The 71079-nt window shown below is 41.7% G+C and overlaps 4 protein-coding genes and 1 non-coding gene across 6 annotated transcripts; 3 read left to right on the top strand and 2 right to left on the bottom strand.

The window, feature by feature from the left end:
* Window positions 1-7099: 7099 nt before the first annotated feature.
* Window positions 7100-12995, top strand: pcyox1l (prenylcysteine oxidase 1 like). Its single transcript, XM_018751600.2, has 6 exons — window positions 7100-7333; window positions 7677-7883; window positions 9172-9346; window positions 10250-10458; window positions 11414-11554; window positions 11768-12995. The coding sequence occupies exons 1-6, from the start codon at window positions 7225-7227 to the stop codon at window positions 12427-12429; spliced, it is 1503 nt and encodes a 500-aa protein (XP_018607116.1). The 5' UTR covers window positions 7100-7224; the 3' UTR covers window positions 12430-12995.
* Window positions 12996-15743: 2748 nt separating this feature from the next.
* LOC108934216 (V-type proton ATPase subunit e 1-like) lies at window positions 15744-19997 on the top strand. 2 transcript variants are annotated; one of them, XM_018751776.2, is made up of 3 exons: window positions 15744-16185; window positions 18183-18230; window positions 19709-19997. In XM_018751776.2, the coding sequence occupies exons 1-3, from the start codon at window positions 16085-16087 to the stop codon at window positions 19800-19802; spliced, it is 243 nt and encodes an 80-aa protein (XP_018607292.2). In that variant the 5' UTR covers window positions 15744-16084; the 3' UTR covers window positions 19803-19997. The 2 variants fall into 2 exon arrangements, 1 of the variants encoding a protein (XP_018607292.2); XR_001966107.2 differs by lacking the exon at window positions 19709-19997 and adding an exon at window positions 16489-16718 and having other exon boundaries at window positions 16121-16185; window positions 18183-18302.
* Window positions 19998-35114: 15117 nt separating this feature from the next.
* On the top strand, window positions 35115-42907 carry crebrf (creb3 regulatory factor). Its single transcript, XM_018751634.2, has 9 exons — window positions 35115-35179; window positions 36345-36470; window positions 37026-38199; window positions 38941-39135; window positions 39620-39809; window positions 40055-40128; window positions 40508-40630; window positions 41062-41183; window positions 42294-42907. Exons 1-8 carry the CDS (start codon window positions 35171-35173, stop codon window positions 41178-41180), a joined length of 2010 nt encoding a protein of 669 aa, XP_018607150.1. The 5' UTR covers window positions 35115-35170; the 3' UTR covers window positions 41181-41183; window positions 42294-42907.
* An 11121-nt stretch (window positions 42908-54028) lies between these two features.
* trnas-uga (transfer RNA serine (anticodon UGA)) lies at window positions 54029-54110 on the bottom strand. Its single transcript has one exon. It is a non-coding gene; the product is annotated as a tRNA-Ser (tRNA).
* A 2191-nt stretch (window positions 54111-56301) lies between these two features.
* stc2b (stanniocalcin 2b) lies at window positions 56302-61483 on the bottom strand. Its single transcript, XM_018752019.2, has 4 exons — window positions 61134-61483; window positions 58902-59044; window positions 57890-58101; window positions 56302-57243 (listed from the first exon to the last, which is right to left on the bottom strand). Exons 1-4 carry the CDS (start codon window positions 61273-61275, stop codon window positions 56889-56891), a joined length of 852 nt encoding a protein of 283 aa, XP_018607535.1. The 5' UTR covers window positions 61276-61483; the 3' UTR covers window positions 56302-56888.
* Between the last annotated feature and the right edge of the window lie 9596 nt (window positions 61484-71079).

Raw genomic sequence — 71079 nt, 5'->3', positions numbered from 1 at the left:
AAAGGACGGTACGAGAAAGGATTTCAGACTCCGAATCTTTTGACTGTACTGCTGTGCTTTTTTTTATGGATAGATGTTCTGCCAAGGATTAGGATTAACTCTATTACACTGACCACAACATTTATTTTCATTATTGTTTGTAAGATCATGGGTGATGTTTGTATTATGCTCATGTTTGATGCCTTCTTTCTAGAAAATGGGCAAATTTTCATATTACTGGTGTTGCTGTCTGTGTCGTAAACACAAAAACTAAATATTTCTTGTGCTTCACTGCAGGTACGCTTTTTAGATTTAAAATGCTTTTGGACATTAAATTTCCTTCATAAATACCAAAATATAATTTAGACTTTTTTATGTAAATAAGAACTGCTGTATGGAAACATCCAATGTTGATTTAGGAATATCCCTCTTAAAAAAAACAACAATATTTAAAATACACATATTAAGACCATTTAAGTTACCGAAAAGACAGTGCTGAGAACCACCCCGGAACAAACACATTTTAAAATGGTGTACTGTCATGTAAAGGCAGCATGTTTTAAAAAGCTGGAATTTGGTTTTGTTTTCATACTAAATCTACATAGAGTACAGTTGTACTGAATTATAATGTATAATTGAAATATATGACAAATAATGAATTATACTGTATTTGGCTAAATACTCATTATTGGCAGTAATATTTAAACATGAAATGAATCCAAGAGAAAGATTTACATTAAACTCCTGTCTTTAATGTAACATCAATATTTACATTAAATGTTACATTAAACTTCTTTCTTTTTGATATATTCTATGAGGCATTTTAACAACTCCAAAATCCTTTGTTACATTTAGCGCGCATATTAACAAGTAAAAACTTCTTTTAAGTGAATAATTCTATTATTGAAACGCTTGTCTGACTTAGTCCGCGCGTTTTGTTCTGGAACTATTCATGCCAACCAATCAATGTCAAGTCAAAGGAAAATGTTTTCTCTCTCTATCGCTATAGCTCTCTCTCTATATATAATATAATATATATATATATATATATATATATATATATATATATATGATATGTGTGTATATATATAGAGAGAGAGAGATTTTTTTTACTATTTTTTCCCCAAAAAATAGTAGCGAGCTTGGTTATTTGACATTGATTGAATCGGTTACCTACGAATGAAAGTACCACAATAAATAAACGATACCAACAAACATTACCAACTAATAATAATAATAATAATAATAATAATAATAATAATAAGTGGTGCCGTGTCAGACCTGCCACCCGCAAGCGCTCTTTCTTTCACCGTCACCCTGCGCCGGGGGGGGGCGAAGCGGCTCCGGTCCCAAACACTCGGTCTCATCGCAGCGGGGCTTCATGATCATTCTCAGTCGCGTCGCGCGTAAAGTCGAGCGCCTCTTAGCGCGTGGTGGCGGCGGGCGGCGGGCGTCTTATTATAAAAACGCACTCGCTACTTCGGTAGTTCAGCTCGCGCTCGTCGCACGCAACTCAAGCGCTTCTACACACTACGCACTAGGCGTATATTACTAACATCTTACTAGTAACTAATCGGCAGCGGGGGAAACCCAAGTGTACGTTTAGATTCCTATCTATATTAACTAATGAAAAGTCATAGCGCACTTCTTCCGTCACACACAATGTAACAGCGTACAACTTACCCGCCGCGGCTCTATTCGGGAGGATGATTGGCAGTGATGATGTGCAAATGAAACTCAGACGCCAGGTGTGTATTATAATGTGTACAGAGTAACTCCTTTGCGCGTTAATAAAGCTGGGATTACTTACTCCGTCGTTTTTCCGCTGGTTTTTTTTTTTTTTGAGGGGGGGTTATTCTTTCACTTTTGCTCCGCAGCCTGCAAGAGGAGCGCACGCCTCAGCGCGCGTCTCTCTCTCTCTCTCTCTCTCTCTCTCTCTCTCTCTCTCTCCGAGTCTGTCCGTGCGATTCATTCCAGCGCCCGCGCTGCTGATTCATCCCGACGAAGCACATTCTTCTAATAAGACGCTGCTGAATAAGAGCGGCGCTCCGGCGGCCGCCTCCGAGCGTCCAGCCGCAATCGCTTTACGCCGCCGCTATATAAAGGAAGCGACGAGCGCTGCTTTGCATGGGCGTATATTCCATTTTACACACAGTGTACACATTTAACAATGGAAAGTCCCTGTTTTCTATCCCTCCCGTGTTGAAAAGGGGCCTGGAGGAGCCGGCCTCGCTTGCGCAAAGAAGGCCGCGCGCGTGCGTCATACGGCGCACCGAGCAACGAGCGCGCGCCATCGCCGCCCTAATGACCTATAAAACGGGCGAAGTGAGGAAATAACAGTTTAATTGCTTTATTTTTGTATGAAGGCAAATAGCGCGCGCTGCGGCCGCGGACCGATCTCTATTGTGAAAACCCCAGCCGTGCGGGCAGGAGGAAATGTTGGTCAACTATTCGACACATGGCTTCCGCTCTGTAAACTCCGTCGGCTGTTTCGGGGAAATCCTGACCCCCCCCTCCCTCCTAGGCCGCCCGATAAGATCGACTGCTTCGGAGATAATCTGCACAACTCAGTTTTTATCCTAGCTGGCGTTTTTGATTTTTACGACTATTGCTCTAAGTTATGATATGCTGCTTCGAAGCAGACGCGCTTTGGCCTTTCCTAGGCCTCGAACCCCTTCGGGAACGATGAAAGCCGAGGACCCCTCCTACGAAAGTACCCGCAAAACATTCAGAGAAAGTATTGCACAGCTGATTACCTTCACACTGAATTGTGTCGCAGAGCTCAGTGCCAGAGTAATCACACACACATTGACTGAAACTGCTTGTCCCAAGCAGGGTCGCAGCGAACCGGAGCCCAACCTGGCAACACAGGGCGTAAGGCTGGAGGGGGAGGGGACACACCAGTCCACTGCAGGGCACCCCAAGCGGGACTCGAACCCCAGACCCGCCAAATTTTTTTTTACACACGCTGACTGAAACCGCTTGTCCCAAGTGGGTTCACAGCGAGCCGGAACCTAACCTGGCAACACAGGGCACAAGGCTGGAGGGGGAGGAGACACACCCAGGACGGGACACCAGTCCATCACAGGGCACCCCAAGCAGGACTCGAACCCCAGACCGACTAGAGAGCAGGCACAGGCCAAACCCACTGCACCCCCCACTGCAGCAATGTTTTACTTTATTTTAAACTTGGATTTAGTTAGACGGGGATGGACCCGATGAAGCCCATCCATTGACCCACAAGTCGTCTGTAGTCCTCGGGTTAAAAACACCTTGCCTATAAGGTGTCTTTAAGATTTTAAGCTGCTTTGGAGAAAAGCGTCGACTAAATGAGTAAATGTAAATGTATAAGACAGTATAGTACAGTACAGCAGGATTGTGGCATTTGCCTCCCCCCCACACTCAGCAGTCCTTTATTCAATCAGCAGACGTTTTTTTATCTTGGAGAACAATACAGAAAGTTCATTACATCGACAAAAGGAGAGACTTAAAGAGCAGCCAAGTAAAACTATGGTAGGCTTCGATCCAAATCATAATTTACTTCGAGGCGTGCAGCGAGAAGGGGAGGATTACAACTTTGTTGTGTCTGAGTCCTCCCACACAACTCCTAGAATATTGAAGATGTTCACATTTGTGCCATACTTTCGTCCACTTCCTGTCCTACTGCAGCGGTTTCGCCAAATTATTGTGCGCGAGCGTTAGAGAGGACGTAAAGGAAGCGAGCGCTTGAATTTAGTGGTTGCTTTCGTGATTTAAAAAACAATTAAAAAAAAAAAAAAACGGTAATGACAGCTGCGTGTGCAGCACCTAGCAGCGTTCCTGGCTGAAGCCATTCCGGACGAACTCTATTGACCCCCTGCGCTGGCTCCACGCATCCTGTGTGTCGTGCATGTCAAAGAGAGGGAGAGGCAGGGCGCTGAGAGAACGGAGGCACAATCTCACTGGCTACCGGGACATCAGCTGTCTGAGGTCACCTCCCCACGCTGAGCCTCGTGCTCTGTTTTACACCACTGAAGCATGTAACCTTTCTGTGTCACCAGACCTCATATGACTAACAGATTTGAGTCAGTTCCCTTTTAGTATCTGCTTACTTAATGTCAGAGAGCAGGTGACAAGTGAAAATTTATGCAACTGGAGATTTTGAGCCCAGTCACAATACTGATAAACTGCAAACAATTAAAAAAAAAAAAAAAAAAAACATTGTTCAGAATGGGTGGCTGTTTTACTGGTATGACAAAAATAAAACTGAACTTTCTACATACATGTATGACAGAAACATACAGCACAGTACTGCGCAGAAGTGTTAGGCGCTTAGATGTTTCACATAAATATTTATGTTAGACGGTTATTTGATGTCTTCTGCATTAGTGTCAATGGGAAAGAGCATATTTTAGATTTCCAAGCATTCCTTTTGCAAAAAGTTACAGTATTACAGTAAGGGTTTTGTATGTTAACAACCTAAAATAGTAATAAACCACTTTCCAAATTTGGAAGAGAACTTGAGGTCTTTGTATGGCTCACGGATCAACTGAAACAGAAAGAGCTGTACAGAGGCAATAAAAGTGGGCGAAGGACAACCGTACTGAAAATGTGAGGTTTTGTCAGATATGGCAGTTTAACTCTCAGATCCTACACCAGAACAAGAGTGCTTACAGCAACAAGACACAAGGTGGTCGTCCTCGGGACAAGCGGTCGTTGACGACGGATGGTTACTGAGCTTTGTAGGAAGTTTATTAATTAAGAGCATTATTTTTTTCCCCAAGTGCCTAAAACTTTTGCACAGTACTATATATGGGGGGGAGGGTGATGTAGCAGGTTTGGCAGAGTCCTGCTCTCTGACACATCTGGGGTTCGAGTCCTGCTTCGGGTGCCTTGCAACGGACTGGCGTCCCCTCTTGGATGTATCCCCTCCCCCTCCAGTCTTGCGCCCTGTGTTGCCGGGTTAGGCTCCGGTTTGCCGTGACCCCGCTTGGGACAAGTGATTTCAGACAGTATGTGTGTGTGTGTATATGAGAGAGAAAGAGAAAGAAATACATAAAGAGATTATTGAATGCCCCATGTTCTCAGGGCTTCAATGGAAAAAAGCAGATGTTTGGCTTTGAACTCTACTATTATGGTCAAAAATGAAAGAAGGTTCTACATTATAATTGTTATTGTGTACAGGTGGATGCAGAGGGTTGCATGATGCTGCACCCACTTGCCTAGACTGCATGACTGGATGTAGTTTCAGTCCCCACTCAGTCTGCGTGGAGTTTGCATATTCTCCCCTGGTTCATGGGGGTTTCATCTGAAAAAAAAATGTTTTGTGTGGATTTTGTGTGTGTGTGTGTGTGTGTGTGTGTGTGTTGGTGTGGATACTTTGCAATGTACTGGTGTCCCATGTGGGGCATGTTCTGACTTGGAAGAATAAGCTCTAGATCATTCCAACCCTGCCTTTGGATAAGCAGTTACGGCTAGTAAGTGGAAACACCGAAGTGTACTTAAGAAACGTGTTACAGAATTAGCCAAAGGGAAATGTAAAGCTTCTAAATAAATATTGCTTTAGCAATCCTTGCTTGGCATCTCACGTTATGAGATAAGGGGGTTTATTCTGCTCTTTGGTACCAGTTTTAGTTCCTTTAAAAAGCGAAACAAACAAACCAAAAAAAAAATCACATTCGAAATATTTTTGTTCGAGGGGATTTTGCTTACAATTTGATTGGCGCAAACAAAGGCGTAAACAACATTTCACTTTAAGTTATAAACGCATAATATAGTCGTAAACAAGGCCTAACCTGGTATTATAAAAAAATCCCCGAATGAATTAGTTGCACAACATTTGAGAACGAATTTTACAAAATTTAAAGAAAAATGCCATTTCACAATTAACTTTAACTTAGCTGGTGCCTTCATGGCTCGGGTTGTACAGCAACAAGCTATTCTTTTTTGTAAGGTAAATACCTTGCTTAGTCATACTATAGTAGGACAGGGGATTTGAACCAGGGACCTTCAACTTCCTGCTGCCCCTAAGCACACAGCTAACTATTATATTTGTAATATCCATAAGTACACTATGAAGTTTCTGTAAGAAAATTAGTAAAATGCCGTTTATATATCGCTTAATGAAAATTGTCAAGAAAACCACAACCATATAACATAGGAAATAATGTAATTTAATTCCATATAAACATGTTGCTGTGACGAGATGTGATTTCATGCCTGAACTGACCGGGTTTAAATGATTTAACGACGTGGCTATTTGGCAGCGCCGGTGTCTCGCAGCACCCGGGCTGTGGGTTTGGACGTTGGTTCCATTCCCACTCTCGTTCTGTGTGAAGCTGCATTCTCTCCCCGCGTTCACGTGGGTGCGCTTGCAGGCGCTCCGCTTCCGTCCCACACGTCCAAAGACATGTCTTTCAAGTAATATTAAATGACTTTTACTCTGTGTGTGTTTGTACGTGTCACGTTGCTCCAGTGTATAAGCGGGTCGATGATTATATGGAGTTTATTGTGGTTTATATAGCATTCTAAGCCGTCTCGGATAAAGGTGTGAGCTACGGTAATCGTTTTATGTAATTTTGGATACAAGCATGTGTTAAAATTGAGTAAAAATGAGGTAGGCCTACTATAGTACCGCACAATGTGCTGCGCTTGTCATTCAGATTTTACTAGCTATACGGCGCCTTTATGCGGCGCCTGCATCCAGACAAGCCAAGGTTACAAATGTTTCCCTGACTATAGTCTAAATAACAATATCGACATTTTTGCAGAAGTTGGATTTAGATTTTGCACTGCAGCTATCGTTAATACAGAGGTGACGTCACGTATACGTTTGACCTTTTTTCCCATAACTCATTGTCAATCGTAAACTATTCGGCCTGTTTTATAAAGCCTTGCTGCGTTTCAATTGCTGTAGAAAAAGACAAAACTTGCGAAGCTTTTCTTATTCGCAATAATGGTATATGCAGTTAGGGTCGCAGTACAGATATTTTTGCACTTCGTATTCCTCGTCCAGCCTCGTAAGCAACTACGTCTCGTGACGTCATGGTAATCCCTCCCCTTTGCTTTCCGGAACAGGAAGTTTATTTTCAATTCTATTGGTGGAGACAACTGTCTTGCCAAGCCTGCGTGCGGTTCTCATTGGTGGAGACGGGTGCAAGCGAGGGACCACGCGCTCGTGCCGTCGCGAAACACCGACGGAGTCCAACGAGAAGTCCCGGTGCACTGAATAGATAAATATGCGGTGACTCGCACGTCCCCATCATTATGGTGTCGCCTTTATTCTTGCGATGTGCTGTCACGTTGGCTTCCGCCTTTTCTGTCCTCGGAGATTCCGATTCAGCGCAACTGGATGGAGTTCCGCCTTCTAAAATCGGTATGACGACGCCGGGCGATGCGATGGTGAATGTCGTCGCGCGCCCGCTGTCGGTGCAGCCCCCCCCCCCCAGGAGCCGCGTGCGCGGATTTTCTCGTAAAATATGATGTTTTATATCTATAATTTGCACACAGCTGCTTTAATTTCCCTCAGTGTTATTATGCAACAGACAAAGGGCGGACAGGTCCAGGAGGAGGAGGCCGTTTCACTCCGCCTTCTTTTACGTGTTTGATTTGAACCCGACGCTGAGTGTCGCAGCTCTTGGGACACGTGGTGCCGTGGTGGTGGATAATCAAATCATTTATGGCGTTTCTCTTTCCTTCCTTCCTTCCTTCCTTGTCAGCTGTCATCGGAGCCGGGATCGGCGGCACCGCCACGGCCCATTTCCTGCGGCAGCACTTCGGACCCGAGGTGCGCATCGACGTGTTCGAGAACGGCACGGTGGGGGGCCGGATCGCCACGGTCACGGTGAACCAGCAGGACTACGAGTCCGGGGGCTCCATCATCCACTCGCTCAACCTGCACATGCAGGACTTCGCGAAGCAGCTCGGTGAGGCTCCGGGTGCACGAGCCTGGCCCTCGCGAGGCCTTGGGTTCCGGGTTCGAGCTCAGCTCCAGCGGTAGTACCTGCTTGTCAAGTACCTACGCTGTCTGTGACCGTAAATGCTCGGATGGCACGGCGGCGCAGCAGGTGGCGCGGCTCCTTCGTAGCACCTGGGTTGTTGGGGTGCGGGTTCGAGTCCACTCCAGCTCAGAGCTTGCGAACTCTGCACGTTCTCCCCATGCCTGCGTGGGGTTCAGGGTGATTGATGACTCTGAATTGCCTGTAGTGGGTCACTAATGAGGGGGGGTGCAGTGGTGCAGCAGGCTTGGCCAGGTCCCACTGTGTGGCGGGTCTGGGGTTCGAGTCCCGCTTGGGGTGCCTTGCGACGAACTGGCGTCCCGTCCTGGGTGTGTCCCCCTCCCCCTCCAGCCCTGCACCCTATGTAGCGGAGTTCGGCTCCAGTTCGCTGCGACCCCGCTTGGGACAAGCCGTTTCTGACAGTGTGTGAGTGGCTAAGTGTGTGCATCTGTGGATCCTGCTACTGTAGTGCTTAATAATGCTTGTGTGTGTTTGGCCTGGGGGATGCGGTGGCGCAGTGGGTTGGCCCACAGTCCTGCTCTCCGGTGGGTCTGGGGTTCGAGTCCCGCTTGGGGTGCCTTGTGATGGACTGGCGTCCCGTCCTGGGTGTGTCCCCTCCCCCCTCTGGCCTTACGCCCTGTGTTACCGGGTTGGCTCCGGTTCCCCGCGACCCCGTATGGGACGAGCGGTTCTGAAAATGTGTGTGTGTGTGTGTGTGTGTGTGTGTGTGTTTGGCCTTGTACTGCAGGGTAGAAAATGGGCACAACCTGAAATTTCTCCTTTATTAAGCCCAACCACTTCTACCTGTTCAAAGAGCAGGACACTCTTTCCTGAGTAATTTGGACGGTAGCAGTAGAGCCCCTCCTTGGACTTGAATTGACCCCTTGAATTGAACCGCTTGTCCCATACGGGGTCGCGGCAAGGCGGAGGCCAACCCGGCAACACAGGGCGCAAGGCTTAAGGGGGAGGGGACACACCCAGGACGGGATGCCCGTTTGTCGCAAGGCACCCCAAGCAGGACTCAAACCCCAGACCTGCCAAAGAACAAGCCCCAGCCAAATCCGCTGCACCCCCCTTGAATGGACTAATCAAAGGTTTAACCTGTCCATCCTCAGCCACCATGCTGCCAGCTGGCCCAATTTCATTTATGGCTTTTGTAACTATTGGAATGAAGACCCTAAATGATGGATTTCACATGTCCCCCCCCCCCCCGTAGGTCTGAAGCACCGGAGGAATGTGGCAGGGAAGACTGCAGTGTTTAACGGGGAAGAGTTCATACTGGAGGAGACTGACTGGTACCTGCTGGATCTTTTCCGCTTGTGGTGGCGCTATGGCATCAGCTTCATCCGCCTCCAGATGTGGGTGGAAGAGATCATGGAGAAGTTCATAAGGTAGGCTGATGCTGGAGAGTTGTCTGAAGAAAAGAGCTTATAAATCCACCAACCACATAATAAACAAAGCACTGTTGCCTTGGAACAAAATATATATTTATACCCCTAAACTGACTTCCCCCCCCACCCCCAAAAGTTTTTCCAGCACTTTATGTGACACAGTTTTGTGTAAATTGGGTTAGTGACACAAAATATAATGAATAAATTTAAATAGTTAGGTCTTTTGTTTCTTGTGGGTCTTGGAACTGGAAATAAATACATAAATATACATTGTGAGATAAAGTGCTGTTGATGATTTCCGTCTGCCAAACTGAGAAACAACCTGAGTCCTTGTAGGAAATTCCTCCATTGTAATTTTATTTAGATGGTATTACTGGGTAATTCAGTACAGAAGGAAGGATTTTCGAATGGAAAATGTCTCTATGAAAACAGAATTATTACACACATCGTCTGAACCGCTTGTCCCATACGGGGTCGTGAGGAGCCGGAGCCTAACCTGGCAACACGGGGCGTAAGGCTGGAGGGGGAGGGGACGCACCCAGGACGGGACGCCAGTCCGCCGCAAGGCACCCCAAGTGCGACTTAAACCCCAGACCCACCAGAGAGCAGGACCCGGCTCAACCCGCTGTGCCACCGCACCCCCCTGAATTATTAAAAATAATTAAAAACCGGCCCCTAATTTGGCATTGACTTCATGATGAAAATCTGATACTTCATCATGACCGTCCTTCTTAAATTTAAGTGGCTGTAAGTGAGATGAATGTAAACATCAAGAAAAGTTTGAATTTTGTTTCGGCCCTTTATATGGTGACTATCTTGGATTTGGTGGTGTACCCTGTAAGAGAAGGTAATTCCACACAGGTTGGTGATTGATTTACATTTACGTTGATGCTTTGTGTTTAGGATTTACAAGTACCAAGCCCATGGCTATGCCTTCAGCTCTGTGGAGGAGCTCCTGCACTCCCTGGGGGGCACGGGATTCCTCAACATGACCCGTCGCTCGCTGTCGGAGTCCTTGCTCGAGCTGGGTGTGTCACAGCGCTTTATTGAGGAGGTCATTGCCCCCATCATGAGGGTGAATGGGCAGAACATCAGCATCCCTGCCTTTGTGGGTAAGCTGGGCCGCTAAATCTTTCGACAAGACTTCTAACCATGGTGACAATCAGTGCTTGTTCACTTACATATTTCCCTCTTTGTGTTGTCATGTACTCATTTAGCTGATGGTCTACTCCCAAGCGACTAACAGTGTTACTCTACCTACGATTATTTACCCGTTTATACAGCTGAGCAGTATTTACTGGAGGAATTTAGGGTACCTGCCTTGTTTAAGGGTACTACAGCTTGAGATGAGATTCGAACCTGTAACCTTTGGTTCTAAAGGCAGCAGCTCAAGCCGCTACTCTACCAGCTGCACCTGTCGTGTTTAATTATACATTAATAAACTGTCTGTGCGCAGTTTTCATGTTCTCCTTTCATTTGTGTGGGTCCACAGTCCAAACCCATGTTTCTATGAGTGTTTGAGTGAATGAGTGTACGTGTGCAGTTGCCCTGCAGTGGGCTGTTGTCCCGTCCAGGGTGTACCCTGACTCACACACAATGCTCCCAGGATAGACCCTAGACCAATATGACCCTAACTGGAAAATGAGGTTATAGATAATGTCGGGGGGGATTGAATTTCTACTGTATAAGGAAAATTCAGTTGGGACACTCAATATATATTGAAGTTACTGCTGAAAAGCTTCCGTTATGGCTTGTAATTGATTTAAAAGGTAATAAACTTCAATTGAATAAGGAGCCATTCCTGCTTCTCTTTATGAGTCTTTCATTAGCTGGTAGCATAGTGGTTAGTGCTGCTGCCTTTGGGTGCAAAGGTCATGGGTTTGACTCCCACCTCGAGCTGCGGTACCCTACAGCAAGGTACTTGGTCCAGTAAAATTACCCAGAGGTACAGATGGGTAAATAACCGTAAGTAGCTTAACATTGTAAGTCACTTTGGAGAAAAGGGTCAGATAAATGTGGTGTTATGTTTTTACTCTTAATGTTTAGGGTTTGCTTTGTCTCTGACAGGTGCCATGTCACTGGCTGGGGCGCAGGGTAACCTCTGGGCTGTGGAAGGGGGTAACAAGCTGGTTTGTTCTGGTCTGGTGAAACTGGCGAAGGCCAACCTCATAAAGGCTCACGTCACGACAATATCGCCACGCGCAGCAGGTAGGTCCGATGGCCGCTGTGTTACGATTAAAACATTAAGCCTGGCATGTTCAAAGGGGAACACAGATCTAAAATGTAGTAAGTGTTTCAATTTGGGACAATACTTTGTTTTGTGTTCATAATCATTTGGTGATTAGTTTAGTTTAAAAAAAATAATAAATAAATAAATAAAGAAATCTTAACACTTAGTGTTACTGGCATTGACCTTTTTAGGGGAGTCAAGTCTATACCAGCTTGACTTCACGTCACCAGAAGAAAAGGGTTCGGAGCTTTACGACATTGTGGTGGTGGCCACGCCTCTGCAAGCGGGGGTCAGACCGAGCATCTCCTTCGATGGCTTTGAGCCGCCACTGCCCGAGATCACCGGTACTTACCAGCAGACCGTGGCCTCCATCGTTCACGGCTACCTTAACTGCTCCTACTTTGGCTTCCCGGACCCAAAGCTCTTCCCCTTTGCCAGTGTGCTAACCACCGACAACCCAGGGCTGTTCTTCAACAGCGCCGCTAGCCTCTGCCCCGTGAACATCAGCGCCGGGTTCCGCCGAAAGCAGCCGCAAGAGGCCGGCATCTACAAGGTCTTCTCCCAGAGGCCACTGGGCAAGGCGGAGCTGAAAACGCTATTCAAGTCCTACTACTCGGTGCAGGTAACAAGCTGGCAGGCGTATCCCCACTATGGCAGCACCCAAGGACTTCCCCTGATTATCCTACATGATAATCTGTACTACCTCAATGGCATAGAGTGGGCTGCCAGCGCAATGGAGATGAGCGCGGTGGCAGCCAAGAACATTGCTCTATTGGCGTATCACCGCTGGAACCGTCAGCTGGAGATGACTGACCAGAAGGACTTGATGCACAAGATTAAGACCGAGCTCTGACCCCAAGGCTGAGCTCTTGTCCTAGGGAGCAAGGGAAGGAGCCGGTGCAGAATCATTCCCACGATTGCTCATGAAAAAGGTTCCTGCTAAGGCCTCTTTAAAGCTCTTTGTGGCTTATTTTTGTTGGGTTTTTTTTTTTTTTTTTTTTTTTTTTTTGGGGGGGGAAGTCTTCATGCTGTGTGATACATTGCCATGAATTCTGACTGTGGAACTGCATCTCTCTCTTTGAACCGAACAGGAAATTTTGTTTATTTGAAGTGGCTTTGAATTCAAGCTACAAAGTGCAACTATACTGTAAAACTACAACTAAAAAAACAAATCAGGGTGATTCACTGCAAATACTTCATTAAAGTGTTTTTGTGGGTCAGATTCAATGTTAAGTCAAACAAAAGTGTGAATTGCAGTGTCACTACCGTTACTGTCAAGGCTATAAAAATCAGACCTTTATCATTTCTGTTTTTACCTACACTGCTAATGACATGAGCTTCTAACAGAAGCCATGTTGTTAATTGCATTTGTTTTCTGTTTAATATACATGGATTAAGACAGTAAAAAAAAAAAAAAAATTAAAACTGATTTCTGGCCTAATCAAAATCCTTATCCACTTAAGAAGATAATGGAACACTTGCTTTGCTATGGGATGAAATTTAACACGTTTACAAACAAGGTGTCAATAATATTCTAGTTCTTCCAAAGGACTCTATTTTTAATTTTGTGTTATGTTGGTTTTTTTTTTTTTAAAGAAACACATTTAGATTGTTGAGTAAATATGAAGGCGAAAACAGAAATTCAATTCTGAATGTCTGCAGTTAAAAATTATAGTACTATAAATAGAGGTTTTTGGAAGTAACTATTTGTACAATAGAATTTTATCGTAATCTGGTTAGGTTATTTGAAGTAGTTCTCCTGCTTATATAGTACGTGCAAAACCAGAGGTGGCTGGTAGTCTAGTGGTTAGCGGTGTTACTTTTGGCCCTTAAGGGCACCGCTTCAAATCTCCCCTCTCACTGTAGTACCCTTGAACAAGGTACTTGCTCTAAGTTGCTTCAGTAAAATTACACTGTTGTATAAATGGGCAAATAATTGTAAGTTGCTTTGGAGAAAAGTGGCAGCTAAATAAATTAATATTCTGCAAAGTGTCTGGAATCTTTCTGCCTGTAGGCCTCTTAACATTTATCTGACACTTTTCTCCAAAGCAACTTGCACGTTGTTGGTTACTAATTTTGAAAAGTTTGGGTCACGTTCAGTGACTCGTTTCAAGAGCTCCAAACGGTACGAGCACGTTTTTCCTCATTCGCACATTTGTAACAACTGTGCTTAGTCGTCCCGGTTCTAATGGCCAGTGAAATCTCGCAGCCGCTACTCTCGCGAGAACTTGAGGCCATCTGATGTCGCCGGAAGTGAGCGAGAAGCGTGTTATAATTAGAAGTACACAGTAAGACATGTGAATTGTAATAGTCTTCATAATCTCAATAAATTCCTGTTGCGTCTGCATTTGCACAGTGTACTGTAATGCTTTATGTGACGAGAGTATAAGTTTAGCTGTACTTATTCAAAAAGTTTATCTTTGTGCCGTAACGTAACTCACCATATTACTAGTAGTTTGAACTTCGATGGTACATGAACTAATCTGAAACCAAACATAACATAACTTCTTCATGTCACATTTTTGGGTCTATTACTAGTCCCCTAGTCCACTCACCATTATTTATGTTAATAATTATGTTAAACTAAACCCAATTACTGCGTCTAGATTCACCCAACCATCACTAGAGGCCGCTGTTTCACAGGTTTAACTTAAACCTGTTCTGTGCATAGTTTAGCTGAGGTTTAAGGACAGACAGCCACAATTTAGATGTATCTCAAGCTCAAGTATTTAAATATTTAAAACTTTAAAATCTTTCACCATCTATGACGCTATTTGGTAACTCCGAAATAGGTCTGAACAACAGACACAGCAGTGTTGTGTAATTAAATACATTTAAAATTTTAAGGCACGTGTCTTCATTTCTAAAGCCGGTGTTATATTGATCAAGGGTTTTCAAAACTCTAAACACACTGGTCTGAGAAGTTAAATACACATGTTGAGCAGCCATGCGATAGTGAAAGCAGAAGTCTTGCAAAGATGACAAGTGTTTTCACTGCAGTTTAACACCTGGTTCATTCAATTTACTTGAGGGAACTGTTTCATTTCAGTCTAATATGTTCTGTAGAACAACTTATTGTGAAATTATCATTTACCCAGTTATATAGCAGGGTAACCTTGTTGGGACATTTGAGTAAGAGCCTTGGTCAAGAGTACTGCAGCAGGAGGGGAACTTCAACCTCTAAGGATCTTCAGACTCTTAACCATAACAACCTTCTAAAACACAAGAATTTTTGAGGATTCATCTGTAGTTTAGATTCTAAGTAGAATTAAAATGTATTTAGAATTAATGCTTAATAATGTGCTGAAATATATAGTACAGTATACATTTATATTTTTTTATTTAGCAGATGCTTTTGTCCAAAGTGACTTCCAATGAACTCTATGTAGTGCTATGAGCCCACACACCTTATTCATCGCAGTGACTTATACTGCTAGATACACTACTTACACTGGGTCACTCATCCATACGTCAGTGGAACACAATCTCTGTGTCACTCACACACTATGGGGGAACCTGAACAGCATGTCTTTGGACTGTGGGAGGAAGCCAGAGCACCTGGAGGAAACCCACACAGACACGGAGAGAACATGCAAAGTCCACACAGTCTGAGCGGGGATCGAACCCACGTCCTCTCGCACCACCCAGGTGCTGTGGGACAACAGCGCTACTATATAAATTAAATATATACTAATTATATATACCAGATATAATTCATAGTTAAAGGAGTTAAAATGCAACTATTTTATAAACTATTAATTGAACAAATCACTCCAGAGAAACAGGTGGTAGCGAAACCAGTCCACATTACACACACACACGGTCTGAACCACTTGTCCTATCGGGATCGCAGGGAGCCTGAGCCTAACCCGGCAACAGAGAGCGTAAGGCTGGAGGGAACACACCCAGGACAGGACGCCACTTTGTCGCAAGGCACCCCAAGCGGGACTCGAACCCCAAACCCACCGGAGAGTAAGACCCGGTCTAACCCACTGCGCCTCCTCTCAGTCCACATTATCAATTAGGAATTTAGGGTGCGAGGGCACGTGGCCACCGGAGGGCTCAAAGTGAGCGGCAATTCCAGGAGGACATGAGTGAACTTGGATGAACCGGAGCACCCTCACCTCTCACTAGATATCATTATCATATGGCCATATTCTTATTTTATGGACTCTCACCCTTAATTATGTAAGTTATGTTCTTTATTTAATCGGACCGTAAGGCGTATGGCAGCGAGCGTACAGCAGTTCGGATGTTGCGCTGAGTGCCAAAGACGGGTGCGGACCGTCCTCCAGGCTCCGGGCACAACGGCTCACGCGAGCTGCGTGATACACGGGAGCGCGCGCCGCCGCGACGCGCCTTGTCACTGCTTTCCTGCCCCGCAGCTTTCGACGCGCTCTGGCACCTTTTCCCACTGTCAAACCACCGGTAAATACAGGAAAAGCAGAATTGAGACACACGTTTCACCACTCCGAAAGCAACTCTAGAGCCAGAGGGGGCGGAGAAGTATGGAGAACAGCACGCTCGTCGTCAGCGTGGTGGTAACGGTGTTTTGGTGCTTCGTTGGAGGCGTTTTACCATGGTTCATCCCCAGAGGACCGAACAGAGGGTGAGTATTAGTGCGGAGTTGTAGTGCAACTTACACTCAGCGAGTGCTCTCTTTTAACGGAGAACCTCGACGTTTTCATCAGAACGTGGTTTCTAGTATGTACAGCTCGAGCCGCCCGTTGCGTTGTTGCGTTGGTGCCTCAGAGACGCAGCGAACTGTTGTGTAATAAAAAGTTAGCGACGTGTTCCTGTGTTGCGCAGAAAATCGAGCCTCGCGCATGCTGAACGATTCTTGCTTCGTCTGTAAATCGCAGTTTCACACTTAAAACACTTTTCTCGTGCCTTTTTTTTCCCCACTTATCAGACGCGGGAGCCCTGAACAACGATGAGGCGACGGGACGACGTCCGGCCTGTCCCGCAAACGGACCGAGGGGCGCGTGCACGCTCGCCGTGCGTCACTTTACGTGGTCTCGACGTAGCGCGAGCGAGCTTCGCATTATGTCCCAGGATAAAAGAGCGAGAATGCGTCTCCGCGTGTAATAAACGCGTCGGCGGACGAGCGAGTGGTCATGCATGGGCCGGGTGGTCTGACAGGTGGGTCCAGACCAGTGGCTCGTCTCTAGTCAGTGGTCCGGCACCCCCTGGACGGCATGTATCCAGGTTAATAAATACTGTTTGTACACATAATAGAACTTGAGTAAAGTGAATATTTTACATGCATGTAGTACATCATAAGAGGGGAAAATCGAATTCATCAATAACTTGTTTTTATGTAATTGTCATAACCCGTATTTAAATATTGTATATTACACACAAATGTATATAAACAAATGAACATTCACATTTCAGAAATGAATTTTATACACAAATGTATACTTCAGCCATTGAAAGGCCTGAAAACTAAAATTATTTTGTTAGAGGAACCAGTAGAAACATACAATTTACTATGTGGACACAATGTGTTTCATATAAAATGTTAGTATGAGAAATACAATTATTCTTAAATGTTCTATGAATAAATGAAACTTTTATTTAGCCAGGAAGAAATCCACTTCAGTTGTACCCAATACATACATAGACACATGCCTAAACAAACATGTAAAATACAAAATAAATATAAACAAGTCGAATAGGTACAAAAGTCATAAGGGAATGAATACACTTGTATGAGAATGGAAGCAAGGGAGGGTTGGATTAACGTGATGATGAGGGAAGTGAGGTGGTTCAGGGTGTGGTGGGACACAAAGCTCAGAGCCCCCCCACAAAAAAGTGCAAGCTGACTGTAGACTAATATATTACATATACACAAAAAATAAATGGCAGGTATGCATTGATTCTCAGATACAACTTTAAAAAGCAAGGGTTTTAATATTTTCTTCAAGATTTTTTTTTTTTTTGGGTAAATTTTGACACCCTAGCCCAGTGCCAAGGTTATCTTGATCATAAAACTTGCCCTGAATGGGCCATGGCACCCTCAGCATCTCAGTGCCAGAAGGCGTATAGCACTATTAGCATTATCTTGTGTTTACCTGACACTTAGTGTATTAGATACATTGCACTGAAATACTTAGTTATCACCTACTCTCTAGCACAGTTTAACATATTTGTTCACTCAAGTACTGTATACAGATGCCAAGGGCAATTCACACGAAACACAAGTCTTTAGACTGTAGGAGGAAAGATGCACTGACACGGGGAGATCATTCAGACTAATCTGAAACTATGTCCGAGACTTCTCATTTCGATTGTGTCCATAAGATGAGATATATACACTTGCATTACATTTACAGTTATTTAGAAGAGCCTTTTCTCCAAAGCGATATACAGTACAATTCAGAGTAAACAAAAGTGCATTTCACCAACAGATGGTGAGACAGAGATGCAGAGATGCTATTCACAAATAAATTAGTCCAGCACCACATTACAGTTGTAAGCAATAAAATTCTTGCTAATCTATTGATAAAACATCCTTTAATGTGAGCTGTCTAAAGACTGACTGAAGCACAGTGGTGGAAATTATCATTTACCATGATGAATAGACTTCCCTTTTCTTTGCAGAGTCATCGTTACCATGCTTGTATTAACAGCAGTGTGCTGCTATCTTTTGTAAGTATGACTCATGACCTTTCACTCTGGGGAGGGGTGGCAAGAAGCCCCCCGCACAAGGCATTTTTTCAGATTTATTCTCCTCTTTCACTTATATTTAGCTGATGCTTTTTTCCAAAACAGCTTATAAATATTTACCCATTTATAAAGCTGAGTAATTTCACAGTAAGTACATTGCTCAAGGGTACTACAGGCAGAGGTGGGATTTGAACCTGCAACTTTAAGGAGAGGTAGCAGCTCTAACTACAGCACTAACAGCTGTCCCTGCTACTTCTCTTCTGACTTCTGACTATAACATTATTTCCTTGTGTGTCGAAACATATTGTTACATATTTAAATTAAGTTAAATACACTTTTAATGGTGCTAGATCTTATATTGTTCCTCCTTGGGTCAATTGTGCTAGGAAAGGATACAGTATAAAAATGAATTAAACTGAGTTTAATTCAATTAAAACAGATGGGTTCAGCCCCATGCCAGGCAGCCTCAAGGATGCATACTGTTTAAGTCACAGCCTTAACTTTAGCTATAAGATAGAGGGGGTTAAATTTGTGCAGCATGATGATAGTGATTTGGTATTAGTAAATAAATTTTAAAACATTTTCATTAAAATAGACATGTTTTTTCCATTTTAAAAATTTGGAAAAGTGGCTTTTGCAGAGTGCTTTATGGAATGCTGTCTTTTTTCAGCATATCTGGCATGTAGGCTGAGGACATGAATGTGCAACTTCAAGTGTTCTGCAATTGTATGGACTGCTAAAGGAAAAAAAATCTTAGAAGACACAGAAGTAGATATCTGCCTCCATCACATTTGTGTAGACATGGTTGCATAACTTAGAGGTACATTTTCCTACCTTGAAAACAATTTCTCATGAACCGTTTGAATTGGAACAGGTGAGAAATCATGGAGGTGTTTGACTATATGTTTTATGGGTTATTTACACTAGAGGGCAGTAAATGCCAGGTAAGATTCTGCATTATCATTGTCTGTCTAATTTTTCAATTTTTAAGAAACTGGGGGGGTATCCATTTTTGATTAAATGGATTAAATCGATGTATTTAATTAATTAAATCATAATAATAAAGCACCATGTATGATTAAGGATTTGGTTTTCTATCAATTTGTTTAGATTTCTGTGCTTTGGTAAATTAAAGATTTTGTTTGTATTGGTTACATTTGAAAATAATGAATAGTTATCCAAAAGTGTGGTGCTATAATGTGCATTTGTAAGTTACCTAGTAGAGTTGGAGAGCTCAAAATGCCATGTCTGTTGATGGCAGTACAAAAAAGTGAAGTGTTCTTCATTGGGCTTTAGAAGTGGTGATTTTTGCTCGTTCTTTGTGCTCATGTTGATTATTGTACATTATGTGTCTTCTCATTCTTACCTCCTTATGTTAAGGAACAAAACATTATTCTTACATACATGGCTTAGGCTTGATACTGTGTTGTAAACTGGTTTTTTTTTGTTTTGTTCCAAAGCTGGTTGATTGCAGTGCTGGCACAGCTGAACCCATTGTTTGGTCCTGCGCTGAGCAACGATACCATCTGGTACCTTATTTACCACTGGCAATAAATTCATGGACTCCTCAGACCACAGGTGAAAGTGATGTGATTTTTCCAACTAAAAGAGGATAATACAAAACTTACTGCTATAAATTTAGTATTTTGTTACAACATTTTTTGGTTGAGCCGAAAATATTTGTCTATTGTCACAGGAGGCAGTCTTTAGTTTTGAATGCCCTTGTACACACTAAAAAAGACCCCCCCCCCCCCCCCCCCCCCCCACCTTCCCAGTTGTAGCTGCCTGGTTTATCAAGAGCAATTATTTTGCTGATTGATTTGACTTATCTCTTCATATGTGCTTTGCACTGCAAAAATAATGCTCGCAATTAACCTTTTTACAAAGATGGATGGTAAAGGTCAGAAAAACCTATGAAGATTCCCCCCCCCCCCCCCCCCCCCCCAAGGCTCTTTGAAAAACCAGACATCTGAAAACTGCAGGGCTTGTGTGAAACAAGTGAGAGGGTTCTTCTTGCTGAAAGGAGAAAACAAAAACAACACTGTAAAGTGTAAGCAGTTTAGATACACAAAGCTTCATTCAGATAGATTGTTTGGCAGTTTTATTCAATTCTGCTGAGTAATAGCTGTCCTAATTGGGTGAAAGGGTTGGTGCATAGCCCAGGGCCTCAGACACATTTTAGCAGACAGCGCAGTGCTGAGTCCTCCAGACTTTCCCAGAATGCACAAGAGCCTTAGAGCACAGGCCCTCCATTCACTGATGGAATCTCGGTGCATGCCATTATCCTCCTGCTGAAAACGTGTTTCGACACATGTGCCGAATTTCTGATGGATCATTGGATATGTTCGTTTTGCCCTCCTTGTACTTCGCTGAAACCTGCAGCTTAACTAGCACCACCTCTACTTTAGAATTGTTCACAGATGTGTGAATGGAAGCAGTTGATAAATTCCACTTGAAATATGCATTTCATTTTCAAAACTGTATAGAGCCAAACCTTCTGTTCACTGCAAGGTATTGTTCAGTGTAACCTGTATGCAGAGGAAGTATTCTTTTTCCCTTCTCTAAAAAACCCTGTCAATACACGTGTGCTCTTACGTAGTGCCAAAAGTATGAGACTAAATAGCGACAGTTCCACAGCTCTGTTCAGTTCCAGGTCCCTAAAATGGTATTAACATAAGCTTATTCAGATATAGAAATTGTATTTTTTTCTGTACTGTTTGCATTCATGGTTTCTGTACTTAATGTTTGGCTAATGTTTTGTAAACTTGCTTTGTACAATGGCTGCATGAATTGTATGAGAGGTTAATGCTTCAGAGAACATTTTTTAATTTTTTGATTTCCTCATTTCATTGTGACTTACTGCAAGGTATTTCTTAATAAAGTTGCAGCACCTGCTCAAAAAAAAAAACACCGGGACTTTAATTTCAGAAATGTTCTTTGGTGGAAAGGGTAAAATTGAACTAAAGATTTTTTTTTTTTTTTTTAACTAATACTTGTTGGTGTGTACTGTTAGCAAATAAATGTGACTCATTATAGTAATTTTTGGAGTTCATTATGTAGCCCTAATGATTTTGCAGTTTTAACTAGAGCTGTCATAACAAATGGAGAGGTAACAGTCCAGAGGGTGATGGCACTGATACTACGAGGCTGGTAAGTGGGTTTGCGCTCAAAGTTTCTCAAACAAAAAACAAGCCTTTGAACCAGTGTCTCCATATTCAGGCCCAGTGCATGATTAGTACTGTGCAACATGATAGCATTTTACAAGAAGTGAGCTTAAGAGCTGTGTCATCTGCTTCTACTAGATTCAGGCACACATGAATTCCCCTGTTCTGTTTCAATAATATCTGTATAATAAAAGACAGTGTTATTCATTTTAGATGAAAATATATGAGTGTGGCTGGCAGCCAACTACAGAGAGTTGTCTATGAGTTTGCAAAGTGCTCTGGAGCATGAAAAGCAATTATAGATGGAGTAGTGAGGGAGGTCTGGTGTAGCGATATGGAATTTAAACTTAAATTCATTAGTATATGACATTACTTGGTATCAGTGACAACATGTAGCATTTTACTCATTTAAAAAAATCAATGTATATGGTCAAGGTTAAGTTTTGGTTGGCAAACACTGGGAATGTGTGCATGATGATACTTTGCAGTCAGGGAAAAGTAGAAATGTATTCAATGTATTTCAATGAAATGCCCTCATAAAAGTCTAAGTAACGAGTTGCTTGAGTTTAAAAAATGCATTACATACTAAGAATGAAGCAGCAGGCTTTACAAAATATATTGCATAACCAAGGATGCCATTACATCATTCCCTATAAAATAGAGTGGTATTTACTTTAGCTTCCATAAGTGTATTGTTGTTGCTCACATTTTCGGTAAAATAAAACTTAATCTCGCAGCTCTTGTATTATTACAGGCTTATCCGAATTTTAAATAATATTTTTAAGTATTCAGTTGCAGGTTTTAAAGAGAATAACGAAACGCCGTTTGGGTCTCACTGTTTGGGAGGCGCAATCCGGCAGCGTTCGGGTTAATCGTCGAGCCGCGCTATGATTGGCCACGGTAGGGGCACGTGGGCAGGTGGGAGGGGGGAGTCACGCGCTTTCCAGGAACCCGTCAGGAAGAAGATAAACAAAACAAACCCGAGAGGCAGACAGCATGGACTCCATAGAAATGGCCAAAAACACAGCGATAAACGTGCACATACGCGGCTGAACACTGCGTGGATATTGGAGCGTGGCGTTCCTGGGTGAGCGACGCGCTCGTGTGACGTGCTTTTTGGAAGTGGTGGAAGAAAAGCGGCTCAGAGTCAGTCAGTGTTTGTTATTATTGCTGCTAATGTAGCAGCAGCTAGCAGCAGCCTGGCTGCAGCTGCTGAGCGAGCGAGGCGAGAGGGGAGGGACGGAGGCCATAGTTACTGAGAGCGGAATTGAGTTCCCCGAGTTGTGTTTTTGGAGGAGCTGCAGAACTAAATCACTCTGATTGCACGAATGACAGGTGATGATGTGCAGCACTTCATATTTTACACACACACACACACACACAGTCAAGGTATTAACGCGTTTGACTAGTGTCTCTCGCGGCGCCTGTTAGCCAAGGCAAGCCTGCCCACAACGACACGGACAGGTGACTTTCTCACTTGCTAACTTACCAGATTATAAATATTTAACTTATTACCTGGTTGGTGTAGTGTTTTTTCTTCATAACTTTGTCTGATATTCTCAATATGTTGCCGTGATCTGTTTCGTATTTTGGCTGCAGCCGCCTGCATTTCTTTCATTTTTGCTTTGTTGTTTGTTTGTTTGTTTGTTTGTTTGTTCGTTCTCCGGTGCGTTTGTTTATTTCGCGCCGTATTCAGCGATGGTTTTGCGCGGTTGTGTCGATTCATTCCTTGGTTTTCTGTCACAGTGCATCACACGGGTGTTTCTTAGTGTTGTTCTCCAGAACAGTTTGCATCCACGGAACACGCCCCCCTCCATATGTGCATCGTACTTTTTTTTTTTTTTTTTTTTTTTTTTTTTTTTTTTTTGATGGACCTGCTGCCGTTAAGAAACCACCCAGAATTGTTCTTACCTTCGTTTGGTTGTACAATCACAATGTAGCCATACCTCGTATTATTTGCTATACAAGACAAACTTCTGTGTTATTAAATAACTGTCATCTTATTTTGGCATGATGAGTCTCAGCGATAATAAGTAGTTGAATTTCCCTTCTGCGTTAAGTGTGTGCCGTTATTTAGTTGACTGTTTATTGTTTTAACTATTTATATAACGTGAAGGCCGTGGAAGATTGTTTGTTGATGTACAGCTAGCCACCTCAGCCAAGCATGACATCGTTGATGTTAGTAGGCAGAGAACTCCGCTTCTGATTGACGGCGAATTCATCCAATGAGGTAGTAGCTGGGCGGGAACTAGATGCCCATTTACCCAGTAAGAGTTTACCAATGTGTGGGCGTCGATAAAGTACGTCGGGATTGGTCGTGCGACGTCTCTGTCTGTCTGTGTGCGAAGGTCCATTTCGAGTTCAGAACTGCTGGTCAGTGTTAGTAGGTCAGGGCCGAGTGTGGCGGCGCTCCTCAAGTAAACTCGCTGCAATTAGTGCATCGTTCACTGCGCCCCTAATCCAGTTTAACATTTTCTGGAGTGCAAATCCCAGTTTGCTGTGGCCCTGAGCGCTGATCCGAAGGGTTACTGCGTATAGAGTTATAACGCGCGGTTTGTAGGTCATTGCCATGGAGACACAAAAGGCTTGTTTAGGTTGTGGGGCCTTCAGAAACGTGCCGCTTGTTTGCATCACTTCAAGGCCGAATAAGTGCCAGTCATCGTGAGAGCGACAGAATGAGCCCGTGAAAGTTTTTTTTTTTATTTTATTATTAAAAATGTAAATTCGAGATATTAAAAGTATCAGCGATTACTTATTATGTATCGCGATCGTAATGTTTACATATACAGCTTACATTCGTCACATGTAGCGCCAGCGTGGTCACGTGCTTTCTCCCAGTTCTGCTATTGGCTGGCTTTTGTTTGACTTCAACCCGTGTGAATTTAAGGCTAACTTTTATGCATTTTTTGAACCCACAAACCCTTATCATCTGTCCTTCCAAGCGTCTGAGATCATGAGTTTTTTTTTTTTGCACCGCAGTAGTTTTTCATACTGGGTTAGTGGGCAGCACACTGGCCTCATAGCTCCATATTTGTGTGTTGAGCCTCTTGGGCTTGGAACTGATAATGTGCGACCCTAAGCCTGATGTGATCAGTGAAGGATGCTGGAAATAGGTGGATGACCATGGTTCACATTGCTGCTGAAGTAAAGCAGTACCATGTTATACCATACCTCTCCAGTCTGGCCACACATGATCAACAAGATTGACAGCTGCACCTGGAAGCAGTTTGTTGTGGGGAAATAACAATGACCAGCTATTGCTGATCATCTAGTAAAGAACTATATAAAAAGCCTTGAGCTCACTCTTCTGGGCATAGTGGGATGATTGCTGGAGAGGTAGTGCAAAGTAAGAGTTTAAATTTGGTAGTTTTTCCATGGGTAGTGTAATGGTAGAACTGTTGCCTTTGGATCCAAAGATTGAAGGTTCAAATCTCCTCAACAGCAGTAGTACTCTTGAGCAAGGCACTTAACCTAAAATTGCTCTACTAAGAATTACTCGGCTGTATAAATGAGTAAATAATTGTAGGAGGATTAACCTTGCAAGTTGCTTTGGGGGGGAAAAGCATCAGGTAAATGTGCGACTGTAACTTACAGTTGATTTTGCAACCCAGGTGCTGTGAGAAACCAACACTGTTAGTTAAGCTGATCCTTTTCTCTGACACGACATGCAGCTTAGGGTAAAAGTAGGTTTTCGATGTATGAAAATCAGAAAGGTTACTTTGCATGCTCAGAAAAAATAATTGGTGTTTACTGTTTGTTACGTTTACTGAGCCTTATCACGTTGACATAAACAAAATATGCGGTTTTTCTGAACCACGGCTGCTGGGAATAATATGACATTCATCTGTATAGAAAAACTAAAGACTCATTTAGTGTGCAAATTCACATCTCCCTGTATATATTTTTCTTTACGTTTTTATAAGAATGCACCTGATTAAAGGGGATTTAGTCTAGACGGATCCCACCTTGGAGTTCGTGAACCTGTGGCCACAACAAGGCATAAATCAGCTTAGACAAATACAAATGGCTAAATCCCTAAAGATCTCCACTGGCTTAAGTGAGAACTTGTCTCTGTGCTGTATTATTTGGGCCTTTTAAGGTCCCTCTCGGAGCTATGAAAGCACTTCAGAGTTCTAAATTTGAACACTTATTAGAAAATCGTAGCTTTGTGTGGTTTTCATTGTCGTTGCTGTTAACAAATTTTTTTTTTTTTTCGGCAAGTTACAGTGACTGTCAAATGTACCAGATTGAATACAATTTCATAATTAAAGCATATTTTGATGTCTAGTTTTCTAATTAGTGTGAGCCAAATATCAGATTAAAGTTAACTGTCCTGGGAGCAGAAGCTTGGGAGATCTAACAAATCAGTTTTGTTGTGTGATTGTAGTTTCATAATTACTGTGTGTAATAAATCCTGAGGTTAATTGCATATCACAGATCGGTTAAGTGTGTGGAGTTTGGATGGTCTTTCCAGGTTCGTGGGGTGGGGGTTTCACTGGGTTTAGTTGATTTCTTTGTGTAATCCAAAGACGCGTTTCACGTGCGGTTGTGTGTGATTGTGTGTGGCTCAACTGTGATGGGCTGTCATCCGGTTGGGGTTGTACCCTCACTAGCTGAGTGTTTTATGCTTCTGGGTTAGGCTCCAGACCACTATGACCCTGCTTAGAACAAGCAGTTATCAGTAGTCAGTGAGAAAGGAGGAAGTCACTTAGCAAACTGATACCCTATACAGACATGCGCCCCTTAACATTTCGGGCAACGACTGACCACATATACCATGGTGGTGCCATAGGATTATAATGGAGCTGAAAAATTCTTATTGACCAGCGACTTCGTAGCCATTGTAACGCAACATCTTACTCGTTTTTGTGGTAGTGCTCCTGTGAACAAACCTACTGCGCTGCCAGTCCTATAAAAGTATAGCACATACAATTTATGTACAGTACATAATACTTGATGATACATAAACCAGCAACATAAGTGTTTATTTACTATACTGTACTTTTAATCATTATTTTACAGTGTACTTTTTCTACTTGTTAAAAAGCTTACTGTAACACGGTTTGCTGTGTTATGCCAGGAGCAGCGTCATAAATGTCGTGTTCACCACGTCTCTTGACTGAATCAAGGCTATACCATCTTGTTGTGTATAAGCACATTCTATGATTGAGGCTATATGATCTAGGTGGGTATAAGGACACTTTATGATCAAGGCTATACCATCTAGGTTTGTATAAATACACTCTATGATGTTTGCCCAACGACGAAATCGCCTAACAACGCATTTCTCAGAATGTATCCCTGTCATTAAGCGACCCATGTCTGTGTAATAAATAACTGAAGGTCCATATTGAAGCTCCATAATTAGCAGTAAAGGAGCTTGTTGCAGAAAGAACAATACATAATATCCAGTCTGCAATCAACAGAATTTCACATTTTTCTGTACAGCTTGTTGTATCCATTGATCCATACACTTTTCACAACTGCTTCTCCTGAGCAGGGTCGTGGTGGTGTGCAGCCTATCCTGGAAGCATTGGGCACAAGGCCTAGGGTGGTATACCCCTGGACAGTAGTTCTGTGCAGTGTGCTTCTTATATCCAGGATCTTGAAATATTTGATTGCTTTTAATAGTCAACTATTCAAATATTTTTTGCTGGTTTTCTTTTAGTTGTATCGTATTGTGTACATTGAGACCCTGGAAACCTCCTTGCTATAAGCAGAAAGAAAGATCAGAGGATATCAAATTTAGTTTGTGGGGAGCCACTTTATACCGTTCTTGCCCGGGTGCATTTGCCTTAATTGGTCCAATTAGTCCGTTGACAGGCTGCATAAAGTTGTTTTACGCATATTTCATACATTCTCGAAAAACCTCTTGAGTTGGTTTTTCTGTGTAAACTTTGTGAAGGAAAAATGTATTCAACTCCAAAGGAGATGATCGTAATATTCTAGTTAAGTGAAGTGATTCAAGCAAAGACCCGTATACAAATCATTTGATGCTCTTGATGCAGAGGAAGCACGAGAAGAGGATAAGTAAAATAAAATTTTCTCCTAAGTAGCTTTTTAAACCTTCCCTCCAGATGAAAATAAAGTCTTGCTGGGACAGATGTTTGTGGTGCACCTTGGTATCTTTTGGTTGATGAGGGGTACGTTCTGAGAAATGAGTCCTTAGGTGATTTTTGTCATTGTGCAATCATCATAGAATGTGCTTATACACACCTAGATGGTGTAGCCTCGATGCAGTCAAGAGACGTGGTAAACACGACATTTATGACGCTGCTGCCGGCGTAACACAGCAAACTGATTTACAGTAAGCTTTTTATAAATAGAAAGAGTACACTAAAATAAGGATAAAAAGTACAGTATAGTGAATACATAAACCAGTAACGTAGTTGTTTATTATCAAGTATTATGTACTGTACATAATTGTATGTGCTATACTTTTATATGACTGCCAGCGCAGTAGGTTTGTTTACACCACCAGCACCACAGACACGTGAGTAACGCGTTGCGGTACAACGTTACGACGTCACTAGTCAATAAGAATTTTTCAGCTCCATCATAATCTTATGGGCCCACCATCGTATATGCAGTCAGTCGTTAAGCAGTGCATGACTATTTGTGAGCTGCACTTTTCCTCTAGCTCAAGGGATTGGAATGACCAGTGACCTCACTTCCTTTCCTGTGAACATGGGCCAAGTCTTGGCTGCCTTCTGTTTAATCTCTTAAGGATCTCCAGACACTTCTTCCAGTTTGATATATATATAAGCCGGACACCTTTCTGGTTGCTCTTAGGATGGTGTAGCTGCTGTGATCGTAGGTAATCTCGTCTGAAGTCCCAGAAATTATGTAAAATGAAAACTGTGATATGGATCTGTTAAATGCAACATCTAGCAAGTGATGCTGTATAGCTAAGTAAACCATAGAATAGAACAATCTAAATCAGAGCTGCTCCCTTTGGGCCTAAAGGTTGCTGGTTCGAGTCCCACTACTAGCTGTAGTACCCTTGAACAAGATTATTACCCTAAAATGGCCCAACCGTTTAAATGGGTGAGTTTTAAAAACGTGCAGTGAGCAACTGGCTACTGTCTTCATGGACGTATTTAACACCTCCTTAAAAAGCTCAACTGGACCCACTTGTTTCAAAAACACCACCATCATCCCCGTTCCTAAGAAGAACAAAGTGAGCTGCCTTAATGACTATCGCCCGGTGGCACTGACCCCCATTGCAGTGAAATGCTTTAAGAGGCTGGGACACATGAAGGACACCATCCCAGATGCTCTGGACCCACTGCAGTTTGCCTACCGCTACAACAGATCCACTGAAGACGCGATATCATACACACTTCACACCACTCTGGCTCACCTGGACAATAAAAACTGCTATGCAAGGCTATTATTTGTCGACTATAGCTCGGCATTTAACACTGTCATCCCAACCAAGCTGATCCACAAACTACTAGGGTAGAGTGCCACATTGTGCAACTGGATCCTGGATTTCCTCACTAACAGACCCCTGCGTGTGCGGATTGGCAATAATACCTCCTCCCCGCTGACCCTCAACACTGGCACTCCACAGGGAAGCGTCCTGAGCCCAGTGCTATACTCCCTGTTCACACATAACTGTGTGGCCAGTCATAGCTCCAACACCATCAAAGTTTGCTGACGATACCATCATTGTGGGTCTGATCACCAACAACAATGAGATGGCCTACAGAAAGGAGGTGAGGCTCCTGGCAGAGTGGTACCAGGACAACAACCTGTCTCTCAATGTCAGTAAAACTAAGGAGTTGGTGATTGACTTCAGGCACCCATCTACATAGGACGGGACATTGTAGAGAGGGTCAACAGCTTCAGACTCCTCGGAGTCGCCCTCACTGCCAAACCCACATGAACTGAGCACACGCTATCAAAAAGGCCCATCAACGCCTCCACTTCCTCAAATGTCTGAAGAAAGCCAAGTGATATTGTCCATTATAGTCCTCACCACTTTCTACAGGTATATTACATTCTGGGGTGGCAGCTGCTCCATACAGGACAAGAAAGCCCTACAGAGGGTGGTCAAAACGGCTCGGGAAATCATCGGCACACAGCTACCAGCAGTACAGGACATCTACATCACACGCTGCCTCAGAAAGACGATGCGCATCACGAGAGATCGTCGTCACCCCACACGGGCACTTTTCTCTTCCCTGCCATCTGCAAAACGGCTTAGGTCTATTTGAACCCGCACAGCTAGGTACAGGAACAGCTTTTACCCCACTGCTGTAAGAGAATACAACACTAACCAATGTGCTACCTTTAGTAACTAGAGTTGGACTGCTCCACCCAAGCACATTGGTAAATTACACTGTCACTTAAGCATTCTCACTCTCACATTCTGAGTTCTCTGGCTGTCTACTGGTATTTTTGTTATTACTGTTACCATTATTTATTGCTGTTGCTGTTGCACTACTCACTGTCATTGTCATTGTTTTGTTTGTGCAGTATTTCTATTGTCCTTGCCCATAGTCCGTGGAGAAGCATTCAGGAAGATTTTCATGATACTTGTACATGGTACTTGTATCTATGACAATAAACTTGAAACTTAATTGTAAGTAGTTTAACATTGTAAGTTGCTCCGGAGAAACGCGTCGATAAATGTAAACGTACCAGTACTGTAATGCCGTGGGTCTTGGATCAAGGTTCTCGGTGTACCAGTAGTCTGCCACGGGTGGTTTTTGTCATTCGATATTTGAGCCTGCTTCCCTATACGCCACAGGTTTCATAATTTATTTTGGTGTGAAAATCATTGCGATGGCTGGCATCTGCACCTAACACATTCTGCATTTTCACAGGCTAAATGACCTGATTCACTTCCTCTGCAGCTGTCATATCTTAGCCAGACAGAGTTACTACATCTTTTATCTCCTTTGCTGCACTCTTGTCCATCATTGGGGGTGGGGGGTGGGGATCAGCTTGCAGGGAGTGAAGGTTGACATAGCTCGAATTAGAACACGTGTTGACATATTGCATAAGTTTGCTGTAATCTTTGACAGCTGCTTGGCGCTGCGGCGGATGGGACGTAAACTGTGAAGCGCGGAACGGCGACTTTTACCGAAAGATTTGTTCCACGCATCGAAAGTGAGGTTTGATTTCATCAGGGCAAACTGACCAATCTTGACATTTTATTTGGTTTTCCTTTTTTTTGCAGCAGTTGAAAATAAAAACAAATACCCCCCCCCCCAAAAAAAAAAAAAAAGATTTGCGAGGTAACCTGAGGGCCGTTTTATCTTGAAGGTGCATAAAGTATTTTAAGGCAAACATGCTGGCAGTCCCTGTGCTGGATTGCTGCCATTTATTCAATCTTATTCGGTGGGAGTATTTATTGACATGGCACTGGGCTGCTTTTCTTTGCAACAGACAGTCTAATCGCAGTCATTTCTTTAAAATGGCCCTAATTAGGCTTTGTAGGATGGTATTTGACAGGCGTTTACTGCCTGCTGAGTAGCAGAAAGCCTCGGGACTCCTTGGGTCTACCTGAAAGCGTACAGCAGATTTGCTTTTATATCTGGGTACAGGGTTTCTAAAGGATCCGTTTATTTAACAGCGCAGCGATAATGATTTCCTTATTGAACCCACTGGGATAATATCCACGCAATAATGGAGTGTGCACAATTCCCGCACTTCTTCTGACAGCTGTTTTTCTCACGTTGATTTATGCGGGTCAGAAACAAAGTCGTTTGCGCTTCAGCGCGCCGTAAAGCGATATCCGAAAATCCGCGGTTGGCTCCTCGTCGGACCGGGTTCGGCTTTTGTCGATTGCGTGCCGTTGAGCTGCGCAAACGAGATTGGTTCGGTTCACGGGGGGCCGAGGTCAGCGCGGCAGCAGACGGCCTGCGTGGCTCCACCAGCGAGGTCTCTGCGGCTTCGGGTGGACGATCTCTACCCAAGGCTTTAGCCTTCTAAGCGCGCGTGGGATGTTTTGGATGTCGCCCGTGGCCTCTTGCCTCCTGCGGTCATCCCTCTTACGTGTTTGACCGCAAAGGACACGCGAACGCGCAAATAGCTCAGTGTTGCACCCACTCTCGGCTCAGGGTCAATAATAGGGTTGGATAACGTAAAATGCGTGGATGTGTGAATCGTATGTCATTTGAAATTAAATTAATAAAAACTTCCAAGTAAGAAAATAGTCCCTTTTTAAATGAAATTGTTTTTTTTTTTTTTTTTTTTAATATCATTGCAGGCGCGATGGTGGCAGACTGGTAGCGCAGGTGCTTCAGGTCTTCTCGGCCGTGGGATATAGGTTCAGACGTGGGTTTCAACGTGGCTCAGCGTGTCTGGAATTTGTACGTTCTCCTTGTGTTTGTGTGAGCTTCTTCTGGGTGTCCCCTGGGTGTAAAGATGTATTCCTGCTGAACTGGTGAGTCGCAATTGCCCATTTGTGTATGTAAGTGGGGGGTGCGGTGGCGCAGTGGGTTGGACCGCAGTCCTGCTCTCTAGTGGGTCTGGGGTTCGAGTCCCACTTGGGGTGCCTTGCGACGGACTGGCGTCCCGTCCTGGGTGTGTCCCCCTCCCCCTCCGGCCTTACGCCCTGTGTTGCCGGGTAGGCTCCGGTTCCCCGCGACCCCGTATGGGACAAGCGGTTCAGAAAATGTGTGTGTGTGTGTGTGTGTGTGTGTGTATGTAAGTGACTGAGTGTGTGTGGTGGTCCTGCAGCGGATGGGCGTCCAGAGTATATCCTGCCTCACACCTTCTGCTTCCAGGATAGACTCCAGATAACTGTGACCCTACGTTGGACGAGCAGTTATCGATCACGGCTGGATGAAATTGTTACAGATTCTTTTCAAGGCTGCAGACTAACAGAGGCAGTCATACATATCAATGCGTGATATATCGTACAGTACAAATGATCGCTTTGAATATACACACACACATTTTCTGAACCGCTTGTCCCATACGGGGTCGCGGGGAGCCGGAGCCTAACCCGGCAACTCGGGGCGTAACGCTGGAGGGGGAGGGGACACACCCAGGACGGGATGCCAGTCCATCGCAAGGCACCCCAAGCGGGACTCGAACCCCAGACCTACCGGAGAGCAGGACCCGGGCCAACCCACTGCACCACCGCGCCCCCCGCTTTGAATATATATCAAATAAATTTATAAATATATATCATATAAGGAGTTTTTAGCCTTATTGATTTATTTGCTTTATGGTCGCTTACAGCCAAGGCAACGAAGTTGCACAGATGGCCCCCCCATCCTGTGTCTGGCAGCTTAATACTGTCTGTGTGGCTCCCATGCAAAAGCCTAATTCCATGTGGCTATTTGCAGTACTGTTCAGGCTGGTAGAAGAAATGACAACTTGAGCTTTTGGCCACTGTTAACACGTTTTTTTGAGGTTTTGAACTGATGTCCGTTGGAGGAATGCCACACTGCCCTTTATGTACCTTGAATCTTAATGTTCACTGCTGTGGGAAATTTTAAAGGTTGTTCATGTATCCTGGCATGATCCTCACTTGAAGTATAATTTTTCTGCGACTTGTGGAAAAACGGTTACATAGTCACAGACTATTTTATATTGTTAAGGTGTGTGCGTTTATATATATTTAAATTTCGACTTGTCCACACCAACACGTTTGGTTCATCAGATATACCATGACTCGTTTGCTAGTAAGATCTGAGAATTTAATAAACTATCCCTTTAAATGGAAATATTTTTCTTTGACAAAGCAATTCAGTAGGTGAACTGCATATGCTAAAGTAAATCAGTATAATTTAAAGTTTCTCTCTGTTTGCCACTACTATAACAGTTGCTGTACATGAAGGCAGAAATGTGTGTGTTAACCATAAGCTGCTGTACTTTCAGAGCTGGTATGAACTGAGCAGGTGCTGGAAATGACAGCAGGAATTGCAGCACTATTGTGTTTTTACCCTGTCCCTTGGGGGGTCTGGTTTGTTTATTCAAATGCAGTTGGTATGGCTGTGAGTCTCTGACAGGTAATGAGAGAACAGAAATGGCGACGTGGAATAAATCGAAGGGGCTCGTACCCATTCACAGGCCACCACGTGATCTAGCTGGGATTTTATACCACACCCTACAAACTGCCTGCCTTATAAGAATCTGAATCTCTGCAGCAGGTGAATGTGACATTCATGTTCACTTTACAAGTACTCTTATGTAGCTTCATGTAGAGGTTGGTTTTATGCCATAGTATTTGTATTTTACATTGTCCCTTTTCTGGTACTGACATGTGGATTGCATGGGGGTGCCGTGAATAGTACTGGTCCCTCACATATTTTCGGCTGTGCATTTGGGTGTGGGCTTGAATCCAACTTAGTCTGAATGGTGTTTACGTGTTCTCCTTGTGTTTGCATGGGTTTCCTCTGAGTGCTCCTATTTCCTCACACAGTTCAAAGACCTGTGTTTCTGGTGCTTTAAGGAATCTAAATTGCCCACAGTGTGTGTTTGTGTGTGTTACACTGATCTGCTATACAGATGGCTGAACGACTGTAGGGAACGTAGTGTATCTAACATCATAAGTCACCTTGGATGAAGGCGTCGCATAAATCCTATGTAGTAATCACTGCGTTGCTTTGGCAATAAGCATCTGCTAAATGAATTTGTACACAGGTCAGCTAGTATGTGAATGGAATTTCACCAGGTCCACCTGCTTACATTTTCCATGTTCTCATTTATCTGATGCTTTCCTCCAAAGTGACTTAGAGCCATTTACCCATTTATGTAGCTAGGTAATTTTTACTGGAGCAATTTAGGGTAAGTGCCTTGCTCAAGGGTACTACAGCTGAAGGTAAGGTTTGACCCGACAACCTACAAGCTGCCCCTTGTTATCTTAACCACACCATAGTTAGGATGCTCAGCTGGTCCCAGTGGAAAACGGTACACTGGAGCTTTTTTTTTTATGAGCTGGTTGAGCTGAGTGAAGAGGACAGGCTGTGGGTGGTATAAGGAAGGCTGCGCTGTTTTGGATATATTTTATTTTGTACAGCTTTGTTTTGGTTGTTCTTATCATAAACCATAATTTTCCAAAAACGAAAATAGCTCCCTTACCCTTGCGAAAAAAATGATTGCATTAAACTACTGGAAAAGAGTCTAATATGATGTTACTTAGTACAGCGTACAAAGAACGATCATGAAATTTGGTCCTAGATTTTCATGGGTAGGTGGTATGTGGTCCCATTGCTGGATGGGCAGTGGGATGATCTTGACTCCCTTTATCCCAGATGATTGTGCCTCACCATTTGTTTGCATTGAACTGACCGGCTCAGACTGGACTTTGCTCCTCTAGCTTCCGCCTCAAGCTGGTGTCTGGGCTCTGGGGGTCACCTGTGAGCTCAGGACCAGATGGCCCCAAGCAGGAGGCAGAGGAGAGCAGGAAGAATGATTACATCCTTATTTATTATTATCTGTATAAAACATTGGTTGTTATGTGGTAAAGCAGTGATTTTGTATATCCTCATTTTTTTGCACATTTTTTATTATGCTGTTATTGCGTTATAAATCTGGGTTACGGAGTAATGTGTATTGTAAACTCCTTCCTGTTCCTCCTTTTTTTGCAACAGAGAATAAACACCTAAGGAGGGCTGAACAAGCACACATTAGGAAGCCACTGGGGCTGTTCACAAGGAAGAAACATTTTTTTTTTTTCTTTTTTTTTTTTTTTTTTTATACTTCTGCTGGTATCTAAGAAAACTGGAAACGGCTGGACGCAAGAGACGGCAGAAAAGTTTCCGGATAAATACTGAAGCGCTGCGCTCGGCAATGCCTCAGGTAAGAGCCGTGGAGAAATTTCGATTCACCCGCTTTTTGCACGCCCGCTCGTTCCTTTACACGACATTTACAGAAGGTGGCGCAGTGGTTAAGATCATGGACCTTTCATCTGAAATCTGCTGGCTCACATGTCCAGAAGGATCCCAGCTGTAGTATCTCTGATCAGGGAAAATGGAACAAAAAATACAGTAATATCCCATTTAACACTGCTTCTGTAATTCAGGGAGGTAATTCAGGGACAGCTGGTGGCATAGTGGTTTGAGCTACTGGCGCTAGATCAAAAGGTTACAGGTTTGAATCCCACCTTTAGCTGTAGTGCCCTTGAGTAAGGTACTTACCCTAAATACCTCAAGTAAAATTAGTCAGCTGTATAAATAGGTAAATAATGTCACTTTGGAGAAAAGCATCAGATAAAAGTATGTCATTCCTGGAAGTGGCCAGTAGCACATCATTGCCAGCAGTCATTCAGTCGTTCAGTGAGCTTTATGCAGAATGCATACATAGTTTATTTTTCGGGGCTTTTCATTCATCATGTCTGGATAAAAAGCCTGCAAGTGATGTTGGTTTGAGATGCAAAGGAAAGGCATTTGCTTGGATCCAAGTTTTAAGTCATGGACCATTTCACAGATTATGGCCTTGACTGTGAGTGGAGCTCTAAGGCACAGCGAGGTATTCTTGAAATGATACCGTGATACTGAGAATTGCTACGTGAGAGAAGACTTTTTTTTGGGGGGGGGGGGAATTGCTTTGTGAAAGTCCATTATTGTTCCACTGTATTTGTATTTTCACCTAACATAAAATGTTATAATGACCCTGTTTAGTACTGTTTCAGTTAGCACTCCACATTCTAGGAACATATCCTGAGATTTATCCACGCTTTTACAGTGTATGTACTATGATGATGATTTTATTATTATTATTATTGTTATATTAACAACAATAATAATTGTTTTTGTTCAAGTTTCAGACAATTGTTAATTTTGTTGATTAGTTTTGAACAGGTATGGAGATCATTAGTTTGAATGAAGAGTCCGCCATTGATAGTACATTTACTACTGTTTGTATTTTTGCACTGTTGATGTCTGTATGTTATATTTATGTTTTTGAAAGAGTGTTGCGGTGTATTGACACTACTGCTTTGTGTTTGGTGTGTCTTCCACAAAAGCCTAGTATCAGTGGAATGGATCCTCCTTTTGGGGATGCCTTTCAGAACTATGCGTTCACTGACCAAGTGCTGACCAGCACAGATCTGCTGGCCAGCAGTTCGGACCCAGACTTCATGTATGAACTGGTAAGTGCGGCAGCTTCCTGCTTCGTGCACATCACACAGTTCAGGAAGGATTGCGGCACAAAGGCTGTTGGTGGGATCTGTTTATGACAGGGACTTGTCCTCTCTCTCTCTCTCTCAACTTTCATCATTCGCCATTAGCTAGAGTGCCTGGGGCACAGATGCAAGCTTTACACATTGGATTCTGGTTGGGAATAGGGACAGGCTTGAGCTGTCCCCACGTGTCCTTTTTCTGGCTGCCGGATATCATCCGTATTTGTACAGCCAGTCTCTGTAATTCCATTTAAACTTGTTTGGTTGCACTCTGCGATCCCTTTGTGGCAGAAATACTTTGCTAAGCAGACCACGAAATGTAATGAAACTGATTTAACATCCAAAGGTACAAGAAGAGTCCACTTGAAGACTGCTTGTGTAGTACATTGTGTATAGTCAGATGTGACAAGCAAAGCATATGGGTCAAGAACAGTTCAGAACAAATTTCCTCTGGAAAACATAGACACTTGAATTTATGTATAAAAAAAATTATTTCAGTGCTTTTTGTTTCGAATGTCTTTCCAGGACAGAGATATGACTTTCAGACAAAGCCCAAGAACCGATATCTTCACGACTGGAGATTGCAAAGAGGCAGAAGGCATGGAACACTTGGAGGTCTTGGAAGGGGACCCGACTTGTAACTCAAACTTTGAGCAGTGGGACACGTATTGGGAGGACCTGACCAAGTACACCAAGCTCACCAGTTGTGATATTTGGGGGACGAAGGAAGTGGACTTCCTAGGCCTGGATGATTTCTCCAGTCCGTACCAGGACGAGGAGGTAATCGGTAAAACACCTACGCTGGCGCAGCTCAACAGTGAGGACTCACAACCTGTGTGCGATACACTGTACCACCCTGATCTGGTGCTGAGCCAGAAGCAAAACACTGTCTCTGGTCTTACCCATGCCAAAAAGACATCTGCCCAGCCAGCTGCCCCCTGCTCCTCCTTGGCCCGAGGCCCTCTACCAGACTTTGCAGAGGGCTCCCAAAAGGCCACGTGGCCCGTCCCTTCCAGCACCGAGACTATATCAAAGGCCCAGACACAGCCATCCAAGGTGATGTGTCCTCCATCAGACAATAAGGACTACGTTCGCAAGGCCAATGTCCACATCAGCACGCCGCGCAGACCTGCGGCGGACCTCCCATCTCAACGGGCTAACATCACCATAAAGTCCCCTTTCGAGGAAGGCCCTACTGCAGCTGCTGCTTCCATCATCACTGCTCCAGCTGCAGCCTTAGCTACAGCCACGGTTTCAGTCTCCTCTGGCACCCTGGCTGGAGGGAAGGATTCAGAGAAGACCCAGCTAGTCGTGACACCAGAGAACGGAATGGCTCAGGCTGCATCCTACAGAGTGATCTCCAGGGCTGGAGACTGCCCGGCTCTGCTTTCCTCTGGGACGCTTGCAACGGATTCCTCACAGGACAAGAAGGAGGAAGAGCACAACTACTCCCTGTTCCTGACCCGGAGTAAGCTGGTAGGAAGTGGGGAGCCTGAGCAAGAAGAGCCGGCGGAGGGAGAGGAAGAAGACGAGGAGCAGGAGGAGGCAGAAGACCTGGAAGCAGATGACGAGGACCACGACGAGGGCTTTGGCAGTGAGCACGAGCTCTCGGAGAATGAGGAGGAAGAAGAAGATGATGATGATGAGGACTATGAAGGAGACAAGGATGATGACATGAGCGACACATTCTCCGAACCAGGTAGACACGACTCTTTTCTTAAAGACTTCTTACACGATTTTGCCTCTTAAATCCTTTAAATGCTTAGCAATACTGTTTTCAAATGTCTTGCTCTACAGAAAAAATAGGTATGAAGAACATTTGACTGTTTACTAAGCCTGGGAGGTTTCGTTTGTAGTTACTGAGTAGTGAAAAGTTTTAAACAATGGATCCTTTTACGAACTGAAACAAGTGGATAGGCATCCCGTCAAGTTCTCTGTCTTAAACACCGTGAATTCTCAAGGCTTTTGTATTGTCTTATTCCCCTCATGTTATGAGACAAGATGATCTCTCTCTATTGTTATCATGGTAAACAAATCTGGCTTATAATGCTTTGGAAATGAGTTGCTCGTTGGAGTACAAAAGAGAGCTTTGATGTAGGTAACAGAAGATTGGTTTATATAAAGCGGATTACTTTGCATTGGAGGAGCATCAGCCATTCTGAAAGGCAAATAAGGCCTACAGTGTTTTGAGGTGTATTATGTTGCACAGTTATATCCAAGCTTTACCTCTTGTTTGCTTAGTGCTTCACCGAAAGCATTACTTTGTAAATAAAGCAAGTACAACGAGGGAGGAACAAGGTCATGCTGTCTCTCTTTTTCAGTTTGGTCAAATGCAGGCGACTCAAATAAGGCAGTGTGTAGTTATCGTTCTACTAAGATGAGAAGTGTCGTCCTTCTTGGTCTTAATTTCCCTCTCCCTCCCTGCCGTCACCTATACCAGGATGTGACAACGACGCCGTGGAAGACGTCAAAGGCATGACGGTGGGATTCTCACGGAAGAGGGGCAAGCGGCGGTACTTCTGGGAGTACAGCGAGCAGCTGTCGCCCTCGAAGCAGGAGCGCATGCTGAAGCCCTCCGAGTGGGACCGGGACACACTGCCCAGCAACATGTACCAGAAGAATGGCCCACACCAAGGTGAGTAACTGAGCATTCTGGGTGATGCATTAGTCTTTTAGTGCAGGCAGATTATACTTGTATAAACACATAATAAACACATACATACACACACACAGAGAATAATCAAACAAGCACACGTGAAAGCAGTCTGCTGGTCTGCCTTCTTTGTTGGGGGGGGGGGAAAAAAACCACCCTAGAATTTCAGACTACAAGGGTAATCATGACACACATTCTTTGGGGTTTATTATAAGCCCAGATCTGTTTTTTCCTTTTTTGTTTTTATATGCACGTAGTTGATATTAAAGTTGTAATTAAATATGACAATCTGTTTGCACGTTGTGGTGATCTTTAGCCCAAGTCACGTATTTTACAAATGTTAAGAGCACCTCCGTAATTGCAGTCTTCTCAGACTCGGGAATCGTTTTTATCGCATTTGCGTTGGCATTGCCTCGTGTGGGCTGGCGCATGCGCGTGTGATCGGTCTTGCTCGCTGTTGCATCAGGAAAGTACACCGTGAAGAAGTCTCGGCGCACAGACGTGGAGGACCTCACGCCCAACCCCCGGAAGCTTCTGCAGATCGGAAATGAGCTCAGGAAGCTCAATAAGGTGATCAGCGACCTGACGCCAGTGAGCGAGCTCCCGCTCACGGCCCGGCCGCGCTCACGCAAAGAGAAGAACAAGCTGGCCTCCAGGTGAAGCCCCCTGTTTGACCGACTGTGGCTGTTCCCCTTGAAACATTTCCAAGTCCTGCTCTTTGTGTACTTTCACTATTGACCCGTTGGTGCGTGTACATTCATTTGTGGTGGCTGTCTGTCTTCGCCGATTTCTTTCCAAACATATCGATCGATCGTATTGTTTCCGTTTGTGCGAGCTCTTGGAATATGTGTGCCGAGGTAAAACAAACATGTTAATTTTTTCTGCACCGCTCTGTGTCCAGGGCTTGCCGGCTGAAGAAGAAGGCACAGTATGAAGCCAACAAAGTAAAGTTGTGGGGCCTCAACACAGAATACGGTAGTTTTAATTATACATTAATTAGAACAGTTAATTGGTTTACATCACTGGAAAATGTAAATAAACATATACATTTCATCCATTAAATAAAAATCTGCTTTTGTCACATGCTGTAATGGATCACCGACTTTCCACAGTTTTTTTGTGATTTGGTGTTATTGAAAGATTCTCTCAAATTAATTAGTGTTATTTATGCTAATAATGTAATTGAAAGACAGGTCATCAGGGTACCAGGTACACTGTTTTGTCTCGTAAATAAGTTCAATATACCGTGTCCACTAATTTCTAATGTAAGATTTAGGAGTGTTCTGGCTTGCAAGTTTTAAAGGCAGTGGGTGGGGAGGAAATTTATGCCTTAGTGTTTTTTGTGTGTTTGTAGACCGGCTGCTGTTTGTCATAACTGCCATTAAGGATGACATCGTGAAGCGCGTGCAGAACCTCTCCGAAGACAAAGGAACAAGCATGGCTGAAAAACTTGACCGACTCATCAAAGAGACACTCGGTAAGGTGTTTTTATCGTATTTTATGTCTTGATGTTCGGTAGCATTCGTAATAAGTACCCTGTAGCTGTACTGTGTTTTAACCTGAAAGTAGAGTGTTACGCTGGCAAATGCTGACCTCAAAAAATAGAAATGTTGTTAACATTAAACTGAACACCTCCAGCAAGTGTTCGGACATAGAATTACATTTACATTTATTAATTTCGTAGATACTTTTCTCCAGAGCAATGTACAAATCGGAGTAAACAGAAGTAAAAAGGTAGAGATGCAGGTAGAGATGCAGGCACGTGATTCACGAAGTAGTCAACTAGTCCAGCTAACCAGCAACTAAGCACCGTTTTTACCAGTGCACATCGCACATTAGACAAGGGATAGAAATGGGTGTCCATGTGGTGTCTGTTGTAGATCATGGCCTGTTCTCTTGTGCTGACAGTGAACTCACCAGTTGCTGGACAGACGTCAGACTTTGTGAACCAGATCCTGGAGAACACGGGTGGGGGAGATCCCACAGGGGGCCTCGTGGGACTCCGTGTTCCCACGTCAAAGGTGTAGAAGGTGATCTGGAGGCTCCTCACAACATAGATGAACCCGTCCACACCATTTGTGTGTCCCGCTGTAATGCTGTTCTGTTCTGCATGCCCGGGCCATCTTGAAAAACATCTACACGCCTAGTTTGAATATATATATACTTATTCTCGTGTATGTATATTTATATTATGCGCTTGCATCGATATGTAAATTAGAGGTATTTCTTTATCAAATTATGAGTCTTGCCATTTGTTTGTGGCAAGCAAACTTCATTGTCCACCCACCAGATGCAAACTCAAAACCAACGTGCGAGATCACATATCTCCTGATACGTTGTTAATAAGAGTAACTAACACTGACATGTGAGAACTTCTTGTGGTACCCTTGAACTGATTAAGACATGTTTATACTAGTGGAAAGTGGACAGCAATAACCAGAACACTATACTGCACACATAATGGTTTAATTGATGTTTACCCGTGTCACATGCAAAATGGAACGTCACAAAGCCAGCTGCATCTGAAATATTTCCAGAGCAATACACTCTGAGTGCTGTAGTCTGACTGTTTCAGCTCAAATTTTGTTGCGTTACCTGTGTCACTCAGGTAACGAGTTCTATTTTTGCCACATTACGTTTGTTTTTGCTCACAGACACGACATAGACCGGGCCGTCCACTTTCTGCTATAGTATTAACATTTGCTTAACTGAAGAAATATAATCATGTGAATTAATAGTGTCAACAATTGAGAAATAGACGTAAATGAATAGATCAAAAGTGTTTCTATTGAATGTTAACAGTTGAAGAAAATACCCATTGGTTCAGATTTAAGTGTTGAGATGTCGGTAGTGACGGTGGAAGTTCAGCCTGGGCTGAAGGTCTTTCGATGTTCCGTTGGTTTCTAACCGGTGGAGAGGATTTTAAAGGGATGAGTTAGGCCATGGGGTGTTGAGGTGGGGAAGAGGCTTTGACAGATAAACCACATGCTGTTTTCCTCCATATGCTTTGGCTGAAATCACTTGACATTTAAAATACAATGGGCTTTGTACGTAGGAACGGGAGGGGAAGATGTAAAATTCGTTTAGTTTTCTTAATATTTCTATGTACAAATTAATATTCATTGTGCCTTGTATTTTAGAACAGAAGATCACGATTCCTAGAGGTTTCAAGGAAGTGTACTTTTTCACAGAAGATTTGGGGAGGGCAGATTTTTGGATTTATTATGTATTTTGGGTCTTTATGATGTTGTGAATGTACATTGGAATGTTGAAAATGTAGATATATGCCACAGAGTCTGTGCATTGTATCATAAGATGGCTCTATGAAAAATACTTTGGTTTTCGGTACTTGACTGGGCAATAGGGGGGTTATTGTTACTAAAAAAAAACTTAAAAAGAGAAATTAATATAAAAAAGAGAAATATTTGCACATTATATTTTGATTGTTTTTGTACCAAAGATGAATGCAACAAAATGGCAAGTAGCCAGCGTAAGTAAGGTTTTGCACAGCTTACCTAACACCGTATTGAATGTAGAAAAAGTGGTAGGGTCAGGGATATTCATCGAACTGTGAATTTCGCTAGGGTCCAATTAACAGCAGAAGGACGCATTCATTTCCACCTACTGTAGGTTTGCAGTTTCTCTTTTTACCTTCTCAACTAGACGTATTGCTTAGGAACGTAGTTTGCGTTTGATTTTTTTTTTTTTTTTTGACCCCTGTGTACATTGTTGGAGCATAAATTCTGCTGTCCTCATTTTATTTTAGTTTTACAGACTATAGTTGGAAGGTCGTAGGAAACAGTTAAATATTTTATTTTGCATGTTTGTCCAACATTACTACAGACAACCACATGGTATAGTATTTGTATAGTTTACATATGTATGTGGAAAGAAGTGCATATAATATATATAATATTTTAGGTACTGTATGTGCAGTATTTATAGTATGTATATTTAAAGATTCATAGGCACTCATGTATCTGTTGCTGTGTTGCTACATTTCTGTTAATCAGTTGTTTAAGCATGATGCATTCTAAAGGTCTACCTTTATACTCAAAAAGAACATCAGTTTTAAATATTTTTGTATATACAGCTGTTAACATTTTTCTGTCCTGCTAAATTAACTGGTATATAACTACATAAAAGTATTTTTGAAAAATCCTAGCACTATAAAGCAACCTGAAGTTATTTGTTTAACTAATAATATCAGTTTATTTAGGTGTAGCAATTCTGAAAGTGTCATGATATTAGGTTGTTTTGCCCTTCCAAGTACAAGATAATTCTGAATATTGCAGACAGCACTTTCTGATACATAGTTCAAGATAAATTTTTCCAAATAAACACAATTGGCAGGAAAAGTTAAACTTCTATTTATTTTTTTTTTTAGTAATTACTTCTTTCACAAAACTGTAATATTCATTTTGTTTTTTTTTTTTTTTATTCATTCAAATGAACTTTCATTGACCCCTATATTTTGGCTTTAACAGTTTCGTTTTGTGTGGCTTTAGAGGACATTCTGCAGAAATTACTTTTATAAAAATTGAAACCATTATGCATTGATCGTGACCATTAAATTACCGTGTAAGCACTAGTGTCTTATAGATTCAGTACAATTGGATTCAATTTGACCGACCTCAAAGGACTGACATCCAGTCACGGAGGTGATATCCTCTCATAAAAACAAATCTCAGGTCTTTTCAAATTCTCAATAATGTACTAAATAGCCCAATATGAAAATTGTTACAAAACAAAATGTTTCTTTATCTTTTTTTTTTTTTTTTTTTTTTAAATAAATAAATAAATCTTGGTTTCCAAGAATGATGTGCGCAGCATAGAAGGCTGAATTGAGTGCCTAAGCCATAAGTGTTGTGGACAGTCTTGTACCAGAGCAATCTGAACAGAAGCCTAGCTGAATGGAATTTCTCTTTCGGCATGTTTTCTTGCTGCTATATTTTCCTTCACTTTGAAAAGTTCTAGGTGTGCTATAGGTATGCTCGGTCTATTGTAACCAGGCATGAGTGTACAGAAGGAGAAAGATCGAATTCCACTGGCCTTGAAGCTTGAGTAAATATGAATCCTACTTTTTTTCTTCAGTTAATTCAATATTCGAAAGGGAGACAGAATGCTATTTCAGAAACTAGTATAATATTTAACCGTACAGAATATTTTTGTTACTTCTGTTATTCTTGTCGACATTATATTTTTTAATAGTGTAGTGGAGATCGTATGTATTACCATTCGTTGTTGTTCCAGAAATTTATTTTGTAAATAAAAACATGGTAAGCTGAGTTCCCTTTAAATGCTGTGTAGAAGTGTATATAGAAAGCTCAATAATACATGTAAGATAAAAAGAAAGCACTTTGTGTAAAAACGAAAAAAAAAAGAGAAAAAAAAAATAGCATTTTTGTATATTTCTTCCATTTGCTGCTAAACCAAGCTAGACAGAATGCTGCAGTGAGAGCTTGACTTCAACGACCAGAAGAGGACAGGGAGACAATGAAGTCTATAGAATAGAAGGCAGCCAACCTTTTGATTAGAAGGTTCTCATGTTCTGATGACTCTGTCATGAATCTTCTGCCTGCAGTAGAGATTTCCTATGGAAACAGGATTCTGCTTTGGGTTTTTCTTCAGGTTGATGTACAGAGTAGACGCGTCTCTTCTGGACGTCTCCAGATAATGTTGCTATCTATTTACTTTTTGAAATTAATTGTACTTAGTTGGGACCAAATGGTGTCCAGAGATTTTGACAAAAGCTCTTGTCTCGTGAAAAGTTCAGAAAAACTATATCTCTGTACTGTATGTTAATTGTTACCAGTGGGGAAATCAACAGAGGCCCTTTGCCTTTCTCACCGTCCATGCAGTCATCAAAGAAGGCCAAACTTTGGTGTAAACCAGTTGCTATGGCAACATATCGTGGCTTTCAAAGCACTGTCGTCAATAGCTAACACACTTTAGATTGGAAAACAACAGTGGTAACCGCATTGAGTGTATCTTGGAAGAATGGTTGTTTGGTATTGTGTAAACATACTGTATATCTCACCGTATGTTTCATTGGATGTTTTGTGGGGTTGATACTAAGTTACAGCACTGGCAAAGTGTTTTTGCAGGTTTTCGCATTTAACATGATGAACGCAAGCTGTGCAGCTTTACATTCTAACCAGGGGACTCTGTGGCATTTTAAACAGAACCGGTTGCAATTTAATGCCAGTAAATATTCTTTCTGCTTACTTTATTGACCTTAATGGAGAAAAAAAAACATGAATATGAGCATAAAGTACATATTTAGTTTCCAGATAAAATGTATTTTTAAAAAAGATAAGAGTATATGTCTTTGGTTTATTTTTTTTAATATAATTTTTGGCATGCTAACAGTACATAGTTTGAACTGTACATGATAATAATGCTGTTGATTGTGCACTATGCAGATTTACTCTCTAGAGTAAGACTACGTTGCTTATAATTCAGCTTCCCATGTCTAGAAGCAGGGACTTTTACCTGGATATACATATAATAGACAACATTTCTAGTCCTATGGATGTTGTTGTGGTCGATCCATCCAACTCATGTGGTCACTGAGATGTGCGGGGTGTCCAAATGCATTCGACGAGTATTTCTTTGCAGGAACTCCATGCTAATGTTGCTACGTAAACTTCTTTAAAGCTTTTATGAGCGGTCCGATACTGCAGTTTATTTTTTGGACATCAGTGTACAGGTGTTGACTATAGACTCTGCCACTTGGTGAGATGCTTTGACAGACAAAGGAACGGATGTTTTAATGTATACACACACGAACAGGGTTGACTTCAGCGGGTTCCTTGACACATACGTACCGTTACGTTTTAGCAGAGTGCTGAATCGTTCATATGTACATTTTAACTTGCAAAATCCCCGGTCGCCCGTTTTGCCTGCACATGTTCATATCCACTAATTGTACAGCACATCCAGCCTTTGTTTTGGTAGGAATGATTCAATTAGAAAACTTCTTCTCATAGACCAACCATGGAATTCTAGCAATGCATTTGGCATGACCCTGTGTGCATGCAGATCTAGTTGATGTATGTGGTGGTATGGTCCAATTATTACTGAGGAATGAAGGTAACTTCACCCTGTGTTGTAAACATGTTTGTATCATTAAGGATGATAAGCATTGTTTGTAATGTAAATTGTTTTTCAATTTGGATGTCGCGCATATGAGTTCATATGCGCTTGATTTTATTTATTTTTTTCCCATTCTTTGTCTAAAAAAAAAAAAAAACAAAAACAGACATTTCCAAAAAAAAAAAAAGAGAAAAAAAAACCCAGGACGTACCCACATTGCACTTGATTTCACAAGATTTAACCTATTTTTAATACAATGCCTGCTCAATCAGTTGCCTTAAAGAAATGAGTATTTGAACTTGATCTATTCTTCAAAATTCTACATTTTTATAGTTCCAAATTTAATATGATTTGAGCCCGTCATGCCAAACCCCCGTTTTGTTTTAAAAATTTTATTTATATACTTTTGTTTTTCTGATGTTCAAAAGTGTTCCAACTTTATGATCGCTGTTTTTTGGTCTCTCAGATGACTTGTTGAGGCCGAAGTTGAATGTAGTCTTCCTTCAGTGGTTAATAAAAAAATAAAAATAAAAAAAATTAAAAATGCTAAAATACAAAGATATGTTTATTATAACATTGGGAGAGACTATCCAAAGAGTGCGGCAATCATGTTTCACTTCAAATTGTCAGTAAATATGTCTGTAAGATCTCCAGTTTAACTTATTTTTCCTCTGTAAAGCTATTTTGTATTTATGATCTATTCTGTTATTGCACAAGTAAATGCTGACAAATGTTTGCCTTTTTAGTCTTTACCTCTGTCTTGCCATACATTTCCATTTTTTCTTTCCATTTGAATGTTTTTCCTCTTTTTGATTACAAATGACATGACAAAACCAGACAGTTGCTTTTCAACAACAAAATAAAGATGTGTTCATGTTTAATACAGTAAGCAGTAAGAATTCGGGGTGTTTTGTGATTTTATGTGGCAAAAGTGTATCTGTTTGCAAGGACAATGTCAAACCTCTAACACTGTGTCCCCTCACAGATGTAGAAGTTGAATGTGCCTCTTGGTTTCAAGTTTTTTGCTGTTCTGCCAATGCCTCAGTTCAGCAGCCTCACACACAAAAGCAAATGGCCTTCAGCAGTTGTTCGTCAATGAACAAACAAGGTTTCAAACTGAAAATGACACAACAAAGGGTTTGCATTGTCAACCTGGTGAATTGACAGCTCTGGAAATAGGACAATGAGTCGGAAAAACAACAGGCTTTCTGTACTTCCATACCTGAAAGGGTGGAGGGGTATATATCTGAAGGCTCCGTGAGCAGGTTCACGCAGCAGATAACGCTCTGCAGGTACCGAAAAAAAAAAAAAACTGAGAATGGCCACGGAATTCCACTTCCCTGAATCTTCTTCGAAGCATTTTCTGAAGTATGGTAGTTTCCCTTAGCAGTGCAGCTGCTAGGTAAGCGGGATACCTAGTGAGCGCAATCAACCAGATACAAACAAAGGTTCGAGCCGCTTTCCACCGCCCCTTTTCTTGAGCAGCTTCGGCGACGGCTGGCGCGACGGTCCCCGCTTTGGAATCTCGTCACGCTGCTGCGATGTCAGTGCCAAGGCCCTGCCTTGAGTAATGGGCAAACCAATTGAATTGATTTTTCTGGTCTAATAATAGCTTAGCGTGTGACTTACTTCAGAAATGCGAGAGGTCGATCAGGGTCTCCACGGCTCTTGGCCACCGGTTCCTCTACTCAGCTCTACACTTTCTGATGCCTACTCTTGTACCTGACGTGGGCAGACCTTGCAAGGACAACCAATAACAAAATCGATGCCAATAAATCTCTTTTTTTCCAAGTACCACAATCACATCTTCACACTGCAATGAATTACACTTCCTTCCAAAACGTGAGATAAAGCCAAAATACCCAACTCGAAAGCTAAATTAAATTTTTGCAAATAAGACATAATTTGAATGTTTGTGGTTTTGAATATGCTTTAAAACTACAAAATGTTAAAAAAAAAAAATAATAAATAAAATTAAAAAAAAAATTACAAAAAAATCCATACAACAGTTAACATGCAAAGTCTTGTCCTTTAAAGAAGCAACACAGTTCATACACTTGTTAAAATGCTTCTGATGTTGTATGGTACACTACTTTGGAACTAGCATGGGTCCTTAGGTAGCTAGTAATGTGTGTGTTCTCCCCAAATGTAATGTTGTGTCACAGTAGGAAGGCTGTATTTCATTGCTAAGTGCTATAATAAATATCTTGGTGGCATTTAAGCTAACCTGCAGAAGTGTATCCTGCTGAAAATACCAGTAACTTGATCCTAATAGTCATGTTAATAACTGTAGTTCACATATATGCCTGTTCGAAACAATATCTAAACTTGTTATATTTATGTTGTTTAATTGTTGTGCTGGGTTTATACTTTTGATGTTCACTTTTTGTTTGTTTCCGAGGCACAACCGTTGGAGAAAAATTAGTGGATTATAAGATTTTTATGTGTTCTGATGAGATATAGACTTAGTTTTAATCTCAAAAATGTATTGCTTGTGTAATTGTGCCTCTTGTTTTTATTTTCGTTTTTATTACCATTGTTATTACTTCACAGCATTGTATCAGCCAGGAGTTGGTACCACAGTTGCTTGTAACTCTAATAGTCTAGTTCTGTTTTTGATTTTAATATTCAAAAATAAACATTAGAAGCAATATTGTCATTCTGATTTTGAATTATTCGTTTTTTATTATCTATATGTCAACAGTAAAAATGATTAAACCAGATGCTCTTGTCCGTTTCAGTCGTCCACCGACGTTCGTGTTTCCTAAAATTATTTAAAGGTTAATTAAATTTGTGTTTCGGGTCAGTGGCAACTGTTCCCATCACAAACTGGGATTGAAAGGCCGCCTGTTCAGTTCAGGGTCTTGGTAGGCTGGAGCCTATCCAGGAAGCACGGGCGTGAAGAAGGGGACACTCTGCACTTGGTGCATGTTCGTTACAGTTTTTGTTTCAGTTCTTTCTGACAATACCCTTGAAATCACCCTAAAATAAAGAAATTGAGGTATTTAAACCAGGGTATTTGCATATCGTCTCCCAGTCGACTACATTGCTTCAGGCGCAGACGGGGACGGTAAATTTTAATCACAAAGTACAGCTGTAAAGAACTTACTAACAAATGGCTTATTTTCCTGTGTGTTTTGTATATTTTTAAGAAAGGACATTCCCCTAAAAGTCACTGCTGTAGGAAAAAAAAAAACAAGCAAAAGAATTTAAATGGGAGTGTGTTTTGAACTTCCTGGGGGGTACCTACTTTTATCCCTGCATTTTCAACTTTTTCTCATTTAGTTCTGGCCCTCGCTGTTTTTTTAGCATTTGACTTTCTGTGCCAAAGGAATTGATCCTACGTTCTACATGAAGTTCAAACCCTGCAGTTTTAAAAACAGCGTTTCAACCCATGCTGTACAAATACCATTTTATATACATTTTTGCGGGAGTTGTGATTTGTATACAAGCCATTCTTAACTGTTTTAAAAACACACCGGGTCTTTAACTTACAAATGCGTTTGGGACTGTAAATGTGTTCAAAACTCAGTTTGTCTGTAAATACAACCACAAGTTCACAATTAACATGTGACATAAGTGCCAATGGGGTAAAAGTGGAAAAATTGCTGTAAAATTAGGGAATTTATAAGCAAAGTAAAGTAATCCAAACCAATAACAATCTGAGAGCATTTAAATAAATGAGCTACTTTCTAAGATTTTTCTTACCATTAAATATTAGAAACATTCAAAATGCCACTTCTCTTAGCATATTCGTACACGTATTAGAACTGAATAACTTATTTTTAAAATTGTCTTTCTTAACTCGTAATTTCAATGAAATTTCACATACATATTCTGAACTTAGTAAACATATTTAAAGTCACTTTTTCCTCAGAGTTCACTTCTCCTGCCCATTATAAACTAGGTTGTCAGTTAAGGCAACACAAAACTCAGCTTTAATGTAGCTGATGGGTTACAACTAAACTCTCACTGGTCTCATTGCACAGAGGAATATTAACTATAGTTTTACTATGCTGATGAGACGTTGTATTAGGTTCCCACCTTCAGGAAGATCTGTCTTTAGATAGATAGATAGATAGATAGATAGATAGACGTTGTATTAGGTACCCATCTTCAGGAAGATCTGTCTTTAGATAGATAGATAGATAGATAGATAGATAGATAGATAGACGTTGTATTAGGTTCCCATCTTCAGGAAGATCTGTCTTTAGATAGATAGATAGATAGATAGATAGACGTTGTATTAGGTACCCATCTTCAGGAAGATCTGTCTTTAGATAGATAGATAGATAGATAGATAGATAGACGTTGTATTAGGTTCCCACCTTCAGGAAGATCTGTCTTTAGATAGATAGATAGATAGATAGATAGATAGACGTTGTATTAGGTTCCCACCTTCAGGAAGATCTGTCTTTAGATAGATAGATAGATAGATAGATAGATAGATAGATAGATAGATAGACGTTGTATTAGGTTCCCACCTTCAGGAAGATCTGTCTTTAGATAGATAGATAGATAGATAGATAGACGTTGTATTAGGTACCCATCTTCAGGAAGATCTGTCTTTAGATAGATAGATAGATAGATAGATAGATAGACGTTGTATTAGGTTCCCATCTTCAGGAAGATCTGTCTTTAGATAGATAGATAGATAGATAGATAGATAGACGTTGTATTAGGTACCCATCTTCAGGAAGATCTGTCTTTAGATAGATAGATAGATAGATAGATAGATAGATAGATAGATAGATAGATAGACGTTGTATTAGGTTCCCATCTTCAGGAAGATCTGTCTTTAGATAGATAGATAGATAGATAGATAGACGTTGTATTAGGTACCCATCTTCAGGAAGATCTGTCTTTAGATAGATAGATAGATAGATAGATAGACGTTGTATTAGGTTCCCACCTTCAGGAAGATCTGTCTTTAGATAGATAGATAGATAGATAGATAGACGTTGTATTAGGTTCCCATCTTCAGGAAGATCTGTCTTTAGATAGATAGATAGATAGATAGATAGACATGAAAAGCCTTTGTGACAGCAGGAAATGTAGCATTTAGATATAAGAGCTTGTAACCTGAGGGTGTGGTGGCACAGCAGGTTTGGCTGGGGCCTGCTCTGTGGTGGGTCTGGGGTTCGAGTCCTGCTTGGGGTGCCTTGTGGTGGACTGGTGTCCTGTCCGGCGTGTGTCCCTCTCCCCCTTCAGCTGTGTTGCTGGGTTAGGTTCTGAGTTGCCACGATCCTGCTTGGGACAAGTGGTTGTAGACATTTGTGTGACTTGCAACCTAAAGATTGTTGGTTCAAATCCCATGTATGCTACTGCTTTATGGCCTTGAGCAGGAAACTTACCCTGAACTGCTCAAGTGAAAATATGGGTAAACAGCTGTAAATCACTTTGACTGAAGGCATCAGTGAAGTGGCAGACAAATGACATACATCTTTTATAAACATACACTGAATTTGAGGCCATGTGTTTTCCCTCTGCTTCAAGCTGCCAGGCAGCTTCTCAAAAATCAGCCTAATGGAAAACTTTGACTAACAGACGATAGCAGCCGGTTCACACAAGAAGTCAGACGACAGTGAGAAAGTGTTGCTGTTGGTTCAGAGCAAAAGCAATTAGTTTCAAGAAGAAAAAGCTAAAAAATTAAATATTATAAGATTCAATGGAGTGGAAATAATTTATTCTTTACAGATGTACTCATGTAAAGGAAAGTAATTTTTACTGTCAAAACAGTTTTTCAAAGTATATTTTCTCCAGAAATGTCCTTAGGTACAAGTAATGGAATAAAAGTAACTTATTACCCATCCCTGATGAATAGTGTCTCTTCATCATCATCATCATCATCTGAACCACTTCCATATTTTATATTACTGTAAACATTAAGTATTTTTGTGCAGTGAACAGTGGTGCTAAAATTCATACTGAAAAAAATGAAGAAGGATGAACATGAATATGAATATGAACTAATGAAATTTAGTTTGGACTTAATTCCTGTAAAAAAGTGGGTTTAGTGATGGAGTTTTCAGGTTAGGGTTGGACATGTGCTCCTGTTTTATTGATGAACTTTCCATTAGAGGGCGACATGCATCAGAGTTTAGATGCTCAATAAGAAGGAAATTTGACAGCAGAACAGTTTTCAACTCTTACTTCTAGGCCCAGCTGCTTTCTACTCAAGCAGGATGTTTCATGACACCTTTGAAAGTAAAAATAGTCATTGATTACTTATGTGACACTTTTCTCCAAAGCACCTTACAATTATTCACCCATTCATGGACCTGGGAATCTTTACTGGAGCAATTTATTCAAGATTCAAGATTCAAGAGTTTATTGTCATGTGTACAGTAAACAGTTCGCTGCACCATACAATGAAATTCTTACTCTGTGAATCCTCTCAGCAGCCTATGACATAAACTGTAAGGACATGAGGAAAGAAAAACACAAGGCATAAATCACAAATTTACAAAAATTACTATAAGTGCAAAAAAATCCAAGGAACAAAGTTATGTGCATGTATAAAGTGTGCAGTGCGCAATGTAAACATGGAAGTCGTACGTGTGCAAAGTCCTGCAGAGGTAGATTGGGTCTATTCGCAGTTGAAAGGGGGGTGTGTATTTGTGTGCGCAAGGTATTCGGAGGTAGTCTGTGGTCTCTGATGTCATTGGCGTTGTGGGTGTGTAGGAGGGATCGGGGGTAGTTGACACATCTCAGGCTCAGAGGGTAATCTGTGTCTGCTGTGATGGGTGGAGAGGCAGTGGATGGGTGTCGTTCACAAGCCTGATGGCCTGTGGGTAAAAACTGTTTTTCAGCCTTGAGGTTCTGGCTCCAACACTCCTGTAGTGTCTGCTTGATGGTAAGGGTGTGAAAAGGCTACACTGGGGATGACTGTTGTCCTTGATGATGTTAGTGGCTCTCCTAATGGTTCTGGCCTGGTATAGGCTGGTATAGGCTCTCTAGCGATGGTAAGGACGTTCCAGTGATGGTTCGAGCGGCTTTCGACACTCGCTGTAGCGCCTTACGATCCTGTACTCTGCAGCTTCCAAACCACATCGTGATAGAGCTGGTGAGGACGCTCTCGATTGCACACCTATAGGAGCTTCTGAGGATTCGGCTTGGCATGCCAAATTTCCTCAGCCTTCTCAAGAAATGCAGATGCTGACGTGATTTCTTGACCAGATGTGTTGTGAGACCAGGTGAGATCTTCAGTAATATGAACACCCAGGAATCTGAAGCTGCTCACCCTCTCACCAATGTGCTCCGTGGATCTATTATCAACTCCTTTGTTTTGTTGACATTGAGCAAGAGATTGTTGTCATGGCACCACTTCCCTCCTGTATGCCAACTCATCGCCTCCCATTATCAGTCCAATGACCGTCATGTCATCAGCAAATTTGATGATGTTGTTCTAGGAGGCCACACAATCATGAGTGAAGAGTGCATAGAGTATGGGGCTCAGCACACAGCCCTGCAGAGTTCCTGTGTTTATGGTTATTGACCTGGATGTGTGGTTCCCAATTCAAACAGACTGGGGTGTGCCCATTAGAAAGTCCAGAATCCAATTGCAGAGGGTGGGTGGCACACCAAGATTGTGAAGCTTGTTGATGAGCTTTGAAGGTATCACTGTGTTGAATGCTGAGTTGTAAGCAATGAACAGCATTTGAACATGCTGTCCTTGTTCTCCAGATGGGTGAGGGCAGTGTGTATTGTTGTGCTGATGGCATCCTTTGTGGATCTGTTCCCTCTGTATACAAACTGGGGAAAGTAAAGAGGATTTTGCTGTGAGCAGGGTTTAAACCTGCACAGGGAGACCCCATCAGATTTCAAGTCCAACACCTTAACCACTCAGCCATCACAGCACCCATGTGGTATGTATCTTGCTCAAGGGTACTACAGCTGGAGGTGGGATTCAAACCTTCAACCTTTAGCTTGGGTTGCGAGAGGAAATTGGCATCTTTTGAACCATGAAAAATAGTATAGCTTGACAAATTTTTCTTTACAGCAAAAAGCGTTACTTCAGACACGGGTTTGAACTTCAGTGGATGAAAACTTGGGCAAAGTGAAGCGCCTCAGCATGTAGACCTCTCTCATGTCTATCTGTCAGAATTCATGGCCGATCTAGCCTTAGTTCACTCTTTTTAAATTAATGAAGGACTCTTATGAATACTGAGTAATGCTTTTATTAAAACATTTATTCCACATTAGGTCACTTAGGAATACGAGTATCTGATTACATGCTTAAGATGACAAATCATAGTACGAAGTAAAAACAGCTGTCAGAAAATCAAACATTTGCATAAAATATTTGACTTTCACGACAACACTTGTGAACGGGCAAGTTGATCGGATATAAAGGCCACAATGCAAATGTAATGCCTTTTTAAAATAATGTATAATAAATTAAACTACAAAATACATATTTACATGTCAACAAACACAGAAGCCTTCAATAATACTGGATCTTCACATAGAAAACACCCGAATAAAAAAATTTTTTCAAAACAATGATAATCTAAGCACTTGAACTGAGGTCACTCCTTGCACCCTGCCGTGTTCTCCATGTTTTACTGACTGCGAGTATAGGTTCACATTCATGATTGCCAAGCATGATTGTGCACTTGATGTACCTGCCCAGTAAATACATGCAAATTTGAAGAGTATCACACTGGAACAACTGCCTGAGGTGTTAATTTACCTGTGAAGAAACAGAAGAAGCAGAAGCGCATTGTTTACTGCATTTGTGGTGACAGTTACATCTTTGTCCATCCTGGATGAGCTTAACGGATTAATATAATGAGCAGCTGTATGTCAGGACACGTGCAAGCCAGGGGATGTGGAATTTATGGCTGTGAGCAAAAGGACGGTCCACAACAGGTCTGGGCATAAGAGTGTCTTAGGCCGCCCCAACCAACTCCCTCTCTCACTCAGTTCCTTTCTCTCTGAAAACTGTGAATGGCAAGCAACCAGTGGAATTCAGGGAATGGTCTTGGTAAATATAATATTTTCAACAATAGGCTTCATGAAGTCAGTCCTTCTGGATCTGTTCCAGTTCCAGAGTGCACAACATAATTTGATCTAATCCAGCTCAGACTGGTGGTGAAGTGTATATTTTATCATATGATTCCCTTGAGGCCTGTTTTTGGGAAGATGAGGTAGGGCTGGGCTCCCAAAAATGCTGGCTCCTTGCTTAGAAGTGCCAGGGATTGTATGCAAGGAAGAAAACGGCCTGCAAGGTAAACACAATGCAGTTTCATCAACACATTCTCAGTTTCATTCATCTTCTGACAAATCTCCGTTCGCCAAAAAGAAAATAGGCAATACAGTGTACACAAAGACTGGTACTAGTAAACCCGTTTGATCAACGCAGCTTTAAATTTGCTGAAATGCAGCTATTTGTATGTGAGGTGAGAATCTTTTTAAATAAATCTGAGACTCTGAGCCTCATTATAATAGTTCATACTGTATAACTACACATCATAGCTTACCACTGATTTCCTGGTACACTTTTATAAATTCAGATAAACTAATATGGAATGTGTACACATATAAAATGCACCACAGAGGGTCTGGATTATGTTGACTACGATAAGAATAAATAAAAATGAGGCATGCTTGGCTATTCTGTACCAAAGCTTCTTTCTCCATCTTTGAGAAGCGGCGATTTAGATTCTTTTTAGCAACAAGCTTATTATGAAAAGCAGAAATCAATGTACTACACTGTATGTGCTAGTAATGTAAATCAATCCTTTACAGTTTGAATATGGTCATATTAACAATATTGGTGTAAGAATAAAATAAAATAAACAAACAGCCATAACAATGTACAATATTTAGAATCCAATGTATGCCTTTCTGTATTTGAATATATAATTACGAAATGGCATTGTTTAACTTTTATATACTGGTTAAGTAACTAAGTACAAGAAAATATATTTAATTATTAAAATATTATTTTAAAATATTTTAGAAAAAAGATTTCCAATTATCCTGAAAGTTAAAATGCTGAAGATAACATAAACACAATAATAAAAGGTATACATTTAGGTGCAGGAAGCGCTCACTAAACACGCATAATTCTGAGATAAAGGTTGTTTTCAAAAACCGTGCTGTGAATGCTGTAATTAAAGGTCAGGAGAGATCATTTTATCCTATTATGTCTCACTTTATGGGAGTTTAACTTTTAATTGTTTATTTGTTGTCATCTGTGATTATATTTCAGTTTGTCCCTGGGGCTTTTCTTAGGGGAAGTCAACCAACAGGGAAATCCTCCAATTACTATAGTAGTATAATTTTGTTTGGCCACCTAATTTTCTAAATACTTATAATCCTTCTAGGCTTTCTTAAATTACTTAATATTCCTATTTTTTCCCTGTAAAATAACAACAACAAAAATAACAACCATAATTACAATAATACTAAAACAATATGGGTATAGGTTAAATAATAAAGTGTGTTGCATCACACAAGCCCTGAAGAGTTAGTTGTAAAGTAAGGAATATCAGTGTGACTCAGAAGAGAGAAACATGGCTCTTGTACCCCTCCTGCTTCTGTCCATCTGTTTGTGCCAGTTGTTTCTCTATTGATGGGCAGGTACAGGACTGTCTGAAGTTTGGGGACAGAGGGACAAGTCATTTTTTTCACCTCCTGAAGTCTGCCTTTTTTGGATCAGCAAGGGCAGCCCCTGGGCTCAAGAGCCAGGCCCCCTGGCCAATGTCAACAGGTAAAGTAGGACCTCCATTCTTTGCCTTGTCCTTCTCCTCTGGCGAAGGGGACGGGGGAACTGGGTGCCAAGAAACCCCCCTGTTGTGGTGCTCAGAGTCAGGCACACGGGTGGGGTGCAAGTGAGCCTCCGGGGGTCCTGGAGAACAGAAGCTAAGGCTGTTGCAGAGAGCACCCCAGTTCTGCTCACACTGCAGCCTCACACTTCGGGTGATGGCCTCCCTCACTTCCTCCCCACAGCTTAGCAAGATGTTGACCAGCTCCACATACAGCCTGGAGGAACATGGTCATATACCTGTATGGGTGCTATGCACTAACAGAAAGTGTATGAAGTTCAGAGGAATCTTTTCAGCACAACAGGACAATATATTACAATTACTCATTATTCCAGTATTTGACTAAAATGTCAAAAAAATTCTTATATAATATATGATGTATATATTTATACACATATAAGTGAAAATAAAGAGATGCATGTGTCTATTTTTTAACTGAATACTGAAAATGACCAATACATTTGTGTGATACATGCATTTTGGTAGCTTATCATGGTCAGCATTTAAGGTGAAACACTTTTAAATACATTCTCTCTTTACTGTCTTCAATTACCCTCCAATGCTACCTGATGAACAGAAATAATACAGCTCTCTCATATGTGTAAAGCACAACACAATGAATAGAAAGTTTGTAATGATGTACTTTTTTTACGTCCAGCCATTTTGAAGCAGAGAAACTTGGTGTTGCTTCATGTTAATAAAAGATAAAGTAATCTGGCATCCCATCCATAGTGCTCCTGTCTCATGTCTAGTGTTTCCAATATAGAGGAACATTGCACTGTATTAGCTATTCATGAATACAGAACAAATAAATAAAAGCCTTACAGCAAAAGTTTAATGTACGATAGTTTTGTGAAACTTACCCCTTGGGAAACAGATCCTGGAAGTGAATCATCTGCACTATGACATTAACGTTGTCCTTGGCAGCAGCACAGAGGTTGTGTTTGATGTAGCACTCATGCTGCAGCTGAAAAACCATCTCTTTGATGGTCTGGCACTTGCGACTGATGCAGCTGAACTTGTGCCTCAAACCATGAGCCATACACTTCAGCGCATCTTTGATGAAAGACTTGCCCTGTGCAGAAAGCATTACGAATTTAATAAGCACTTATAAATATATATCCAACTACAAAAAGTGACTGCAGTTAGGCCTGATTAGCATTCACAAAGATTTTATTGCAGACATGGTAATATTGCTGCACTTCACATTTATTTCAGACATGAAAAAGTGCAAGTTTATATTAAAAGACGGGGCGTGGTGGCGCAGCGGGCTAGGTCGGGTCCTGCTTTCTGGTGGGTGTGGGGTTTGAGTCCCGCTTGGGGTGCCTTGTGATGGACTGGTGTCCCCCATCCTGCATGTGTCCCCTCCACCCCCAGCCTTATGCCCTGTGTTTCCGGGTTAGGCTCCGGCTTGCCGCAACCCTGCTTGGGACAAGCGGTTTCAGCCAGTGTGTGTGTATATTAAAAGAAAGATATGGATGATGAGAACTCTTCCAAACTGTATGAATTTGCTCTCTGTAATGCAGACAGAACTATGCCACTGTTTTGATGTACAGTCTGCTTGTACAGTGAATCCTAATATATAGACTGCAGGTGGCATAGTGGTTAGAGCTGCTGTCTTCGGACCCCCAAAGTTGCAGGTTTGAATCTGATCTCCTGCTGTAGTGTCCTTTAGAAAGGTATTTACCATAAATTGCTCTGGTAACGTCACCCAGCTGTATGAATGGGTCAATAATTGTAAGTAGCTTAACATTATGATTCGCTTTGAAGTAAAGTGTCAGATACAGTAAATGAATAAATGCAACCATCTGCCTGAACAAAATGCCTATGATCCTTAACCTTTTTCTGTAGACAGATATGTGTTGGGGGGTGTACCTGTGAGTCAAATTTGCCAGCATTGTGTAGGAATGTCATGCAGATCTGCTGTAGACCACGTATTTCACAGGAATTGTTCTCAAAACATTCAAACACACCACAGCCGACGTCCCCTGCATTCACCAGGCAATGTTGAATTTCCGCTAGAAAGAAGATGTGGAAAAGAGCACAGAAAATGAGTAGCTGGTGAGCATTTTGAACAATGCAATCACTTATCCAAAGAGGGTTCTAGCAAAACTGTCCTAAAGATGGAAAAGAAATTATAGGAACCCCAGGAACTTCCAATATTCTTGTTGTGTGTCGAAGACAATTTATTTTGCATGTTAATATAATTGTACGTGATAAAATCTAATTGTTATGACATGATCACGTTTTAAATGACATCAGTGTTTTATTTGTTGGATTTTTAAATTATTTACTACATTCCACACTTAAAAAAAAAAAAAATCTAGTACAAGGTCATTGAACCCAATTTAGCTTTTCAGGAAGGGTCGGGATAGGCGTTCAAAACAGCTTCACTTTAACGCCTGACAGGTTGACAGCTATGTAAATAATAACGTATGCCTGAGTTATTCGTATGAACGCACGCTTCACCTGTGCATTTTTGTCAATAATGCACTTCGATATTTGCACAACCACAGAAAATTGGCGCGGAAAGTAGCCGCGTGACAGACATCCCCTGTACTGTCCTGACGTCCCTGACGTCACTTCAGACCCGGCGTCGTCAACAGAGACATAATACATTTTTATTTCCTCCCTTTCTTATTTCAGTATGTATGTTATGCCTGCTTGTGCTCGTTTCTTGGCTCGACTAAAATGTACTTAAAGACTATCGCACGTGAGGCGTTTTTGAAGAGGTTTCGCCTTCCGGTTCCTCGCGGACGACGTGTGTACAGTTAACAGCGTAGGACAGTAACGTCAGCGCCGCGCTCGGGGCTCGCGCTCCGCGGCGGTTTCTGCAGCGCCGCGCTCGCGCCTCACCCCGCGAACGCTTCTCAACACACTGCTTTCTTACATAATTCCGGGGCTTTTTTTCTTTCTTTCTTTCTTTTAAACACATTTTTGGCTTCTTCATCGAGAACCATTAATTCGTCTGCTTTTGAACTCGACTCGAGCAGTTAATTTATCGACGCTGTTCTGAACTGAAGACGTAAAATACGCGACAGAGTGCGAACGTCCATCTGCCGCACTAGGTAGGTAAGCTCAGCTGCACCGCCTACTTGACACACATTACGTATAACAATTGCGTGAAAAGACGGTGCAAAGGCAAACAAACGAAGGAAAAACGGCGGACACGTTAGTAGTATCTTAAAGATACATGATGAATAACGAGTGAAAAAGTTAACCTGAAAAAAAAACCCCGTGGACGTGGTGCAATCAATCATTTCAAAAGTCAAAAAAGCCTGGCAAGCAGCTAATGCACAACTCACTCACTGCGTCATGATGATGGTGGTAAAGTGGGACACATACGCATACACTTCACTTGTTTTAGAAATAACAGTGATTCAGAATAAGCTCCGGTTCGGCCATCTGTGCGTCGGGGGCATCGCGGCAAAACGTCAGTTTTTTGGGCAGTTTTTTGGAAGTGCCTCGAGCCTTGTCGTCGGTGCCTGAGTGCGGGAGCGCGCGCTTAGACCACGTGAGGTGCTCCTCACGTTGACAAAACTCTACAAAAAAAAAACTGTTTGACCTCTAGTCTACATTAAATTTACGTTTATTCCGTTACCTCCCCACTGTATCCCATCTCACAGCACCTGCAGCACCTTCCACTTCATCACTGACATGATATAAAGTGACGACTACAGAATCAAGTACATTCACTAAATGATTAGTGTCAAATCTGTCGGGCACGGATAAGGGATATTATATATCCAAAATTCTTTGCGTATTCCACATGTAGACAGTACCCACTAGAAACTATAGCTGTAACAGCACGGTAAAGTACTGAAGAAAAGTAGCGTCGATGAATCAATGCCTCTTCTGATTTGCCCCCTGTAAAATATTTCCCTTCATAACTGTACAAAACACTGACTGTTGCATAGAAAGTGATATACTAAATCAAATGTAGCCTTGATCCGTGTTTGAAGCGCGCACAGTACTGTACAGGTATCTTATTATAATCTTGCGCAGCACGTCCGACGTCTGCGAGGTGAGGGATCCCACTCATCGGGTACCTCCGAGTCCGTGTCCCTCCGTGTAGCGCAAGGTGGAGTTCCGTATGCGGTTTCTTACCAGAGTTCTGCAGGGAAAGGCGTCCTTTCTGCTGACTCGCAATCTTTTCTTGCGGGTTCCCCTGACTGTCGTGGAGATCCGAACCCACCGCTTGCTCCATGACCCCAAAGGCAGAGAGCGCTACAGCGAGTGTGAGCAACATATTATGTAAAAATAAATGTATGTATTTTTTTTTTTTTTAAAACACTCAAATCCTATCGTTGCATTACAGTATCATTCATGTATGTAACTGCCGCCAAAAAAGCAGGGCAGAATTTGCCGGGACACAGGAGGGATGCTGCCTATATTGCCCTAGGAGCTGTTGTCATGTGTGTTCAAGAAGGAGTTCGGCAGGTGTTTCCATTCGAGGCTCTCGACCAATCACATTCTCAGGAATCCGCGTCCACGTTAGAGGGGCGTGTCTGTAGTGAAAACTTATACAAAGTGCGTTTTCCCGCCTTATTACGCCGGAGCTTAAATATTTCATTAATCAAATGCAAAGTATGCTGTTTTTTTTTTTTTTTGCTTTTTAAAGGAGGTATTTATCAGATGTAAAAAATGTTTTTGCAAGTGTAGAAAAAGTTAATATTATTAACCTGCAACTAAAAATCTCTCTTTATTTAGTTGACATCTTTGTCCCATGCGATTTCTAATAACAGATAACAGCTTTAGAGTGATTTACTCATTTATACTGCAAGGTATAGTTATTTTATCAATTTTGGGCAAGTACCTTGATCACAGGTTCCTTTGAGGAACACAAAGTGACAGCCCTAACTAATACACTATCTTCTGCCTGCTTATATTAGTTAAATATACAGAGGGAAACAATTTTAGATATTAGAAACACAAATCAATATACAGTACAATGAAAAAGAATCTTGGTTTCCTCTCTCACTGAATTTTTTAATGGCAGTTGATGTTAACTTAAGGGCATATACTTTTTACTCACAGTGCCAGTTGGTGTTGGATAACTGTTCATTAAATAAATAAAACAAGAAAAAATCTGTTATTTGCTCTTCTTGCTCTCTTGCCACATTAGATAATGTTGCAGGTTTATGGCTAATGAATCTGTAGTTCTGGCAGTGTTCCTTAGGCCAGTCTTGATCTAACTGTCTTACGTTGCTTTTGATTTACTTAACATTTATTACATGTGCAGCTAGCTGTCTTGTACTTTATTTACGCCACTGTTTTTCACAGTCGTTTCTCACAGAGTGCAGAAATATATTGTTGTAGACATCCTGTAATAATTCATTGACAACCAAAATGAAAAGATCTCAGACTTTCTAAAAAGTTGCTATATTTTAGTACAAGGCCACTGCCGGTGGTTCATTATGAAAAAGAGTGGTAAAGGTCTTTAAGCTGTACAGTGAAATAAATGGCCTTGTAACCTAGAGGTTTTCAGTTCAAGCGCCATGAATGGCCTTGCTGTTTTACCCTTGAGCAAGGAACATAATGTGAATTGCTTCGGTGAAATGTCCAGCTGTAAAAATGGGCAAAATTTTGAATAGATTTCATTGGATGAAAGTGCCTACTGAGAAATATAGTAGTTTAGCACTGAGGTACTACTACTACATCACATAGGAATTTTTGTTTTGCTGCAGGAATGTCTGCCAGGGTCCCAGTGGAAAATAAGGTCTGTGAGACGGTGTTGGTATTCTGTATGTTTTTTCCCAAGCCAGACATGTTCCTTGCCATCCTCGTGAAAACAATCCTTCAGTGCTGGGCTGCCAGCCTGGCACTGTTCTTGCAGACTTTTGCCTTGCTCATTTGAATGTCTGGGAGGCACCCAGCTTGAGGTGCACTGAGTTGTTGAATTTTTAAGTCTGCCTTCCTTCACTGATCAGTGTAGTGTATACTAGTTTTGTCTGATGTCACTAAATTCAGTTGGGTCCTAGTGTTGACAGTGTACAGAAGAGGGAGTGCGGCAGCAGTAATAATGCCTTGCTGGGGTTGTATAATTGCCTCCTGCCCCTCTTTTCCAGTGGCAGTTGTTGCATTCACTGAGCTCCATGAAGAGTCTGGGTGACTTGCACATACTCACCTGAATCATTCATTCATTCATTCATTCATAGTGATAGCTAGAAGATGCACCTTAACTCAAGATAGACCTTCTTAACTCAGTCCATACAATGGCATGCTGAACCCGTATACTGTACTTTTGGTTGGAGCTTAACATTGCCTGACTAAGTATGGTTACTGACATGTTAACTTACTACATTTACATGTATTTACATTTATTCATTTAGCAGACGCTTTTCCTCAAAGCGACGTACATCTCAGAGAAATAGAATTTCTGCATTACATAAACTAGAAGAGTTTTCTTAAATTAAACTTTATTTTTATGGTTGGGAATGCTCTAACATTGCCTTTAGGGTAGGGTATTAAAGCATTTGATGCATTTCCGTGATGAGGGAAAGTAGGAAATCCTGTAGACTCTTGGGCCTGCAGGAAAGACAGTTGGAGTACCCCTACTATACAGAAAATTATTTGTATGTTGTAAATCTAATTTAAACAATTTGTTATATCATCTAACCTGCTGTTTCTTAGTTGCCTACCTGGACCAACAATTTTCAAAAGACATTGACACATGGTGTTCTCAGTCTCTGCAAGTTATCACCTACATATTAAGAAAGGATTAACACAACTGTAGGGCAGTAAAGAAATCTGTGTGGTTCTATGAAACTGTGAGGTTGTTAAGGTTGACAAAATTTTAGTTTTGTAAATTTGTATTCTCACCACTTCTTGAAATGGTCATGAATCAATTAGGATTTGAATGGTTTAAACAAACAAATCCCCCTTTTGAGCTCATAGTCTAAAACTCCTAAAATGCCTTCTATAAGATTCAACCTACAATGCTGGAACCTGCACAAAACATAACTGAATCCACTTTTATGTTCCTAGAACCACCATGACCATAAAAGGATGCACCTGGTTGGCAACAATGCTTAGATATGCTTTGGCATTGAAATTATATTCATTTGGTATTAAGGACCTTAATGTATGCTGAGAAAACTTACTGCACTGTTACCCAAAACATCAGCTGCCTATAGCCTTGACACAAGGTAGGTTGGATCCATTGATTCAAGCTGTTGCCACCAAATTCAGTCCATTATCATTAGCATGTTATAATAAAAAGTGAGATTTAACAGACCAGGCAACACTTTTTCTACTTTCTAATCATTCAGTTTTGGTGATCATGTGCCCACTGTAGTCTCATCTTTTTCCTTAGTGGACAGGAGTAGAACCTGAGTCTCCTACTTCTGTTGCCCATCTGCTTCAAAATTTGATGAGATTTGTTTTCACAGATGGCTTTCTGCACACTACGGTTGCACTGAGTTGTTAAATTGGTACTTAAGTCTTCCTATGAGCTTTAATGAGTCTGGTCATTCTCTCTCTTCTGACCTCTCTCATTAACAAGGTGTTAACAAGGTGCCAACAGAACCCTTGTGCTGCTGAACAGCAATGGTGGAAATCAAGAAGTCCCAGAGTCTTAGCGGTTTATAAAGAGCTCCTTGCATCATCACTCTGGTTTCCTCAGCAAAAACAGCTTCTTCCAGAACTACAGTCTGCAGCCAACAATCCATGCAAACTATTCACTACTTTTTCCTCCCTACTCTGCCCCGTCCTCCTCCCCCTTTCTCCCTCACTGCTGACAATTTTGCCTCCTTCTTCAAACACAAAGTCAATTCCATCAGCGACAAGTTCTCGGCATCCGCCAACACCAATCTTGTTGGATCTCCCAGCAAAGCCTCATTCTCTGCATTTCATCTCATATCAAAAAATGAAATGTGTGACCTCTTCCTCTCACACAGACCCACAATCTGCTCTCTTGACCCCATCCCTTCACCTCTCCCACCAGCCATTTCTCTGCAACTTCCTTTTTCCCCTATCATTAACTGCTCACTCTCTGCTGGTTGCTCCCCATCTGCCTTTAAAACTGCTCTTATCTCATTGCTGTTAAAAAAAACCTTCCCTGGACCCCGATTCAGTCCAAAATTACAGACCAGTCTCTCTTTTCCCTTTTCTGTCAAAAATAGCAGATTGTGCAGCCTGCAGCCAGTTATCTACATTCCTTGCCCAGAACAATCTCCTCGATGCCTATCAGTCTGGATTCAGTCGGCCACTCCTTTGAGACTGCCCTCCAGATGTTCTCCAGTTAGCTAAAGCGGCCTCCCTTTCTTTGGTCTTCATTCTTCTCAACCTCTCTGCAGTATTCGACACTGTTAACCACTGGATTCTTCTTTCCTCTCTTGGACTTCTTGGCCTCAGACAAACAGCACTGACTCCTACCTGTCAGGTAGGCCTTACCAGGTGGTCTGGGATGACTCCCTGTCTTCTCCTCAGCCTCTCTCACTGGTGTTCCCCAGGTGTCAATTCTGGGTCCCCTACTCTTCTCCATCTACTCCACCTCTTTCCTTGGTTCTGTCATTGCCTCTCACAGATTTTGCTATCATTGGTGAGCCAACAGCACCCAGCTCTTCTTCTCTTTTCCCCCTCCAACTATCAGGAGTATGCTCTCATCACTCTCTGACATATCTGCTTGAATGAGTGAACACCATGTACAGCACAACCTCTCCAAAACTGAGATCTTTCACCTCGCAGCCAGTCCATATATCTCTCCGGAACTCTTTATCAAACCGCACAACTCCCTCATTTTACCTACTTCCTCATATAATAATGGGCTGTTAAATCAATAAATATAATTAAATAATGAATGAATAAATGTCTTTACCCACAATAGTACTGCTGAATGGGTGTTTTTAATTTATCACACTGTTCTCTGTAATCTCCAGACTTTGCAGTGTGCAAAAATCCCAGAAGTGTAGCCGCTTTTCAGATGGTGGAACTGCTGTGTCTGGTAACCAACAATCATACCGCATTCAAAATTGCTTAGATCACAAGCCCATTCCAGTGCTTAGTCCAACAGTAACTGAACCTCTTGTCCCTGTCTGCATACTTCATATATACTCTAGTGAGTTGTAGCCATATGATTCTCTATTTGGAAGAGCAGATGTGTTGTATTAACAAGCAGGTATACCTTGTAAAGTGGTTGGTGTGAGTACATTCTGATGCATTTATATTTGAAATAGTTGCTACAAAAGCGTAAACTGTGGCGTTCACCCCACACAACTGGTGTAAGCAAATCACATAGAACTGAATTACCCTAGATATTTCTCAAAATCTTAATAGCATATAGATATGAGAGGTAACAGTTTGGTTCTAGCTGGAATTAAGTTGGAAAAAAATTGTGTACAGCAAGAAAAATTACAAAACAAATTCTTAATTATTTGGATTAGCCCATAGTGTACTTTCTAATCCCTAATGAATTTTTAAGAAGGAGAAAAATTTGCTCCCAAATATTTTTAATGTGGGCTGTAAGTCCATGTATACCCAAAACACACACACACACACACACACACACACACACACACACACACACACACACACACACACACACACACACACATTTTCAGAACCGCTTGTCCCATACGGGGTCACGGGGAACCGGAGCCTACCCGGCAACACAGGGCATAAGGCCGGAGGGGGAAGGGGACACACCCAGGACGGGACGCCAGTCCGCCGCAAAGCACCCCAAGCGGGATTTGAACCCCAGACCCACTAGAGAGCAGGACTGTGGTCCAACCCACTGCACCACCGCACCCCGGTCGTATATCCAAAACAACGATACGCTATATGTTATATATATATATACACACACACACTTTCTGAACTGCTTGTCCCATACGGGGTCGCGGGGAACCAGAGCCTACCCAGGCAACACAGGGAGCAAGGCCAGAGAGGGAGGGGACATAGCCAGGACGGGACGCCAGTCCGCCGCAAGGCACCCCAAGCGGAACTTGAACCCCAGACCTACCAGAGAGCAGGACCCGGTCCAACCCACTGCACCACGACGCCCCCGGGTGCTATATGTTATAATTAAATTGAATCCCTCTTAGCTAGACATTTAATGAAGTTGGAAGTATTTCATTTTCGTTGCTAAAAAATAACCATGAGAACATTTTAGATATAATTGTGTATTTTCAAATGTGGAGGAGATTGTATGTTTCTGTGTGGTCACTAACCTTTGGATGTTTTCTGTTTTGTCCCATAACACTATTTTGGATTAAATCCCATTTATAATGGTAAGCTTAGAACCTCCCTCCACCACCGCCCCCAGTACCACACCACCTGCCCAGAATTTGACACTTGCCAGACATGTGACAACAGTGTTTTCATTATGGTAGTTTTTGTAACCTATATTTGCTGGAACATTGTGTTTCCTTTTGTCTGTTGTTCTCTGTACGATACATTAAGCAGGACCCCTTGCATTCCGATGCTAGACTTCAGCTGAGTCAGACACGCAGTATTTACAGTTTGCTCACAGCACTCACTGTCTCATATCTCAAAGGGAAGCAGACCATGTTATGCAGTACTGGTCTTCAAAACAGCCCCTCTGAATATTTTTTAAACAAATGGTTATGCCAAATATTAGGCCAAAAGTCAACAACTCAACAATACGTATATGGTATATTTCACGTGTTTAAAAAATGATAATCAAGGATCACCAGTTCCATATTTGCACAGCTATGTACATTTATTCCAAGGTTTTGTGAAAATGCCAGTGTCACTCCCCCATTCTCACCAGAAGAAATATTTTGGTTACTGTTTCACTGAAGATCCTGTAATCCAAAATTTCTAAAGCTGAATATTTAAGGGAATGTATTGTGTTGTGTGAGGTGGATAGCAAAGTCAGTGTTTTTGCAAGAAAAGTGATATTTTGTTATTTTTTTTAACAGTGCTTAATCTTTGTCATGAAAATATGCTCAATTCTTCCATAAAACTGCTTTTAGTAGTGGAACCCAATGTTTCAAAAGGTCCAGGCTGGATTAAAAACACACTAGGTTCTTTTTTTATTGTACTGTTATAGAGGCGCTTCTTGATCTACAGCACTGCAGAGCTGGTAGGCTGCAGTGCCTCCATCTGTTTGGAGTGAATATATTTGTCCTTCTATTCCTCAGTAGAGTGATTGGCTGATAGGGACTAGACGTACGCACTGAACCTGTGCTGTCCCATGTCCACAGCTCAAATACCTGTTGTATTAGGAAAAGGTCAATGGATAGACATCATCATCATCTACTTAAAAGACGGTCAGAAACACACATAGTCTAATTTGACTTTCAAGATAAAGTGTTTTTTTCATAAATAACAGGTAGTGTATACACTATTAACAATGAGTTAGTCATCCATACATACATACGTACATCAGTGAAACACATTCTCTGTGTCACTCACACATGATGGGTGACTTAGTCAGAAATCCACCTGAACGGCATGTCTTTGGACCGTGGGAGGAAACCAGAGCACCCTGAGAAAACTCCCACAGACATGGGGAGAACATGCAGACTCCACACAGACTGAGTAGGGATTGAACTCATGTCTTCTCACACACTACTCGCTGTGCCACTGTGCTGTAACAGGTTTAAACTTTAAGCATGTCATGATAACTTGGAAGGATATGCATTCTCTCATAGGACTGGATAATCCTTTATGGAAATTAAATATTTCTGGTATTTGCTTCAGTGTGACTGTAAATCAATGTTTTATTCAAAATTTTCATAATATTACAATACAGATCTCAAACATTCGATCTGGACTTAGAAGTGGAGCTAATAGGTGGACTGATTTCATATATATTGCAAAATTATGATCTGTCAGTTACATAGAAAAATTACTGTGTTTGACACAAATTTTCTGAATAAATATGTTTGATGTATTTTAAATCCAATAGTCAGAACAATGCTTAAATAAAATAATTCAAGCAAATTAATTTTTTTCTCTTTAGTCAAAGAATGTAAGAGCAAATGTTGCAAATAATCATGCTTCAGTCTGACGAAAGAAATTCACTTGCTTACCTTGTACGTATATCAAAGATAGGAATAGTTAGACAGCTTACATTATTTTCGCAATTTGCATTCAGACTTTATGCTGACATAGTATGGTTAGACAAACAGCAGTAAAACATAATAGGAAAGACCACATAATCATGTTTAAAACAACAATATTTTATTTTCAGACATAGTATCTCATCTTATGAAATGTTGATGTGTTTTACTTGAGATTCAGTTTGCTTCTGGGAGACTAGTGTGAGCCATTACAACATTTTAAAAATCAGCAAGTGATTTTATACACTGTGTCTCCAAAGGTGGAAATCTCTAGGGCAAACTCTCCACTTACCATACCCTTGACATAAAAACATTCACTTTACACAGCCATCTGAAAATGTGAAGAAGAGTCATGACACAATATATAATGGCTGATATAATGGAAAACGTTTATTTTAGTAGATAGTAGTAATAACAGACAACCCATCGTCAGCCTTCATCACGACAGATTAAATACTTAGAGGGATAATGCTGCCTTGCATTATGTTAGCAATTTACAAATACAGTATGTTAATATAATAGCATGTAATTACCTTTGATTTCCACAAACCCTCAGTTATAAGTACATAATTCTGTGAAGGAGAAGTATGTGTCTGTCTGTGACCCAACCATGACCCACAGGTGTTGTTCTCACCCCACTTGTGAGTGTAAAACGATCCAGAACTGCAGTTGGAATCTGTCGCCAATAATGTCCGGAGAGGCCAAGCAGAGGGGAAACGTGGAGCGTGCAAGAAACGTTTCGAAATCTGGAATGATTGAACAAAAAACAGGCCAATTCATGCAAAGCGTTAGCCTAAATGAAAACAAGCTCAGCCATAAAATGAAACACCAGTGAAATGGTTGTTAACAACATGGCCCGAGTTAGGAGCACAGGTATGCACAAACAGAGGTGGGTGGAGCAGTCAAAAACACTACTCAAGTAACAATATTATTACTTCAAAAATGACTCAAATAAAAATAGTGCTCATCTAAAAAAATACTTTAGTAAAAGGAAAAAGGTACTCATCCTCATTTAGAACCGTCCTATAAGAAAATCCAGACGTAAAGTGATCTTATCCAGATGGCTAAAAATCTCTCACACTGTATAAAAAATGTATTTCTTTCGACACATGCATAAAGTCTGGGTTTTCCTTCAGAGTTCACTTCCCCTGCCTGAGAATGAACAGTTTGTCAATTCCAGAGGCCCAAAACTCAACCTTGACCTCTGATTGGTCAGTTCTAACTTTGACTGGTCAGTAGCCTGGAGAAATGTTAACCCTTTATGACAGTAACACTGCTGCTATGCCGATTACACCTGATTTGCAATAGTGTAGTGATAGATTGCTAATGGTTCGTAGTAAAAGCGAATGTGAATGTGTGATATTCTGTAATATTTTGCAGCAAAAGTGACATTTTTAAAGAGCGGTTAAAACACAGAATAAGGTTAGAAAAATGGAACAGAGTAAATGTACTTTTTATTTTTTTTTTTACAAATGTACTCAAGTAAAATAAAGATTGTGGCAAAAACTATTCTGTGAAGTACTATTGCTCAGGAAATTTATATATGTAATAGAAGAAATGGAGTAAACTGAGTATGTAAAAGACGACTGTCTCTGGATCTGGCGTACTGCATATGCATGGCAGGCTCAGCACAGTCATTACCTTTTACTTGTAAGGCTAATTTCGTCCAAATGTAGCAATTTGCCCTGTGTTCCTAAGCATTTTTCAAGGTTTCCCAGGTGTTTTTCAACATCCTGAAGGACTGTAAAAAAATGAGGAAAAAAACACCCTGTTGCATGTGAGAGTTCGGCGAGCAGGCGAAGAAGGTGGACTCCAACCTTGGTGAGCACTGAATTTTATTGTTTTTGTTTGTTACAAACAGAGAACCTTGTGGGCTGGACAGAACTGTGACGGTTCAGGATCTGGTCAGGTCCGCAACATGGGGCTGCAGGTCCAGGATTTGTGGGATTTCTCTCGGGATTTCTTTCACCACCAACCAAATTGAGAGGGTTAAATAGTATGTTAATTGTATTTTCATTGCCGGA

The sequence above is a fragment of the Scleropages formosus genome, chromosome 4 (assembly GCF_900964775.1).
Source record: "Scleropages formosus chromosome 4, fSclFor1.1, whole genome shotgun sequence".
Classification (NCBI taxonomy): Eukaryota; Metazoa; Chordata; class Actinopteri; order Osteoglossiformes; family Osteoglossidae; genus Scleropages; species Scleropages formosus.
Note: the sequence above shows the minus strand (reverse complement) of the source record. Positions and strands in the feature narration are given on the sequence as shown.

What these genes read in the sequence shown, in the direction of transcription:
- pcyox1l (XM_018751600.2), top strand. Translation starts at nt 7,225, where the DNA reads ATGGTGTCGCCTTTATTCTTGCGATGTGCTGTCACGTTGGCTTCCGCC. An exon ending in ATCATGGAGAAGTTCATAAG is followed by an intron (nt 9,347 to 10,249) that starts GTAGGCTGATGC and finishes CTTTGTGTTTAG; the next exon opens with GATTTACAAGTACCAAGCCC. An exon ending in CAGCATCCCTGCCTTTGTGG is followed by an intron (nt 10,459 to 11,413) that starts GTAAGCTGGGCC and finishes TGTCTCTGACAG; the next exon opens with GTGCCATGTCACTGGCTGGG.
- LOC108934216 (XM_018751776.2), top strand. Translation starts at nt 16,085, where the DNA reads ATGGAGAACAGCACGCTCGTCGTCAGCGTGGTGGTAACGGTGTTTTGG. An exon ending in CCCAGAGGACCGAACAGAGG is followed by an intron (nt 16,186 to 18,182) that starts GTGAGTATTAGT and finishes TTTTCTTTGCAG; the next exon opens with AGTCATCGTTACCATGCTTG. An exon ending in GCAGTGTGCTGCTATCTTTT is followed by an intron (nt 18,231 to 19,708) that starts GTAAGTATGACT and finishes TTTGTTCCAAAG; the next exon opens with CTGGTTGATTGCAGTGCTGG.
- crebrf (XM_018751634.2), top strand. An exon ending in GAAGAATGGCCCACACCAAG is followed by an intron (nt 39,136 to 39,619) that starts GTGAGTAACTGA and finishes CTGTTGCATCAG; the next exon opens with GAAAGTACACCGTGAAGAAG. An exon ending in ACTCATCAAAGAGACACTCG is followed by an intron (nt 40,631 to 41,061) that starts GTAAGGTGTTTT and finishes TTGTGCTGACAG; the next exon opens with TGAACTCACCAGTTGCTGGA.
- stc2b (XM_018752019.2), bottom strand. Translation starts at nt 61,275, where the DNA reads ATGTTGCTCACACTCGCTGTAGCGCTCTCTGCCTTTGGGGTCATGGAG. An exon ending in CCTTTCCCTGCAGAACTCTG is followed by an intron (nt 59,045 to 61,133) that starts GTAAGAAACCGC and finishes TCTTCTTTCTAG; the next exon opens with CGGAAATTCAACATTGCCTG. An exon ending in CAGGATCTGTTTCCCAAGGG is followed by an intron (nt 57,244 to 57,889) that starts GTAAGTTTCACA and finishes ATGTTCCTCCAG; the next exon opens with GCTGTATGTGGAGCTGGTCA.